Source organism: Triticum urartu, chromosome 2A, assembly GCF_056163025.1.
Source record: "Triticum urartu cultivar PI428250 chromosome 2A, HENAU_Tu73, whole genome shotgun sequence".
Classification (NCBI taxonomy): domain Eukaryota; kingdom Viridiplantae; phylum Streptophyta; class Magnoliopsida; order Poales; family Poaceae; genus Triticum; species Triticum urartu.
This window is the reverse complement of record NC_141874.1, coordinates 711,325,239-711,386,186: the sequence shown is the minus strand read 5'-3', so window position 1 is coordinate 711,386,186 and position 60,948 is coordinate 711,325,239. Positions and strand designations below refer to the sequence as shown.

The 60,948-nt window shown below is 44.5% G+C and overlaps 2 protein-coding genes and 1 pseudogene across 2 annotated transcripts; 1 reads left to right on the top strand and 2 right to left on the bottom strand.

Annotated features, from left to right (window-relative positions):
* Positions 1-12,154: 12,154 nt before the first annotated feature.
* LOC147987034 (uncharacterized) lies at positions 12,155-12,883 on the bottom strand. The gene has a single exon (XM_087542251.1). It carries the CDS (start codon positions 12,881-12,883, stop codon positions 12,155-12,157), a length of 729 nt encoding a protein of 242 aa, XP_087398377.1.
* Positions 12,884-24,988: 12,105 nt separating this feature from the next.
* Positions 24,989-25,375, bottom strand: LOC147987033 (uncharacterized). Its single transcript, XM_087542250.1, has one exon. The coding sequence runs from the start codon at positions 25,373-25,375 to the stop codon at positions 24,989-24,991; it is 387 nt and encodes a 128-aa protein (XP_087398376.1).
* A 17,906-nt stretch (positions 25,376-43,281) lies between these two features.
* Positions 43,282-48,549, top strand: LOC147987032 (uncharacterized; annotated as a pseudogene).
* Positions 48,550-60,948: the final 12,399 nt, after the last annotated feature.

Below are 60,948 nucleotides of genomic sequence, written 5' to 3'. Positions count from 1 at the left end.
TAGATGTGGTTTTATCTTTTAATTAGTGTTTGTGCCAAGTTAAACCTATTAGATCTTCTTGGAAGATAGTTATTTGATCTTGCTGTAATTTCCAGAATCTCTACGCTCAGTGCCTGAATTGTCAAAAATCACCAGAACGTGATAAAATAGTGATTCCAATTGCTGCTGATCAATAAACAAATGTCCCAGGTCGTCTAATTTTGGTAGAATTTTGTGGGTTCCAGAAGTTTGCGTTAGTAACAGATTACTACAGACTGTTCTGTTTTTAACAGATTCTGTTTTGCGTGTGTTGTTTGCTTATTTTGATGAATCTATGGCTAGTAAAATAGTTTATAAACCATAGAGAAGTTGGAATACAGTAGTTTTAACACCAATACAAATAAATAACAAGTTCACTACAGTACCTTAAAGTAGTCTTTTGTTTTCTTTCTCTAACAGAGCTCACGAGATTTCTATTGAGTTTTGTGTTGTGAAGTTTTCAAGTTTTGGGTGAATTCTTTTGATGGATTATGGAACAAGGAGTGGCAAGAGACTAAGCTTGGGGATGCCCATGGCACCCCCAAGATAATCCAAGGACACCAAAAAGTCAAAGCTTGGGGATGCCCCGGAAGGCATCCCCTCTTTCGTCCACTTCCATCGGTAATTTACTTGGAGCTATATTTTTATTCACCACATGATATGTGTTTTTCTTGGAGCGTCTTGTATTATTTGTGTCTTTGCTTGTTAGTCTACCACAATCATCCTTGCTGTACACACCTTTTGAGAGAGCCATGTATGAATTGAAATTTGTTAGAATATTCTATGTGCTTCACTTACATCTTTTGAGCTTGATAGTTTACTCTATGTGCTTCACTTATATCTTTTTGAGCGTGATAATTTTTGCTCTAGTGCTTCACTTAGATCTTTTAGAGCACGGTGGTGGTTTGTTTTAAAGAAACTTGATCTCTCATGCTTCACTTAGATTATTTTGAGAGTCGTTAATAGCATGGTAATTTGCTTAATGTTAATATACTTGGTATTCAAGATATGTGAAACTTTCTTTTTAGTGGGTTGAATACTAAGATAAGTTTGATGCTTGATAATTGTTTTGAGATATGGAGGTGATAATATCATAGTCGTGCTAGTTGAGTAGTTGTGAATTTTAGAAATACTTGTGTTGAAGTTAGCAAGTCCCGTAGCATGCACGTATGGTTAAAGTTGTGTAACAAATTTGAAACATGAAGTGTACCTGGCTTGTGCATCCTTATGAGTGGCGGCCGGGGACGAGCGATGGTCTTTTCCTACCAATCTATCCCCCTAGGAGCATGCGCGTAGTAGTTGATTTTTGATGACTTCTATATTTTTGCAATAAGTATATGAGTTCTTTTGACTAATGTTGAGTCCATGGATTATACGCACTTTTACCTTTCCGCCATTTGCTAGCCTCTTCGGTACCGTGCATTGCCCTTTCTCACATTGAGAGTTGGTGCAAACTTCGCCGGTGCATCCAAACCCCGTGATATGATACGCTCTTTCACACATAAACCTCCCTATATCTTCCTCAAAACAGCCACCATACCTACCTATCATGGCATTTCCATAGCCATTCCGAGATATATTGCCATGCAACTTCCATCATCATCATCATCATGACATGCTTTACTTTTGTCATATTGCCATTGCATGATCTTGTAGTTGACATCGTATTTGTGGCAAAGCCACCATGCATTATTTTTCATACATGTCACTCTTGATTCATTGCACCATCCCGGTACACCGCTGGAGGCATTCATATAGAGTCATATCTTGTTCTAGTATCGAGTTGTAATCATTATGTTGTAATCAATAGAAGTGTGATGATCATCATTATTAGAGCATTGCCCAATCAAAAAAAAAAGAGAGAAAGGCCAAAAATAAAAAAAAGAAAGGCCCAAAAAAAGAAGGAGAAAATAAAAAGGGCAATGCTACTATCTCTTTTTCCACACTTGTGCTTCAAAGTAGCACCTTGTTCTTCATGTAGTGAGTCTCATATATTGTGCTTCAAAGTAGCACCATGATTTCATATAGTGAGTCTCATAAGTTGTCTTGTTCATACTAGTGGGATTTTTTCATTATAGAACTTGGCTTGTATATTCCAACGATGGGCTTCCTCAAAATGCCCTAGGTCTTCATGAGCAAGCAAGTTGGATGCACACCCACTAGTTTTCTTTTGTTGAGCATTCTTAGCTCTAGTGCATCCGTTGCATGGCAATCCCTACTCCTTGCATTAACATCAATTGATGGGCATCTCCATAGCTCATTGATTAGCCTCGTTGATGTGAGACTTTCTCCTTTTTTGTCTTCTCCACACAATCCCCATCATCATATTCTATACCACCCATAATGCTATGTCCATGGCTCGCGCTCATGTATTGCGCGAAGGTTGAAAAAGTTTGAGATTATTTGAGTATGAAACAATTGCTTGGCTTGTCATCTGGGGTATAGAAGTTGGGAACATCTTTGTGTGACGAAAATGAAGCATATCCTAACTATATGATTTTGTAGGGATGAACTTCCTTTGGCCATGTTATTTTGAGATGACATAATTGTTTGATTAGTATGCTTGAAGTATTATCATTTTTATGTCAATATGAACTTTTGTCTTGAACCTTTCGGATCTGAATATTCATACCATGATTAAGAAGATTTACATTGAAATTATGCCAAAGTATCACTCCGCATCAAAAATTCTCTTTTTATCATTTACCTACTCGAGGACGAGCAGGAATTAAGCTTGGGGATGCCTGATACGTCTCCAACGTATCTATAATTTTTGATTGCTCCATGCTGCTTTATCTACTGTTTTGGACTATATTGGGCTTTATTTTCCACTTTTATATTATTTTTGGGACTAACCTATTAACCGGAGGCCCAGCCCAGAATTGATGTTTTTGCCTATTTTAGTATTTCGAGAAAACAGAATATCAAACGAAGTCCAAACGGAATGAAACCTTCGGGAACGTGATCTTCTCACCGAACGTGATCCAGGAGACTTGGACCCTACTCCAAGAAGTTTCCGGGGAGGTCACGAGGGTGGAGGGCGCCCCCCTGGGCGCGCCCCCCTGCCTCATGGGCCCCTCGGAGCTCTACCGACGTGCTCCTTCCTCCTATATATACCTACGTACCCCCCATTAGACCAGAGAGGGAGCCAAAAACCTAATTCCACCGCCGCAACTTCCTGTATCCACGAGATCCCATCTTGGGGCTTGTTCCGGAGCTCCGCCGGAGAGGGCATCCATCACGGAGGGCTTCTACATCAACACCATAGCCCTTCCGATGAAGTGTGAGTAGTTTACTTCAGACCTTCGGGTCCATAGCTAGTAGCTAGATGGCTTCTTGTCTATTTTTGGATCTCAATACAATGTTCTCCCCCTCTCTCGTGGAGATCTATTCGATGTAATCTTCTTTTTGCGGTGTGTTTGTTGAGACCGATGAATTGTGGATTTATGATCCAACTTATCTATGAATAATATTTGAATCTTCTCTGAATTCTTTTATGTATGATTGAGTTATCTTTGCAAGTCTCTTCGAATTATCCGTTTGGTTTGGCCAACTAGATTGGTAGTTCTTGCAATGGGAGAAGTGCTTAGCTTTGGGTTCAATCTTGCGGTGTCCTTACTCAGTGACAGAAAGAGTTGCAAGGCACGTATTGTATTGTTGCCATCGAGGATAACAAGATGGGGTATTTATCATATTGCATGAATTTATTCCTCTACATCATGTCATCTTGCTTAAGGCGTTACTCTGTTTTTAACTTAATACTCTAGATGCATGCTGGATAGCGGTCGATGAGTGGAGTAATAGTAGTAGATGCAGGCAGGAGTCGGTCTACTTGTCACGGACGTGATGCCTATATACATGATCATACCTAAATAACCTCATAACTATGCTCAATTCTATCAATTGCTCAACAGTAATTTGTTCACCCACCGTAGAATATCTATGCTCTTGAGAGAAGCCACTAGTGAAACCTATGGCCCCCGGGTCTATTCTCATCATATCAATCTCCATTACTTTATTTTACTTGTTTTGCTTTTACTTTTCACTTTGCATCTTTATACCAAAAATACCAAAAATATTATCTCTATCAGATCTCACTCTCGTAAGTGACCGTGAAGGGATTGACAACCCCTAAGCGTTGGTTGCGAGTTGCTACCGTTTTGTGCAGGTACGAGGGACTTGCGCGTGACCTCCTACTAGATTGATACCTTGGTTCTCAAAAACTGAGGGAAATACTTACGCTACTGTGCTGCATCACCCCCTCCTCTTCGGGGAAAACCAACGCTAGCTCGAGACGTAGCAGTAATGCCCTCGAAGTGCCGGAGTGGGTGCCATCCGCGGCAGATAACTTGCATAGATGGTGCTTGAGCAACGCCCACCAGGGGATGAGCGGTAAGGACACCCGGAACATTGTAGTACTCGTCTTATGGGAGTTGTGGAAGCATCGAAATGCGGTGGTTTTTGATGGGCTACTCTGGACGTCGCTGCTGCAGTTGTACACCGTGTGGAGCAGGAAGGGCGAGCTTGGCGATCTGCGGATCTCACACGAGATGATGTAGATCAGCTCCTAGGATCGCTTAGCCGGTGGGGTAGCCATGAGTAGTTCCGATAGGGTGTGGATCGAGTGGACTTGCTGTGGAGGTGAAATCATGTACTATGTAATTGTATAATCGGTGGACGGTTCTTTACCCTTTGTCCTATCTTTAATGAATGATACACATGCTATGCGTATTCTTTTTTGACGGAGCCTCGTCAGAGGGCGGGGAGCTCCCGCATTGCATTAAGAAGAAGAGAGTTGGTCTGGTTAATAAGGGAAACTGGACCCAAAAACCATACATGGCATCAGTTAATTAAGGGAAACTGACGAAGACCACACACACCGGACTAGCACTCAAGGGACGTCGTCCGAGCCAGATACAAGGGTGCCAAGGCCCAAGACCATGGTCAACACAACATACCCGACCAAGACAACCACTGCAACCTGAAGAACATGCTTGCAACTCGATGTGAACTCGCACCTAACCTTTTGAAAAATGAGATCAACCATTGGCCTCCACCAATGCACGAATTGCCTGGGTCGCTGTCGGCGTAGGGGGTTTCTTGTACATCCGTAGATAAGAGTTCATCTTCTCTTGCACATCCTCTTCGGAGCCTTTCTTAGATTTCATCCCCTTCGGTAGTTCCCCATAAGCCTCCGCCAACCTATATTCAGCGCGTTTGGCAGTAGGAATGTTGTTGTTTCTATTCTTCTTATCCAAACGTCCACTACGCCTCTCGGAACAAGAAGATGCCCCTTCAATCTGCACATGAATCGGTTCCTCGAGCAAGGACCGCGGTGCTGCGCAACTGAAACTGTTTAGGAACTCATCCAACAAGGTAGTTGATGGCACGCCAATATCACCAAGTGGTTCCTCGGACCCAGAAGACATCATATTGGTAGTGCCCCCTGAAGCAAGCTTCACTTAAGAGGGGACGAAGGGAGGCACCTCTCCAACCAAACCATCAGGCAAGGCCACCTCAATCTGCTCCATATCATTGCTCGCTATGACTATCTCAGCCACCTTAGCTTGCTCCTCCTCTCCTAGAATCACCGTCTTGTGTAGAACGACATCCAACGTAGGAAGAACATCTGCAGGCAGCGCCACATTTGCCAGCACCTCAGACGAGCACCCGGCCACTCCCGCCTGACTGACATCCTTGCCATAGGCAACAACAAGAGGCGCCGGTGGCTCCTCATGCTCGCACCAGGGAGGAGGAGAACCCAAAGGCGCCAAGGAGGAAGATCCCCCACTGTTCCCCACTACTTTGCCACTGATAGCCTCCAGCCGCTCCAAGAGATTCGAGACCTGGGCCGCCCAACCCTGCAGAGCAACCGCCATGTCACGGAGGGGTTGAACGACATCCTCCACACGAGCGGTAACCAGAGCCTGCAACTCGGCGCGCAATGCCTCGGTCTGAGCTGCAAAGAGGGGTTGCAGCAGCCCCAAATCAGCAGCCAAGGCCGACTCGTCAGGGCCGGACTGACCCGACCAGGGGGTGCCGGAGTTGCTACAAGGGGCCCCTTGAACGAGCCCAGTCGGGGCGGCAACAACTGCTGCCCACGAGCGCTGCCGCAACTGCGGTGAAGGAGCTGGGGACGGGTGTTGGAGGCGAGGAGCAGCCGGCGGCGACAGGGAGCCGCGGAGATGACCATTGCCGGTAGGGAGGCGGCCCGGACAGCCGTGCTCACGATGCCCAGAGCGGCCGCAACCCAGGCAGGTGACAGGCCCACGACAGTCGGCGACGAAGTGGTCCTCCGCCAAGCAACGGAACCAGAGCCCATAAGCTCTCCGCTTGAAAGCAAGGGAGCGGTCGGTGTCCTTCTTGCGGGGCGGGGCAGACAGCTTCTCCAGCCTCCGGCGATGCTGGCCCCCAACCTCCACCCACCCCTTCTCCGTTGGTGCCTGCGAAGCATCGGTCACTACCAGCGGCGTGAAATTCGGAGGAAGCCGATCTGGAGGTGGTGGCAGCTTGAGCGGAGGGAGGATCCCAGGGCAATCCGCGGAGCGCGCGAGAGAGTCCCCGTCTCCATCCTCAACACCGGCAGCCAGCAGCACTGGATCTGGATCTGCAGGGGAGCTAGGACGGAAGGGAGGGATGGGGGCGTTGGTGGCTGTGAAGGGATCACAGAGGATGAGGTTGGTGGTGGGAGAGGAGGCCATGGTTAGGGATGGAGGACGGGATGCGAACTAAGCCGCAGCCGGCGGCGGCAGCGGCGGAGTCGCAGCAGCGTCGCGGGAGCTAGCGGCAAAGCTGGCCACGATGTGCGTATTCGAGAAAAAGAGAAATCGAGTCAACCAACATGTGCACTCCGCTCTGCTTCGAAAACAACAAATCAGAAGCCGTTCGTGACACGCCAGGTTAACTAACCTAATCTATTTTGGCACTCTCTTAACCAGCGTCCAAATGTCTGTCCAAACATCCTCCTCGATCTAATCCTACAAGCAAGCAATTTAGGCTTTCCTTTCTTGACACGTCAGCCATATAGTACCTACATGCATGGCTCCAATCATCACAACAACTGTAAATTACACAACTTGTGTTGATTAATCAGACCATCCAGTACAGCGCGACAGCTAAAATACTTTTTAAAATAATTCTCCTCACAAGAAAAGATAAGATATTAAACCACGAAACCACAACATTTTTCCAGCAAAAAAAAGAAACCACAACATTTAGCAAATTAGCACTAATCACACGTACTTGAAAGGACCAGCTAGGCAGTAAACAAGAGCAAATTCCTTCTATGCAGGGTCCAGATAACCTTATTAAAATGCTAAAGCTCCCTCATAGGACATGCCCCCCTTCGAAATCCCAATACTTAGTATTATTTCGAACCCACCAAGAGCTGGCCTTCACGCTCTTATCACAAATATATCCATTATTAATTTGTCGACATAATTTAAAGTTAAGCAATTGGCCATGTTCTGAAATGGAAGCTAGCGATCAATCGAGCTGATAAAAGTTTCTCATGATTTAGCCAGCCTCCGAGTTGGCCATCTTGTGGTACATCATACAATATAAGTACATATGTGCTCCTTAAACTTTGCTTAATTTAGATTTATAGCTAGCTTTTTTCCCATGATGAGATCACATCTTTTTTCTCATGGGTCATGTACACTTGGGCTGTGTGCCAATGATTAGCATATATGCGTCGTCCTACTGGTAGACCTTGCTAGCTAGCGTGGCTAACTTCCAGTGGCACGAAATCATCACGCCATCATCATCACCAGTTCACTACAACCAAATCGCAGCAGGCTACACGTTATTAATTACCATTTCAATCCTCACCTACTTAATTTGCTAAGCTGATAGCCACTCTCTCTCACGCTCGCTCCACTATATAAACCTTCACCGGTTCTGGTCACACAGCAAAGCAAATTCATCTCTTGCACACCACTCGAAAGATCCAACAGAGCTACTAGTAGCAGCTAGCTATATAGCAGAGCCGAACAGAGTGCGGTAGTGTATTTCTCGGCATGTCGACGAGGCTGGCCGCGGTGGTGCGGTGGTGCGGCGGCGCGCGGAGCGAGCGGCCGAGGCTGCGCCGGCGGCGCAGCGGCAGGACGGTGCAGCTGGGCGGGCGGCGCAGGAGCGGCGGCCGCGGGTGCAGGCTGGCCGTGTCGCGGCTGGTGCGGTGGCGGCTGGTGGCCGAGCTGCTGCGGCCCATCAGGAAGGCGCTGATGGACATGGCGGCCGGGCGGCGGGGGCTGGTGGCGCTGCCGCTGGTCAGCTTCCCGTTCGTCGGCGCGCTCTCGCTCCCGGGCACCGTTGCCTGACGCGAGACTGGGCGTCCGGCGAGAGCGCGAGAAGGCGATTTCGCTTCACGTGTAACGACGATGTGGAGTCCTTGTCCAGTACGGGATTGGAGTTGGAGCCTTGGAGGCCATCACCCAGTAGGATAGGTACTGGCTAGTTTAGGTTCCTATTTATACTCTTGTAACCCCGTGTAAACAACCAGATCAATCAATCAAAGCAAATAATATTCCCACGAGAGAGACGGTCCTGTTGCGATGCAATCGGCGTCCCGTGTTCTTGTGTTGAGCTAGCTCAGATCGATCGTGCCAGCCGGCGGCTCTAGTAGCTAGGCCTTGATAGCTTGGTGCTTGCAGCTTGCGTATTGTGTCTCCAAGAATAATCGATCAATGGTGGGCGGTGGCCTCTGTACCTACGCATCTCGCCGGAAAGTAATCGCCGGGCCGTAGTACGTACTTGAGCCGACGTAGCTACGTGTTCCTCCGAAATCACTAATTGAGGAGCGCTCCCCGTAACGATTAGTCGGGAAGCGCTCCGCGCGCGTCAAGTGTCACGCGCAGAGCGGTCGGGAGACTTTTTCGATGCACTCCGCGTGCGATAAACCGTGTTTTCCGGTTTCTGGTTTTCCTTTGTGGGTTTTCTTTTTTTCACTTTAGTCCTTATACTTCTAATGTTTTGTAAAACCTTTTGATCTATTTTGAGATTTGTTTTCTCTCTGGTGTGGGCGAACCGTCGTGGAGTACCGTTCTTTCTTTGCCGTCGTCTTCGTCCGTCGCGGCCGCCGCTCTTGTTGCGTGGTTACAGCAGCCCCTGTCCCGGCCGGCGCGCTTGTTGCCTGCCCTTCCTTGGTCCTTCTTTAGCGTCGACCGCGCTTCCCCGTTCGCGTGATCTCCGTTCCCTACCGGTTGCCTTCGTGGGTTCCCTGTTTCCCTTTCGGATTTCTCTTTTTGTTCCCATTATATTTCCGGGATATGGAGATTTATGGGGTAGTTACGGGTGGGGACTACCAACACTATCAGATGTCAAGTTTCAACTGGGTTTTGTGTGATTAGTTCTTGATAATCATTATGTTTCTTGCAGTTATGGCTTGTCCTTTTTGCCGTATGCCTGGTGGCCCGTGTTCTTCTGTTGATTCTTCTATAGATGGGTTCAGTGTGGTCCTGGATCGGCGTTGTTGGAGGCGTGTTGTAAGAATATCATTTTATAATTGTTCAATTTTTGGCACACACTTTTATTTCTTTTGGTGCTGCTCATGCTGTTTAGGTTTTGATTATGATCCTTGTTTTGATTTGTTGTGCAGTATGTTCCGTGCAGTGTTAGAGCTCATCTTGCTCGTTACATCGAGGAGTGCAGGGCTTTAGCCATAAGAAGGGGTGACGAAGATACTGATCTTGCTTTTCGGTGCAATGAGGGTTATTTGTATGGTGTTTTGTTTAGTCATGGTCGGTTGAGGAGTAAATTCCATGGTCCTTCCTGGGAATGATTGGTCAGTGATTATGGTGTTCGTCCTCGTGATATAATGACCATTAGGCTTGAACACTATGGAACATGGATTGGTATTGATTTTTATCGTGTTGGTCTTGGAGATGCGTTGTCTCCTTTACCTTCTGTTGGTAAGGTTTATTTTTAAGGAAGTTTTTAGCTTGTTTTATTGCACATGATGATTTTTCTGTTCCCTTGAGCCTGTGTAATTATATTTTGTAGCTCTTGATGGTTTGAGCGACTCCGAGATGGAGCTTGTTGGGAGTTGTTATTACACCCGTGGTGTTTTTCTTAATTATCAGCAGATATATTTCATAAGGTGTCAACTATTTGATGATGTCTACATACCGTGTTGTCCTTTTGTTCACAGGATTGATTCAATGAATGTTAATTGTCATCATATGGTCAGATTTTTTTCCACTGTTTTTTCTTTGTTTTTGTTTATTTATTTATTTTTATTATCTCTTCTATTTATAGTTTTTAATTTTTGTTCTATTTCTGATAGCTTGTTGTTTTTGTCAGGTTATTCCTGGTATTGTTGTGAGGAGTTTGAAGGAGTTTGTGACTTTTCCTACGACTGGCGTTTTAACCCTTGAAGTTACTTTGGAATCTGGTGATGATGATATATATGTGAGCACTCCTTGCTCCTACTTCATTTGCTTGGGTAGTAGAATGGTGTTCAAACAGGAAGGTTTCAGTGATTTTTTTCAGCCATCGTCTATTGAAGTAAATAGCTTGGTGCTGATAACTTTCAAAGAGCGTGATGGGAGGCTTGTTGTTATCTTCAATCTTCTGCCGCAGTGATGTTAGTTATAGCCTTTGAACATAAATGGTTTTTGTTTAAAAATCTATGCTACGGTTAATGTTGTATTTTTATATGAAATTGATATGGACCTAAGAACCTAAGTGTTCATTGCTGTTATATGTTTGTAGAAGAGGTATGGCTGTGCATCTCTTTTAAAGATATTCTTTTGGACGGATGTTATTTAATTGGGGTTATAGTTTTGAATACAGTTGATGCACGTGTGTTGTTTACTCTGAGGCACGGCTGTGTATCTCTTTTATGTGAGGCACGTGGTTTAAGCAAATGAAGGCACATAATTGAAGTCAGTGCAGGCATGGTTGTGAGGAGGCACGGGTATACTGAGAGCCACGTGTGTGCAGCGCCAAAGTTGTACGGGCGAGATACTATGGGTTTCACGCGAGAGGCTCGTGTGTGTGTAGGAAGTAGAGTTACTGTTGGTTTTATGTGAGGCACGTGGACTGAGCAAAACAGAGGCATGGAATTATAGTCAGTACAAGCACGGTTGTGGAGGTACGGGTATAGTGAGAGACGCATCTGTGCAGCACCAAAGTTGCATTGGCGATCACGCGTGCAGAGCACGTAGAGTCACTTTGGGTTTCAAGTGAGGCACGTTGATCAAGCAAACAGAGGCACTGCAGTCAGTACAAGCACGGTTGTCTGGAGGCACGGTTTTGAACCCACTTGCTGGTGTCAAGATTCTAGAGGCACGGGTGCACGGCAGTAGAGGCATCGGTCCCAATATCTGGTTAGAGGGGCTCGGTTAATGATGCACAGGTGTGTAGTCTCTAGGGTCACGGGTGCGTGGCACCACAGGCATGGATTTAGTAAATACTTAGTGAGTCACGCTTGTAAATAGGTCAGTTGCACGCAGTAGTGTAGTTTTGTGGCATTGTGCAGAACTGGTGTACGGAGAGGAACCTGTGTAGAATAGCAAGGATGTTCTGAATCGACGGAGCGGTGTTTGATGTGAAATGGAGGCAAGGATTTTTTTTTCCAATGTGGTTAAGGTAACAAAGTTATCGTTGCTTGTGACTGTGTACCGAATGATCTTCTGCAATATTTATGAATTGCTCATGCCAATGTTTAATATGGATTGTACTGAGAGTTTACAACGATATCATCACATATTCTTGTAAATGCACGATGCATCTTGTAAAGGTTGAGTATGAAAATTATAATACAATATCGTGCGGGATATCTCTCGTTCTATAATCATGGATACAATATATGCTTGCTCAGTACTGGGACATAAGTTACTAATTGCATTTAGACATAACTTACTAATTGCATTTAGACACGCAAAACGTAGTATGCATTTGTACGTGAGCACACCATTGTGTTCAAAGTTCAAACGTAGAATAGTAATACAATACACACAACATCTTTGAGCAACAACAAACATATTTACAACATAGGTTCATACAATCCAAATTAGTACATGAGCACACCACTGTGTTCAAAGTTCAAACGTAAAATAGTAATACAATACACACAACATCTTTGAGCAACAACAAACATATTTACAACATAGGTAGACATCCATTTTCTCGCAATTTACCAACCACTGTTTCCCTTCCGGCGCTTCCAGCCGCTGGAAGATCCCTCATCATTGTTCTTACGTGGGCGGAGTCTTTCTTTCATTGGTTGTTGGTGGAGGTGACGTAGCCCATTCTTGATGATTAGGATTCTACGATACAACTCGTAGCTAACATACCCGTCCTTTGCCGCGTACTCAAGGTGTATTGGGGAAAGTGGCTTCCACTCCCAGAACTGGTGCTTCTCCTTTGGGAATGATTTCTTCATGTTCTTGTATGAGGGGTCGATGATGGCCGCTGCAAGGTCAGCCATGGAGTCCCTTTCTCCACCACCCTTGATGCGGAATAGCCTCTGGATGTCGACGTGGTGCTCGTCTGGAATTCTGATGCATGCACGGGCAAGCATGGTCTTGTCGTTCCTGGTGTCGACGCCAGTGAAAGTTACCGCTTTCCATTGCAGGAAGTCAACTAACGCCTGGGAGCGCTCGGACCTGCAGTAGTGGTATACAAGGACATGCCGGTGCATGGAAAGTTGGACGACGACGATCCCTTGTCGTATGTAACTGCTCTTACGTGTGTACTCGAGGTCGAGGCCGACGAACTTGTTCTTCTCCTCATTTAGCCATTCTTCGTACTTTTTGATGATCCGCTCCATGGTCCTTGGGCCGTTGGTGTACACCACCTCGAGCACGGTTGTACCGTGGGTAGTGATGTGTTCGGTGAATGTTGTTAGTTTCCCGTCGTCCATGGCTGGAGGTGTGCGGTGGTGAACTGCGGCAGGCGAGAAACTTTCGAGGAAGAGGATGAAATGGAGTCGGAAAAGTGAAAGGGTTGTTTTGTCGTGCAAAAAAGGAAACCGCCAAAGAGCAGTTGCTAGTCACGCGGCGGTTCCAGGCATAGAATTTCGAAATTGAATTTTTTGAATTCGTTGCGTGCTGCCTGCGTGATGCATCTTTGGCTGTGATAGTAAACATTCAGCAGATGCATGGTCGTGCCTTTGTTGTGAAACGTTTTTTTCAGTTAATAATCTTTCTTGGTTAGGGAGGCACGGTTTTTATGTTATTGCTGTTATATGAATTGATATATGCTGAATTGATATGGACCTAAGAACCTAAGTGTTCATTGCTGTTATATGTATGTAGAAGAGGTATGGCTGTGCATCTCTTTTAAAGATGTTCTTTTGGACGGATGTTATTTAATTGGGGTTATAGTTTTGAATACAGTTGATGCACGTGTGTTGTTTACTCTGAGGCACGGCTGTGTATCTCTTTTATGTGAGGCACGTGGTTTAAACAAATGATGGCACCGAATTGAAGTCAGTGCAGGCATGGTTGTGAGGAGGCACGGGTATACTGAGAGCTGCGTGTGTGCAGCGCCAAAGTTGTACGGGCGAGATACTATGGGTTTCATGGGAGAGGCTCGTGTGTGTAGGAGGTAGAGTTACTGTTGGTTTTATGTGAGGCACGTGGACTGAGCAAAATGGAGGCATGGAATTATAGTCAGTACAAGCACGGTTGTGGAGGTACGGGTATAGTGAGAGACGCATCTGTGCAGCACCAAAGTTGCATTGGCGATCACGCGTGCGGAGCACGTAGAGTTACTTTGGGTTTCAAGTGAGGCACGTTGATCAAGCAAACAGAGGCACTGCAGTCAGTACAAGCACGGTTGTCTGGAGGCACGGTTTTGAACCCACTTGCTGGTGTCAAGATTCTAGAGTGTAGGATCGAAAGTATGTCTAGAGGAGGGGGGGTGATTAGACTACTTGACCAAATAAAAACTTAACCTTTTCCCAATTTTAGTTCTTGGCAGATTTTAGCTATTTTGGGACAAGTCAAGCAATCATCACATAATTCAAGCAAGCATGCAAAGAGTATATTGGCAGCGAAAGTAAAGCATGCAACTTGCAAGAATGTAAAGGGAAGGGTTTGGAGAATTCAAACGCAATTGGAGACACGGATGTTTTTCCCGTGGTTCGGATAGGTGGTGCTATCCTACATCCACGTTGATGGAGACTTCAACCCACGAAGGGTAACGGTTGCGCGAGTCCACACAGGGCTCCACCCAAGGGCAACGGTTGCGCGAGTCCACACAGGGCTCCACCCACGAAGGGTCCACGAAGAAGCAACCACCCACAAAGGGTCCACGAAGAAGCAACCTTGTCTATCCCACCATGGCCATCGCCCACACAGGACTTGCCTCACTAGCGGTAGATCTTCACGAAGTAGGCGATCTCCTTGCCCTTACAAACTCCTTGGTTCAACTCCACAATCTTGTCGGAGGCTCCCAAGTGACACCTAGCCAATCTAGGAGACACCACTCTCCAAGAAGTAACAAATGGTGTGTAGGTAATGAACCCCTTGCTCTTGTGCTTCAAATGATAGTCTCCCCAACACTCAACTCTCTCTCATAGGATTTGGATTTGGTGGAAAGAATATTTGAGTGGAAAGCAACTTGGGAAGGCTAGAGATCAAGATTCATATGGTAGGAATGGAATGTCTTGGTCTCAACACATGAGTAGGTGGTTCTCTCTCAGAACATATGAGTTGGAATGATGTGTGTGTTCTGATGGCTCTCTCACTGAATGAGAAGGAGGTGGAGGGGTATATATAGCCTCCACACAAAATCCAACCGTTACACAGTTTTCCAATCTCGGTGGGACCGAATCAATAGGTTCGGTCGGACCGAAAATGTAAACCTAGTGACCGTTAGTGATTTTCGGTGGGACTGACATGCAACTCGGTAGGACCGATATGGTTAGGGTTTGGGCATAACGTAATCTCGGTGAGACCGATTACACAAACTCGGTGAGACCGAATTTGGTAATTAGCTAACTAGAGAGTTGGTCAGGCAAACTCGGTGGGACCGATTTGCTCTTTCGGTGGGACCGAGTGGAACTCGGTGAGACCGAAAAGTTACAAAGGGGAAACACTGAGTTTACATTGCAATCTCAGTGGGACCGATTCACTCTTTCGGTGGGACCGAAAAGTTACGAAAGGGAAACAGAGAGTTTGCAACCCCATCTCGGTGAGACCGAGATCCCTATCGGTAGAACCGAATTGCTAGGGTTTGGCAATGGCTAATGACAAGTGAAACTCGGTGGCGCCGGATAGGAAGAATCGGTAGGACCGAGTTTGGCTTAGGGTTTAGGTCAAATGTGGATATGGGAAAGTAGTTGAGGGTTTTGGAGCATATCACTAAGCACATGAAGCAAGAGGCTCATTAAGCAACACCTCATCCCTCCTTAATAGTATTGGCTTTTCCTAAAGACTCAATGTGATCTTGGATCACTAAAATATAAAATGAGGAGTCTTGAGCTTTTGAGCTTGAGCCAATCCTTTGTCCTTAGCATTTTGAGGGTTCCACTTTCACATCCATGCCATGCCAATCATTGAGCTTTCCTGAAATAATCATCTTGGAATAGCATTACCTCAATGAGCTATATGTTGTTATGAATTACCAAAACCACCTAGGGATAGTTGCACTTTCAATCTCCCCCTTTTTGGTAATTGATGACAACATATAGATCAAAGCTTCGACAAAAGATAATAATCATGAAATATATCGTCGCTTTGAGAAGTATGTGATAAGTAAGAGCTCCCCCTAAATTTGTGCATATTTAAAATTTGCTTTGGACTGCAAATGCACAAAGAGTTAGAGTCATGGGTTACTCTTCCATGTCACATACATCTTGGTGGAGCGCTTAAAATGATAAGAATGAAATACATGTACTCATCACCAAGAATAACGAATGATCACACAAGATAGATAGGATAACAGTATTAAGCAAGCATTAAGTGTAGCTTATGATCAAACACATGATCATCAATGTCTCACAAATAATGATGTAGTATCTCAAGCACGCAAAAGCAAACAAGTGTTTGAAAAACCACCAAATAAAGCAAGAGAGAAAAGCAACACTCTCTCTCTCGAAGCCTATGATCTATACATCTTCTCCCCCTTTGGCAACAAGTTACCAAAAAGTTCCTAGAAAATGCATAGCACTAGATCGACGCTCAGGCTTGATCTTCAGGTGGTGGTGGAGTCCGGATCACTCCAAGGACGAAGGCTTCGGTAGATGCTGAAGTAGTCGCTAGAGTTGGAGCTGAAGTAGATGCCGGAGCTGATGCTGTAGCTGGTGCTGAAGTGGTGGCTCTTGTGTCAGCAACTGGCACGGCAGATGACCTCGGGCCTCTTGGTACTCTGGAAAATGCATGAGTAGTAGTCCTGCCTCTCCTCTCCTGCATGTCCTCCTGGAGCTGCTCCACTGCAGACTGAACTTCCGTTACCTTGACATCCAAGTCATAGAACTTTTGTTCCATGATTCTCTCTAGGCTCTACTGATTCTGAGTGAGGGTGGCCAGACTTTGCTCAATCCTTAGCGTGGATGCAATCAAGTAACCAAGCTGCTCTTATTTGGTCTTCAAGAAGTATTCAGATGCCTCCTCTTGAGTAGGCATCTTGGCAGCTTTCTCCTTCCTCGCCTTCTCCTTCTTTGCAAATGCTTGGGCAGATGATGGTTCGTTCTCAGTCATGACCACTTGGTTATCCTCAAAATCTGGACGGATGGGCAAATGTTCCTTATCCAATAGATATATGCCCGTGCCCATCTTGGAGTTGATGAGCTCCTGAATCTCAGGGGCATATCCGCAACTCCTCTTCTGATCTGCTGCAGTCCTCTTGATTGTTTCCACTATGAGGCTCATCACTTTGAACTTCTGAGGCACATCAAACACATGTAGCAAGTTGATAGCATGGCCTCTGATCATCTTGTGATCTCCAGACTTGGGCAGTAAGGTGTGCCTTAGTATCCAATTGATCGTAGGCAGTCCTGACAGAAGGTAATGCACAGAGCCAAACTTGAAGGTGTCAAGAGCTTCATTGGGAATTTCCTTGTACATATTGGACATGGAGTTGTGGTCCATCTTCTTCTTGGCATAGATATCCAAGTCTTCATCTTGCTCCTCTGGGGCATTAATGATCTGTGCCCACTCAGCCACTGTAGATTGGTACCTTGTACCCTCAGACATCCATGTGATCCTCCCATCTGGATAAAAGTGAGCCGTGGAGTAGAACTGCATGATAAGCTCCTCGTTCCACTTTGTGAGCTTCTGCCCAACAAAGTCAGCTACTCCACAAGCTATGAAGCTGTCTTGCACTCCAGGATAGTGCTCCTCATTGTCCTTGATGTATGTCCAATCAACCCAACGCATATCACAGACAATGGGCTTCTTATCTAACAGCACAGTCTCATAGAAATCCTGCTGCTCCTTGGTGTGAAACCTGTAGTCCACGGCAATCCTTCTCCTTGAAGCATATGGGTCTGCTTCTCTCCATTTCCTCAGCCCTGAATCTCTCCTGAGCTTCATGTCCTCAGCCACAGGATGAGCATCGTTGTGGTCTGGGATCTTGGGCTTTAGCTTTCTCAGGACATTTTCTTCCTCTTCTTCAGCAACGGTCTCAGGCACTGGGGCCTTGTTCTTCTCAGCTGCAGGAATGCTCCTTGTATTTCTCTTAGGCTTTGGCTTTGGAGCTGTCTTGGCCTTGGAAGCAGCTCCCCCTGATTTTATGGCATCTCCCATAAGCTTGGGTGCCTTGGGCGCTGGTGCAGCTGCCTCTTCTTCTTCTTCCTCTTCCATGATGGAAGCTTTGCCAAGCACTCTAGCCACAGTCTTCTTCACCCTTTCCTTTCTTTTCTTGCCCTCAGCTGCAACTGGCTCTTGGGGAGTGGGCTTCTCAGTTGAGGCTCTTGCCTTTGACATGGGCTGCCTGCCTGCTGGCCTTTTGATTTTCAGGCCTGGCTTAGTGCCTTGAGCTGGCTCAACTCTCTTGGAAGTGGCCTCTTCCTCTGCCACATAGTCCTCATCTTCGGAATCTGAAGTTCTCTTCTTCCTTTGTCTCGTGGCAGCCTTTGGCAAGTTACTAGGAGTGCTCCTGCTGCCTTCATCAGATGAACTGGAGGGACTAGTGCCCTCACTCATCACCACTTGCTGTTCTGACAGATTCTGGCTATCACTCTGGTCTGACATGCTGCAAACTGACTGCTGACCCTGTGAATAGTTTATAGAAGAGATAGAGTGGATGAGCATCACAAAATGCAGAGATTTTTGCAAAAAGAATGATCCAAAAACTTAGTTTTAGTTTCCCACTGAAATCATCTCGGATCTACCGATTTTCAAACTCGGTGATACCGAAGTAGTTTTGGAACCTAAACTAGTGAACTCGGTAGGACCGAGTCACAGTTCGGTGGCACCGAGACTGCTAGGGTTTCACTGAGTTCAAAAATCGGTCACACCGATAAGTAATTCTCGGTCAGACCGAGTCTCACTTGTGCAATGGCATAAGCCAAATCGGTGGGACCGAGTTTTTCAACCCGGTGGGTCCGAGATAGTTTCGGCGGAAACCTAAACCTAGAATTTTCGAATCAAACCTAATCTATGAGCGTTTTGACTGGATAGAAGTTTATCAAACGTGGCTAGAAATAATATGATCACAATGTGCTAGGAATCAGATTGAGGAATAGCACAAAGATCAAGTCCATACCCTAGTTCGGCGGGGACTTGCTATGGCGGCAACGGCGAGGCAGAATTCCCGTTGACGGCGACGGAGACCAGCGACTGGAGGTTGCTGGTGGCGAGAAGACGATCCGGAGACCACGAGGGCAGAGCAGGCTATCGCGCGGGCGAAGGGGTTCGGAGAAATTTCCAAATTTTGCCCGTAACTATATATAGCCCGACCCTGTCGGTGTGACCGAGTGGAACGACTCGGTGGCACCAAGATTCATAACTGCGTGCAGTTACTGAAACTCGGTGTGACCGAAAGGTTCAAATCAGTTGCACCGAGATCGAAAACCTAGATCAACTTAATGATCTCGGTAGGACCGAAAGTGGAGTATCGGTCAGACCGAGAATCATAAAGAGGTTTTGGAAGTTTAAGTCTATGATGAATCGGGGACTCCGAGCGCTCCTCACACAGAGTGGTTCGAATCTGACTTGATCAAATTTTGTGATGCAGCATGAATAGAGTTTGAGACGAGAAACGCATAGATAGCTAGAGGAGGTTCTTAGGCATTCTTGTCCATCCACTTGGCAAAAAGAAATAAAGCCGAACAATCAAAAACAACAAGTGGATGTCCTCGAATGAGTAAAATATGCAATCAGCATGCTCACACAATAAGATGGCAAATGAAATATGTGACAAGGCATGCACAACAAATTCTAGCATCTATCAAGCAATTTGCGATGACTAGGTCATCTATATATGAGTATATTGACTTAGGAGTCAAGTGAGATCACTTGATCATAGGTCATACTCATCGTTTAAGCTCAAGTGGGGTTACCACTTTTACATAAAGCATTGTTGTGTTCACATCTTTAGAGTTTCTTTAGCTCAAGTCTTAGAGTAAATCTCCCCCTAGATGTGATATCCCCCCCTAAGAGGGATGAACTAACCTTGGGTTTTGTCGATGATGACTTCACGTAGATTTTGAAGATGTGGATGCTCAATGTTGATGTAGATCTCTTGGAGCTATCCATTTGAGTGAATTGCACTTTCAATACCTGCATGGGTTAGTCCCACAAGGAACAAACAAGGATATCCATAGACATAGAGTGATGCACACAAAAGATGATGTCCATGAAAACTTTTAGGTTACCTTGTCCCTTGTCTTACCAACAAGAGGGTTTGTGACTCCTTGAACTAGTGCAAGATGTGGAAGTTGATTGCACTTGTTTTTGCCAAAATGATAAGAGTGAAGTATGTTGGCGGAGTCACCCTCAAGAACTCTCTAGTTCTTCTTCTTTTGGATCCACATCATCTTGATGGGAATCCTTGGAGTTGTAGTCGTACTTGATGAAGTGGAACTTGAAGTAGTCTTGGGAATCCACTTGACTAAGGTCTTAGGAGCTTCTTCAAATGCATCAATTTCCTCTTGAAGCTTGTCCTTGCCTTTTTGCTCGTAGTCTTGTGGTGGAAGATCATCTTGAGCTTGTGTCCCCTTGAAAGAAGCATACTTCTCTTGTTGAGGGACAAACTTTGTCTTGGGGTATTGATCTTCTTCCCACTCAACTCCATTGGCATTGAACTTTCGTTCAAAACCAACACCTTGATTCTTCCGGTGCATTCCTTGCTTGCGCACAATTTCCTCGAATTGCTTACTCCCGGCAAGGCTTTTGTACACTCCTTTCTCTATAATTCCCTTCAATAAACTATTTTCTTGCTCAAGTGTAACTTGGCTAAGAGAATCATTAGTGGAATCAAGAGAGCTACTAGAAGCAACAATATTGGATTTAACATGATCATTGTTACTGCTAGAGGAAGAATCTTTCTTGTTACTAGACTTGACTTGAGGCAAGTAAGTGGATAAGAGTAAACGCTTGGCAATGTAAGAAGAACTTTTCTTGCGGAGATCATCATTGATTGCCTTTAAGAACTCATGCTCTTGCTCAAGATTGAGCTTTTCAAAGCGTAATTTCTCATGAGCTCTTAAAAGTTCTCGATGATCTTCGAAGATAGTGTCATGAGCTAACTTAAGAGTTTTTAGTTCTTTAGTTAGAGCCCCAATCTTCTCCTTATCATTGTCATTCATTTTATCTTGATTAGCATGTTTAATTGACAGTTCATCATAGTATTCATCACTAGAGTTGTCACCAAGCAAATCATCACCTAACAAGTCATCTTCATCACTATTGAAATCAACATACTCGGGGTGTGTTACCTTAGGACCTTTGTCCATGAAGCATCTTCCAATTCCTTCATTTGGTGAGTCAAATATGTCGTAGGAGTTGGTTGACACAAGTGCTAGACCGGCAAGACCTTCATCTTGAGTATCTTCGGAGTCGGAGTGATAACTTCTCACGGAGTGGCTGTCGGAGTCGGAGCCGGATACCCATTCACCAACATGAGCTTGATGTCTTCGTCTTGTGTAGCTCCTTGATGATTTTTCCTTCCTTTCCGAATCCTTGCTTCTCCGTGAGTATCTTCGTTCATAACGATCATCTCTACTCCTTCTCTCTCTTGGTGGTGATCCTTTGCTTCTTCTCTTTGGAGAATCTTCTATTCTCTTGTAAGGGGCCGTACACTCATTGGAATAGTGTCCGGGTCTTCCACAATTGTAGCAGTTTCGCTCTCGACTAGAAGATATTTTGTCATTGTAGGACCTTGACTTGGAGCTTCTATCTTTGCTTCTACTCTTGTAGAACTTGTTGAAGTTCTTCACCATTAAGCTCAATTCTTCATTGAAGTCTTGTTTCTTACTTGATGATGTAGGGGCTTCACATGAGGCTTTATAGGCACCACTTGATTTGTTGTGAAGTTCCTCTTTATCCTTAAGTGACATCTCATGAGCAACAATTCTTCCAATCACCTCCGTTGGCTTGAGATCTTTGTAATTTGGCATCATTTGGATCAATGTGCACACGGTATCATATTTTCCATCCAAGGCTCTTAGAATCTTCTTGATGATGAATCTATCGGTCATCTCTTCACTTCCTAAGCCGGCAATCTCATTTGTGATGAGAGAAAGCCTAGAGTACATCTCAGCGACACCTTCACCATCCTTCATCTTGAACTTGTCAAGTTGGCTTTGAAGCACATCCAACTTGGATTCCTTGACAGAGTCGGTACCTTCGTGCCTATCAATCAAAGTGTCCCAAATTTCCTTTGCATTCTCAAGGCGGCTGATTTTGTTGAATTCTTTGGGGCACAATCCGTTGAAGAGAATATCACAAGCTTGAGCATTGTATTGCAACATCTTCAACTCATCCGCGGTAGATTCATGGTTTGGTTCTCTCCCATCAAAGAAGTCACCTTGCAAACCAACACACACAATAGCCCAAACAGCAGGGTTATGTCCAAGAATATGCATTTTCATTTTATGCTTCCAACTAGCAAAATTAGTACCATCAAAGTAAGGACCTCTACGGTGATAATTTCCCTCGCTAGACGCCATACTCTCCTAGGTTGTGAAACCAAGGCTATGACCACCAAAAGCTATGGAGATCAAGCAAATGGAGACCAAAGCTTTGATACCACTTGTAGGATCGAAAGTATGTCTAGAGGGGGGGTGATTAGACTACTTGACCAAATAAAAACTTAACCTTTTCCCAATTTTTGTTCTTGGCAGATTTTAGCTATTTTGGGACAAGTCAAGCAATCATCACATAATTCAAGCAAGCATGCAAAGAGTATATTGGCAGCGGAAAGTAAAGCATGCAACTTGCAAGAATGTAAAGGGAAGGGTTTGGAGAATTCAAACGCAATTGGAGACACGGATGTTTTTCCCGTGGTTCGGATAGGTGGTGCTATCCTACATCCACGTTGATGGAGACTTCAACCCACGAAGGGTAATGGTTGCGCGAGTCCACACAGGGCTCCACCCAAGGGCAACGGTTGCGCGAGTCCACACAGGGCTCCACCCACGAAGGGTCCACGAAGAAGCAACCTTGTCTATCCCACCATGGCCATCGCCCACACAGGACTTGCCTCACTAGCGGTAGATCTTCACGAAGTAGGCGATCTCCTTGCCCTTACAAACTCCTTGGTTCAACTCCACAATCTTGTCGGAGGCTCCCAAGTGACACCTAGCCAATCTAGGAGACACCACTCTCCAAGAAGTAACAAATGGTGTGTAGGTAATGAACCCCTTGCTCTTGTGCTTCAAATGATAGTCTCCCCAACACTCAACTCTCTCTCATAGGATTTGGATTTGGTGGAAAGAAGATTTGAGTGGAAAGCAACTTGGGAAGGCTAGAGATCAAGATTCATATGGTAGGAATGGAATGTATTGGTCTCAACACATGAGTAGGTGGTTCTCTCTCAGAACATATGAGTTGGAATGATGTGTGTGTTCTGATGGCTCTCTCACTGAATGAGAAGGAGGTGGAGGGGTATCTATAGCCTCCACACAAAATCCAACCGTTACACAGTTTTCCAATCTCGGTGGGACCGAATCAATAGGCTCGGTCGGACCGAAAATGTAAACCTAGTGACCGTTAGTGATTTTCGGTGGGACTGACATGCAACTCGGTAGGACCGATATGGTTAGGGTTTGGGCATAACGTAATCTCGGTGAGACCGATTACACAAACTCGGTGAGACCGAATTTGGTAATTAGCTAACTAGATAGTTGGTCAGGCAAACTCGGTGGGACCGATTTGCTCTTTCGATGGGACCGAGTGGAACTCGGTGAGACCGAAAAGTTACAAAGGGGAAACACTGAGTTTACATTGCAATCTCGGTGGGACCGATTCGCTCTTTCGGTGGGACCGAAAAGTTACGAAAGGGAAACAGAGAGTTTGCAACCCCATCTCGGTGAGACCGAGATCCCTATCGGTAGAACCGAATTGCTAGGGTTTGGCAATGGCTAATGACAAGTGAAACTCGATGGCGCCGGATAGGAAGAATCGGTAGGACCGAGTTTGGCTTAGGGTTTAGGTCAAATGTGGATATGGGAAAGTAGTTGAGGGTTTTGGAGCATATCACTAAGCACATGAAGCAAGAGGCTCATTAAGCAACACCTCATCCCTCCTTAATAGTATTGGCTTTTCCTAAAGACTCAATGTGATCTTGGATCACTAAAATATAAAATGAGGAGTCTTGAGCTTTTGAGCTTGAGCCAATCCTTTGTCCTTAGCATTTTGAGGGTTCCACTTTCACATCCATGCCATGCCAATCATTGAGCTTTCCTGAAATAATCATCTTGGAATAGCATTAGCTCAATGAGCTATATGTTGTTATGAATTACCAAAACCACCTAGGGATAGTTGCACTTTCATAGAGGCATGGGTGCACGGCAGTACTAGCATCGGTCCCAATATCTGGTTAGAGGGGCTCGGTTAATGATGCACATGTGTGTAGTCTCTAGGATCACGCGTGCAGAGCACGTAGAGTTACTTTGGGTTTCAAGTGAGGAACGTTGATCAAGCAAACAGAGGCACTGCAGTCAGTACAAGCACGGTTGTCTGGAGGCACGGTTTTGAACCCACTTGCTGGTGTCAAGATTCTAGAGGCACGGGTGCACGGCAGTAGAGGCATCGGTCCCAATATCTGGTTAGAGGGGCTCGGTTAATGATGCACAGGTGTGTAGTCTCTAGGGTCACGGGTGCGTGGCACCACAGGCATGGATTTAGTAAATACTTAGTGAGTCACGCTTGTAAATAGGTCAGTTGCACGCAGTAGTGTAGTTTTTTGGCATTGTGCATTACTGGTGTACGGAGAGGAACCTGTGTAGAATAGCAAGGATGTTCTGAATCGACGGAGCGGTGTTTGATGTGAAATGGAGGCAAGGATTTTTTTTCCAATGTGGTTAAGGTAACAAAGTTATCGTTGCTTGTGACTGTGTACCGAATGATCTTCTGCAATATTTATGAATTGCTCATGCCAATGTTTAATATGCATTGTACTGAGAGTTTACAACGATATCATCACATATTCTTGTAAATGCACGATGCATCTTGTAAAGGTTGAGTATGAAAATTATAATACAATATCGTGCGAGATATCTCTCATTCTATAATCATGGATACAATATATGCTTGCTCAGTACTGGGACATAAGTTACTAATTGCATTTAGACATAACTTACTAATTGCATTTAGACACGCAAAACGTAGTATGCATTTGTACGTGAGCACACCATTGTGTTCAAAGTTCAAACGTAAAATAGTAATACAATACACACAACATCTTTGAGCAACAACAAACATATTTACAACATAGGTTCATACAATCCAAATTAGTACATGAGCACACCACTGTGTTCAAAGTTCAAACGTAAAATAGTAATACAATACACACAACATCTTTGAGCAACAACAAACATATTTACAACATAGGTAGACATCCATTTTCTCGCAATTTACCAACCACTGTTTCCTTTCCGGCGCTTCCAGCCGCTGGAAGATCCCTCATCATTGTTCTTACGTGGGCGGAGTCTTTCTTTCATTGGTTGTTGGTGGAGGTGACGTAGCCCGTTCTTGATGATTAGGATTCTACGATACAACTCGTAGCTAACATACCCGTCCTTTGCCGCATACTCAAGGTGTATTGGGGAAAGTGGCTTCCACTCCCAGAACTGGTGCTTCTCCTTTGGGAATGATTTCTTCATGTTCTTGTATGAGGGGTCGATGATGGCCGCTGCAAGGTCAGCCATGGAGTCCCTTTCTCCACCACCCTTGATGCGGAATAGCCTCTGGATGTCGACGTGGTGCTCGTCTGGAATTCTGATGCATGCACGGGCAAGCATGGTCTTGTCGTTCCTAGTGTCGACGCTAGTGAAAGTTGCCGCTTAACGTTGCAGGAAGTCAACTAATGCCTGGGAGCGCTCGGACCTGCAGTAGTGGTATACAAGGACATGCTGGCGCATGGAAAGTTGGACGACGGCGATCCCTTGTCGTATGTAACTGCTCTTACGTGTGTACTCGAGGTCGAGGCCGATGAACTTGTTCTTCTCCTCCTTTAGCCATTCTTTGTACTTGTTGATGATCCGCTCCACGGTCCTTGGGTCGTTGGTGTACACCACCTCGAGCACGGTTGTACCGTGGGTAGTGATGTGTTCGGTGAATGTTGTTAGTTTCCCGTTGTCCATGGCTGGAGGTGTGCGGTGGTGAACTGCGGTCGGCGAGAAACTTTCGAGGAAGAGGATGAAATGGAGTCGGAAAAGTGAAAGGGTTGTTTTGTCGTGCAAAAAAGGAAACCGCCAAAGAGCAGTTGCTAGTCAAGCGGCGGTTTCAGGCGTAGAATTTCGAAATTGAATTTTTTGAATTCGTTGCGTGCTGCCTGTGTGATGCATCTTTGGCTGTGATAGTAAACATTCAGCAGATGCATGGTCGTGCCTTTGTTGTGAAACGTTTTTTTTCAGTTAATAATCTTTCTTGGTTAGGGAGGCACGGTTTTTATGTTATTCGGTGTACAAGTGTGTTTAGGAAAAGTTGAACTGAATATAGTTTGGATTTGAAAACGTAGTCCTGTTTGGTTTTCAATTGAGATATGTTTCACTAGATGGTTTGAGTAAGTTTGATAACATCGTATTGCTAGAGGTTTTGAATCACGAACTGATTCTTGTTTTGTTTCATTTTTTGAAAATGAATCTTTTTGTTTTTTGGTTTTTGGAATTGTGAACTTTTCAAAGGATTAGAACTACATTTTTTCGATTGAATCATTTGGATGGTTCAAACAACATTTGTTTTAAAGGATCATTCCGATGGTTGAAACAATTAGTTTATTGTCTGTAAGAGCTACATAAGTTGCAAAAGAATATTCCGATAGTTCAAGAAAGCACATGGTCCATACTAGTTAAATTATTCTACCATCCAATGTAGCAAACTTATAGTAATCAGTGTTTTGCTCCTGGAGGCATCATGATGAAATGAGCGTTGAACATTCTAGGAGATGCACTGTTTGCTTCCGTTTTACGTCCTGGTTCCGACGGAATCTACATGATGCGCTGAATGATGATGGACACAGAATGGTCATTTCGCTCTTTGAAAGTGATTAGAAAAACGTTCTTTTCAACGACGGATGCAGCTGATATGAAGTCTCTGAAAGAAGACTTTTGTATTACCATCCCGCCGTCGTTTTTGGAGATGTAGTATGATGAAGGAGTGATGACATGTGTATGTTCACCAGGAGCTTCAAGGGTTACCCTGCCATTGGTTGGCATGTCCACCCATCTCTTCAGTGTTGAGACAACGCTCCTCGGAATTTTCTAGAAGAAAATCGAAATTAAATAGAAATTAAAACCATTGATTTGTCACTTGGACAATAAATAAAAGGATGCTTGAATATGGTGAGTGCACAAACATTAAGAAATTCCATATTTGAAGTAACATAGTTCTTGGCATGTTCAAGTTTGTGTGTAAACAGATAAAACAACATATTAAGAGAACAATGGATGTTTTGTTGTTCTAGTTTTGAATAAATAGGTTTTTTATAATTTTACATATAAGCAATATTACCTCAGTATTGTTTATATTACATATGAGCAAAATATTTTGGTATTTTAACAAGGACAGTTGTAACCAACCATGACGTAGTCTTTGGTGTTAGTGTGAGTCAGGACATGGACAAACGGACGGCAACGGATGAAAGTATCTCCGAAAAGGCGTTGTAGAAAGAATCGTGTTTGGTCGTAGGTGAGCTCAATATCCTTAGAGTAGACACAGCAGTGAACATGGTCGAAATCTTCAGAAGAAAGATCATCGAGAGCTAGAAAAAGAAAAGGCTTTTAAAGTTAGATAAAGTTACATCCAACACGGGGTTAATATTATTCAGTTCGATTCATGCATATAAAATTACAGCGAAAGAAGATAAGTCTGTAATGTTTGTAATATTAAATACCTACCAACGTGGGGTAATGGAAGCAGCCTTTTGTTATCTCGATATGTTTGTATTTCGAAATTGAGACCCTCGTCTGGTAGTTCAAATTCTATGCGGTCTCCAGCACGAAGTTCATAATCAGCCTCAAAGATGTTCCACTCACCACCGCAGAACTTTGTGTAGTTCGCCCTATGCTTAAACAAAGCATTGTAAGACCTTCCTTCATGTGTAAGAAGGGCTGGTTCTACTTGCTGTTTACGCAATCTTCTTGCTTCTTTCTTCTCCTCTTCAATGTATTCAGTGAGAAAAGCTCTGACATTACAAGGTACATACTGGAAAAAATAGTGCAAATAACAAGCTGTTAGTATAAATTTGAACTTGCGTATTGTTAATTTTAAAAGTTTTCTTAAATTTGATATGAATTTTTGATAAGAATTACAGATAACAACATAATTGTATTATAAATTAATGGACTATCAGGGCGTAGGCAAGCAAACTAATGGAAATTGAAAACACAAGGCAGGTGCGAATAAGTGGCAGCAGGGGGACCTAGTGTAGGTGCAAGGGGGTATGAGTGACAGTGACGATTTTTACTGTGTTGTAAGCAACTAATTTTCTAGTGATGCTTACTAACCATGCGGCTCCAGCAATTTTCATCAAGAATAACCTCAAACTCCTGGATAACTTCAGGTGTGGTTCGTAAGGGCCGCCTGGTTGGCGGCAGGCAGGGCAAATCATACCTAAATATTTCAGAAAAGCTATGTTAAGAAAACAAGAATATCATAACAATTTAAAAACAAGCTTCAACGTGGAAGGTAGACAACGGCTAGCTTCAAATATGGTAGCTATATTGAAGGCAGGCAAAAACTACAAATTTACCATAAATCTTCTCATCTACTCCTTCGAGAAAAGCAGTATGACAGAGTTTATAACACTTGTTTAGATTTTCAAATGGTTTTTATATTCTGTTAGAGAATGAAGTTGTTGTACCGGATCTGATGCTTCAATAACTATCAAATGAAAAACCTAAATGTAAAACGTAAATACGGATCGGAGCATGCTTCTTACGCATATGCTTTTTACCTATGACAGAAGAAGAGCAAGGGTTGAGGAACGGAGATTTGGGTAGGGGAAGCTTAGGGCAAGCGCACATGGCTAGCAAAATCTACGAGAGAAGGACGGCTGGGAAGTTAATCAAGAGACCCAATAAAAACTCTTCAATAACTTGTTTGAAATGAGACTGTGTGCGGGGAAGAAGCACGAACCTTAGAAGTAGGTGGACGGATAATGCAGATGGCTTGTGATGGGAAGCTTAGGGAAAGCACCCACGGCCAGCAATCTACGAGAGAAGTATGGCTTAGAAATTAATCGATTGTGTGCGGGTTAGAAGCACGAACCCTAGAAATAGGAGACGGAGAAGAAGCACGAACCCTAGAAGCAAGCGTCGGAGAGGGCAAATGAGTTGTGTTGTGGCTGAGGGAGTCGGAGCTTATTGAAATATAAAGGAGATGGGAGAGAGCAAGAGTAGTAATGAGTGCTTCTTGTTTTATTTTTTATTCGGCGAAATGGAATGAATGTTGGTTATAGATGGTGTACGTGTATCCCGAGGTGTTATGGGGACACGAGATGTTTGACTCGTGCAGCTGCCTCCCATTATAGTTGTCCAACTGTGCTGCGTCCGAGTGGAGTCTTTTACGTGCCTATGCTGCCTCACATACTTTTTGCGAGGCACCATTATACATGCTAAAAAGCATACTCCTGCTTCTATGTTTTAATTTTTTTAATCACATGTTTAATCAGATATGGTTGGGTGTGTCTTTAGGAGAGGAACGGTGATGATGTCATTAGATGCACAGTCATTGTAGCAGGAGAGGCATGGCCGATACGTCGGGTGAGGCAAATTGAGGGGAGGCATGATGGTTCCCAATGAGAGGCACTTTTGTATCTGAAATGGAGTCACGGTTCATGACTCTGTTATTGTATTTTTTTCAAGCAGTTGTTGACCCAGGGAGCCACTGTTTTTATGTACGTTGGGTTCAGGCGGGAATATCTATGATATCCCACAGTTATTTGTATGTGAGAAGCATCGACAGACATAGAGATGCATGTCCGTTGATATCACTGAGGTTTGTCTTTAAAGCAAAGTGGAGGCACGTGTGTGGCTTTTGTGCTGGCCGAACCGTGCTTCTATTTTTGTTCAGACCCCGTGGAGTATTTGTACGACAGGGTCATCTTGTTTGCTTCTTCTCATTGTTCTCTCGGTCAAAAGATGTGCTGGTGACCGATGGGATGGCTATTTATTGTTAGTGTTCATTGTGCCAGATACCGTGGTAGAGTCAATCTAGGTACTCCTCGATTACAGCGTGGCAGTCGTGACTTTTGAAGTGCATGGTTTCACGAGCTGTAGAAGCACAATCTTCCATCCAGTGTTTCCTTAGCAATTAAATGGGCGCTTTGGTAACTGAGTGGTCTCTCCCCAAAGGTTAAGTAGTGGTCTATTCCTGGAGGTTATTGCGTCTTATTCCCTCGAGAGAAGTGTAGGTATCTCTCGTCATCCTCGACTCGTACGAGAAGCATAGTCAAACTCCATTGTCGTCTCAACCTCGGTTCCATGGACGACTTCAGGAACACTACTGAGCATCTCTCTGTAGATGCTGATGGTAATACCAAGCTCGATGTGTTGTACACCAATGAGCCCCACAAGGTGGAGGAGATTCTTACTCTCTATGAGGAATGGCTGCGTGAGGACAGGTACAAGTTTGTTGGTCTTGATCTGGAGTACACACGAGAGGATTATTTTGGTCATAGTAGAGAAGTTGCCATTATGCAACTGGCGATGCGCAAGCATGTTCTTTTTTATCACTTGTGCAAGGCCAGGACTGAGTGCGTCGCTCTGAAAGATTTCCTTCGGAACAAAGGTATAATTTTCGCTAGTGTCGACGTCAGGAACGATAGGGATGTTCTCGCAAATAGTTACCTCAAAATCCCAAGAGAGTGTCACATCGATCTTCTAGAGGAGCTCATGATCAAAGGAGGCAACCTAAGGGATTCAATGGCAGATTTGGCAGGAGCCGTCATAAACAAAGCTTACTTGAGTATGAAGACGTCTTTTCCACAAGGTCTGCATGACTACTGGGATTGGAAGCCGCTTTCCCTTGAACACGTGAAATATGCGGCAATTGTAAGTGAAAATTTCGTCTTTATATCTTTGTTTTATTGCAACAACAGTACCTTTTCCCCTTGACGTATATCTTCATTCTCATCCGCTTTTTATTTTAGGATGGGTATGTCAGCTATGAGCTCTACCGCCGAGTTTTGTTTATGAAGGACATGATGTATCCTCGTTGTCTTCCCGACCCCGGACGCCGTTGATGCTTTTGAGCAGAACTGCTATTGAGTATAGTCGTCCAGGTGGTGTGAGCAGAATGGATTCCTGGAAGACTTTCATTTCTTTTTTTGTATAATTAATTAGTACTTTTAGTTCAATCCTATGGAGTACCGTCTCATGTTATGTGAATATAATTTCTTATGTTTTTTCATGTTACAAGTTCATTGTTGACGTTTGCGCGAGTTCATGTATATTTAGAGAACCTGTTGAAGTTGCACATATGTATTGTTTGGGAGAAGTGCGTTTTGTGTTTGGCTTTTATTCAGTGCCGTTTGATAGTGTTTGTATTGTTGTCTTTTCACGTTTGCACAAGAGAGGCACGTCTGCTAACATACGAGGCAACATTTTAGTTTCATTTCTTTGTGTGCTTTAGGACCGTGTCTTGAGAATCCATTCATCCGTGTATGTTCAGGCTTCACTTCCGTGGCTTCTTTCCGTCTATGCATGTACATCCGTGAGACACGCCATGTCTGTAACGTGCTTGTTTCATACGGCGGTTCCTCTTGACACTACACATCCATGCCTTTGCCACCACTCTTTTGTGCGTCCAGGTTGTTTGTACCCGTGCTTCGATAACTATGAGAAGCCGCAATTCCGTGTCTGTACATGCTGTAATTCGGTGTCTCCTGTACATGCATTTGTGTGTCTCAGGCGTCATGCTCGTTGTGACTCTATGTGCCTCTGGTGCCAGTCCGTGAGGGGACGCATATGTATTGTCTGGTAGAAGCGTGTTTTTTGTTTGGCTTATATTCACCGCTGTTTGTTTGTGTTTGTATTGTTATGTTTTACACATTCGCACAAGAGACGCACGTCTGGTAACGTACGAGGCAACATTTTTTAGTTTCCTGTCTTTGTGTTCTTCGGGACCGCACCTCACGTGACACACGTGATGTCTCTATGTGGTGGTGTCACATGGCAGTTTCTCTTCAGACTACACAGCCGTGCCTCTGCCATCACTCTTTTGTGCGTTCAGGTGGTTTGTATCCGTGCCTCAAGAACGCTAATTCGAAAGCCATACCTGTGCGACAAAAGTCGTAATTCCGTGCCTGTATACGCTGCAGTTCTGTGCGTCCTATACCTGCATTCGCTTGTCTCAGGAGACACGCTGGCTGTGACTCTACGTGCCTGTGGTGGCAGATGCCTTTTCGTGAGGGGATGCGGTGGCTGTGACTCGTCGTGCCCGTGCTTCTACACGTCCGTGCCTTTGGTCACTTTAAAACTATGGCTCTTTCATTTCTATCGTTGATTCGCTACTTGTATTTGATGTATCCTCATGTGATACACTTCACGTGTCTATGTGTCTGTGGTGTCACATGGCCGCCCCTTTTGAGAGTTTGCAACCGTGCCTCTCGAACAGAGTGTTCTTACCGATGCCTCTGCCACCTCTCTTTTTTGCATCCAGATGATTTGTATGTAGAGGATTTGTATATGTGCGTCGATAATGCCAATTCGAAAACCGTGCTTGTGCGTCGGAAAAGCTGCAATTCCATGTCTGTACGCAGAGGGTGTCTAGTCATGGCTCGAGGATGTTAATTGCAAGGCTGTATTTGTGCCTTGCCAAGCCGAAGCACGTGCATGTAGAGGTTGCGTTTCCGTGCCTTTGTTGCCTGCATTCACGTGTTTACAGCGAGTTGCTGCCTGTATCTCTACGTGCCTGTGGAATAGACACGTATGTGCGTCATGCGCCTGCACACCCGTGCCTGATAGACTCGTATGTGCGTGTTGTGCCGGCATACCCGGGCCTCACCTGAAACCAGCCTTGACTATCGAGAGACAAATGTTGTGAATCTAGCTAGATGAGGCACGGATGAGTTTTGGCCTTCAGATCTAAGGCGTTCGGCTGGCTGTTTGTTTGCTTCATTGGATTTTTCCGTTGGTGGTTTTTCTTCAAAGGAGGAATTGATGACCGATGTGCCGGCTGTTCGATGTGACTATTCTGTGTGTCAATTACCGTAAAATAAAGTTAGAGGCTCCTTGATTTCTCCACGGCATCAATTATTTGTGCACAGTCGTGACTTTATGAAGTGCATGGTTTTATGAGCTTCGGAAGCACAACCGTCTATTCGCTGTTCCTAGTTTGCACGTTAATGCGTATTGTAACTCAAAGGTCCCTCGCCAAGGTTAAATACTGGCCGTGTTTGTGAGGTTTTCATGTCGTATTGTAGCCACAGAACATCAGACAGTTCCCAGCCTCCTCGCCACTCCCCAACCTTGTCGCAGGGTCTTAGGAATCTCCATTGGCATCTTGCTGCTCGTTGCCATGGACGACTTTTTGAACACCACCGAGTACCATTCTATAGTTGTCGATGGTAACACGAAGCTCGACGTGTGGTATACCAACGAGCCTGGTAAGGTGGAGGATATCATTTGCTTGTATGAGGACTGGTTGCACGAGGAGAAGCACAAGTTTGTTGGTCTCGGCATGGAGTTCACGCGAAAGGATTTTTACGGCCGTAGAAAAGTCGCTGTCATGCAACTGGCTATGCGGAATCATGTTTTGCTCTATCACTTTTGCAGGGCCAGGACGGAGTGCCCTGCCTTGAAGGATTTCCTTGAGAATAGAGGTATAACTTTCTCTAGTGTGGGCGTCAGGAATATTAGAGATGCTCTTTTTCAAGATTTCATCAGAATTCGAGAAGGGTACCATATCGACATCCAAGAGAAGTTTATGATCAAAGGCGGCAAAGAAAGGGACTCCATGGAGGACTTAGCAGGAGCCATCATTGACGAATCTTATTCGAAGCTGGAGTCATCTTTTCCAAAACTTCTTTGTCACTACTGGGATTGGAAGCCACTTAGATTTGATCACCTGAAATATGGAGCTACTGTAAGTGAAGATTCCATTTTCGTTAGTTTCTGCCTTTGTTGCTAGAACAGTACTTGGTTTTTTGTATATTCATGTTTTAATTTGATTTTCCTCTAGGAAGGGTATGTGAGCTATGAGCTATACCGCCGGTTTCTGTCGATGAGGGACATCCTGCATCGTCGCTGTCTTCCTGATGTCAGATGGCGAGGACGTTTCTGAGGAGTAGTCCAGTTGGAAGTGGTGGCATGATGGATTGTGTGATTAATTGGTTATTTCGTAGTTATTGTATGGGGTAGTATTACATAGACTGATGAATTTGTAATTGTGGTTGTTTTATTTTGAACCAGACGGAGTTGACCAGTTTGGAAATTAAAGTTTATTTTCGTTCCATTTTGTTTTCCTTGATTGAGTGCGTTCAAGAATATTTTTCTCCATGATTTGTTGCTATGAGTTGGTATAAGATGAGATGTATTAAGAGGAGCACTCAGATGTGCACTTTCGTGATTCTAGGCAGCGCACAGTCATTTGTTCAGGGAGGCATTGTTTTTGTTTTAGGCAAGGCACGCTCTGGTCTTATTAGTTTGCTAGCTTCTTCACTGAGAGGTAGGGGCTTTACTTTTCCTTTGTGTTTGTACTGTGTTTGGCACGGTTGTTTTTATATTGAATATATGGTTGTGGTTGTGTGTTTGAAATGGTTTTATGCAGAGCTTGAGTGTGTTTAAGATTCTTCAGGTTGTCTCACTTTGGTGTCTGTTTCAATATATGTTGTCTGTTTCAGTATATGTTCTCTGTTTTAGGCACGGTAATCCAGTGTGATACTTGCTGTGGGAGTATTGTGTTATCGACGGTTGCGTTTCTGTCTTTCTATTACTGTGGTGGTACTTTGTTTTTGAAAGGCATGGCCGTGAAGGCGACCATGGTTTTTCTTCAGATTTTCTCACTTTGGTGTCTGTTTCAATATATGTTGTCTGTTTCAGTATATGTTCTCTGTTTTAGGCACGGTAATCCAGTGTGATACTTGCTCTGGTAGTATTGTGTTATCGACGGTTGCATTTCTGTCTTTCTATTACTGTGGTGGTACTTTGTTTTTGAAAGGCATGGCCGTGAAGGCGACCATGGTTTTTCTTTAATTAACCGAGCAATTTTCTTCCTCTGAATGAATGTAGGATAACTACCATTTCTAAACAAAATTCGAGAGGGTAAGTGGCGGGAGGTAAGCTCCAGCTTCTTTCAACCCATGGTTTAACGACGCAGACCACGCCATACGCACGGTAAGTGCACTCGATGCCACTTGCATCACCGCTCATCACACCTTCTCGTCTCTTCTTCCCTCTTTTTCTTGTTGGAGCACGTCATCCTCATCTCCGCGGTGCTTATAGTTACGCACACAATTCCGATGACTACGTCAGCTAAAGTTCTAGAGGCGTTATCTTTCCTTTTGGTATTAAATTCGGAGAGGCACTGCGTTATGTTAGTATGAGTCATTATCATGGTTGTATGTTCTGTAATATTTGTAGTTATTCTGCTATTGAAGTCACGTCTGTTTAGTTAGTGGAGGCATGTGCTATGTTATGTTGAGTCAGAGTTCTGTTTGTTGTTCGCAAATGCTTTCTCTTACACGTTCGCTCAGAAAGGCACGTCTACGATGTTACTCAAAGGCATGGTCGTGCCTTTCCTTCGAAACATCTGCTTTCACTTATTTGCCGAGAGAGACTCGTCGTTGAAACTTGTGAGGTCACGGACATTTTACAGTTGAAGGCACGGTCGTTCTTCTATTTTGGTATTTTTTCAGTTTAGTCATCTATCACAGAGGATGGTTCTTCTTTCGTTAACTTGAGTTACGGTCGTGCTCCCATGACTCATTTGGCTTGGGGAGGGACCGGTGTTAAGCTGTAGAGAGGGGACGGTCCTGTGTTAGCTGGTGGCACACTTGTGTGTGTCAGCTTAGTTGTCCGTGGTTAGAGAGGCACGTTCTATGAGGATAAGAGGCACGACAGTGCCTCTGTGATCCAGATTACTGGAGGTGAGTCATTTAGCTCCTTCATCAGATGCTTACGAATTGATAGTGTTTTTCTTCTGTGTTTCAATTGTTTCTTTTATTATGTCTTATTGAAGTGAGTGGTGTTCTAGTGCAAAGGAAGTGATGTGTTGAATATCATGTTTAGAACTTTTGGAAAAAAATATGATTCTTATTTGTAAATGTTTGCTGTTCAGGAATTTAAGACTTGACCATTTGAACACACAACCGTGTTTAACGGGATCCATAGCAGATATCTTGGACGGACACAAAAATAGGTGAAACATTGTTGTGATTACATATGAGTCGATATGGCTGGCTGAAACAATGTTCGGATGGCTCCAGTTAAATTTAGGCAAATTTAAGCAGTAGTCATCTTCTTCCAACTCTTCTTCTTTCGCGCCGGATATTGTACTTGTCGAGGACGATGCTCAGTGCCTCAAATACATGTCCTGTGTTGTAGTTGGATGTTATCATTTTGTAAGTTAGTTGTTTTCTCATCGGTTTCACATGGATCTGCAAACACATAACCATGCAAATTAATAAAATTTATTGCAAAACTTAATGTTCAGCTGGCTTGGATGAACGTATGTTGATGTGTTGTCAATGAGAGTGAACTTACATTATTGATAAAAAATGAATTGTTATTCATGTTAATGAGCGGCATCAAATGCATGGTGTAAATAGCACTGTCATCCCTGAAAATCGAGAGCATTAATGTCTGTGATTAGAAGGTGAACAGTAGTTATGGGATGTGTAGTGGAACAAAAAGATGCATGGTTTAAATGAGGTAGTGCTACAGTTAAAATAAACTTACTCTCTGTCTGAGTTACATACACTCTGCACAGGTTTGACATGAAAGGAGGCCATGGTGTGAGGATAGTTGTTGTAAGCATAATGGTAAGCTCTCTTGAAGTTTTCGATGACAATGTCCGAGTGTTCCTTTATACCGTCGCAATTGATGTAAGGACACCGAATTTTGAACTAAGGCATTGCAAGATTCACGATGATGAGGTAGATAAAATGTGGATCCTTTCTCACAGGTATTAAGACCTAAAACAATTGACATGGAATAATATCATTGTAACAAGAAAAACTTGTAGAATCAAAGACGAACACTGGCCAGATAGAGTGAGTAGGGTGAACTCACGATGTTACATTTGTTGGGCAGTCTGTACCCAATAGTTTTTTCCACAATCTGTTCCTTGAGTAGTTCTGTGCTTGCTCCTAGAACTTTAAATTTGTCCTGCAGGAAATTGTAGCTGTGTCACTCAGTGTGGTAGTAGTAGTAACTGTGGTTTGTTATTATTATTTATGAGAAGCAAGAACTTACAGAAGCATCCATGTACACTATATGCTTGTGCACAAATGCCGGCGTTGCGTAGAATTGTTCTTTCATCAGCAACGCTGAGTAAGCATCGACCACGAATGAGTGGATATATCCGTATACCTTCATTGACAAACCTAAAGTTCGATGATCGGCCCAACGTCGATCGATGGAGAATATCCTCTTGCTGTAAAAAAACAAATGAATTTTAAATCGTAAGATTTTATTTTTAAAGATAAGATGAAACTATTTGCATTATTAAACGAAGGGACCAAAACTTTACTATAACAGGAACAACGAATTCATTACCTATCATTTTGCTTGATACCTGGCGTATTGTCGAGATTGTTTCATACACTTCTTTCTCCTCGTTTGTGGAATCTCTTATTTCCAAAAGTTGGCAGTGATCTTGATGGTCATTTCCTTGGTTAGTGAATCGAGTCTGTTCTAGCTCAGAATGATGTTGGTGAGGCTGGAAGACATGACCACTGGAGTTCAATTGACCATTACTAATTTGTAGACGACCCTCATTATAATTGTTGTTTCTTTGGAACATTAGGCGTTGTGGTTGGTGCTGCATGTGCTGTTCTAATGTTCTGATAGTTGGATTACCGGTTGAGCTTGAAGGAATATCTATTGGAAAATGCTGGAGAGGATGGCAGGAACACTGCATGCTGTTGAACTGTTGTTGCAAGGCATTGTAACTTTGCCCATTAGACCTGCCTCTGTGTGGTTGCTGATTGTTCTGCTCTTGAGGTTGGCGTTGTTGGCACCGTGTAGTGCTGTTATTCTGAGCATCATTATTTTGGGGGTAGTGGGGATCACGGACATTGGTTTGTTGCTGGTACTTCTTGTGACTTTGGTTGTTCATCGCATATGGTGAGCGCTGGCTTTTGTTTGAACCGTCGTTATTCTGAGCACCTGGATGTCGGTAGAAGTGGTTTTTGATACTAGGAGCTGGTTGGTTGTAGTGCTGGGACAAGGGAGTTGCTGGTAAACTTTGGGACAAGACAGATTGAGTTAAACCTGTAGAGTATGACGTATCAAAGGCCTGTGTGGGGTGGCTACCGCCTGACATTGATCCTGATCTGCTGGGTATAAGTGGCTCGGGATAGTTACAAAGGGAAGATCTAGCTGAGGAGCTTGAATTATTGGCCAAGTGTGAGACAGTATCAGGTTGGCATTCTTGTGATGCTACTTGGTTATGAAAGGGTTGTTTCTTTTTTTGTTCAATGACTCTGTCAAGTTGTTCATAGATAGATGGGTCAGACCATATTTGATCATCATCAATGAATCCACAACTAATGAGGCCTCTGTGGTTGTCAGCTTGTAGAGATTGGTTGTTTGCAGTTTCTGTTGAATTATGTGGAGGCTCCAGTATCCTAACTCTTTTCATAGGAGGCGCTGTACTCTTGTTACCTGGATCTTCTGACTGCTTTAAGGACCTCTTGTGAGGTGCCATTTGTTTTTCTGGTTCTGGCGGATGTGCGCTTGTGGTAATAGGGACGTTGTCTGTGGGATCAATAGGTGGTTGCTTCGTACACTGTTCATATTCTTCTGCAATGTTATTGTCTTCTTCATTGACAGTTGGTGCAGCAACCAGTGGAGCATCACTAGTGGATGGAATTGTTTTTCCTGTTTCCAGTACCGAGCTAGAACTGCTGGCAGAATCAGTGGGGACTTCTACTGTAGGAGGAAGAGAGGAAGTAGCTCTTGTGCGTTCTGTTTCAGCAATGTTCTTCTCGTCACTCAAAGTTGAAACAAGATGTACCTTATCCTCCTGTAGCGAAGAAGAACGTTGTCCAGTGACATTGTTTGATTTTTGTGCAGGCTGGGATACAGTGAGGTTTTTTGTGTTGGTTGAAGAGTTGTTGTGAGCGCTGTCAGATCCGTTGGACCGTGCAGTAGCTGGTGACATTTTCCCAATGTGATAAACAGGTGCTCCAAGTGTATCTGCTGAGATTGGATCAGTCAGTAATTGTTTGTCAATCGCCGAGTGCGAGGCTGATGTTTCTGTTGCAGTAGGTTTTGCTGTTTCCTCCAAGAGTTTTTCTAGTGGGCTTGTCAGAGAGTTGTGGTCTGCGGATCCTCCAGCAGAATTTTGGGTTTCAATCGGTACATAACACTCAGATGAATTTTCATCTGTCATTATAATTGCCCCGCTCTCCAGCATCTCGGATGTTGACACAAATGGCTCATGGACCGGCAAGCCATCAAGGCAGTTGTGCAGATGGTTATGTACTTTGTCCAGATGAATCTTGGCTTGTTCATCAATGTCCACTTTGTTGTGGTCGATCCTGTTCACTTCCAGTAGCAACTTAATTTTGGGTTGATGATTTTAGGTGTGAAGATAGATGAATTTGGGACTGCTCTTTGTCGTACGGATTCTGGGATTCTGGGTCAAGGGTATCGCAGCAACGCTTTAAATTTTCCAGGGAGTATGATGTGGCGTGAAGGACACTGGTTGAGCCACTGCTGGAAGAACTTTGACTGCTTGTCATGCTAGAACTTGGAAGCGTAGAATATGTTGAAGGGAGTGATGAAAAAGTTTCTTTTTCATTTGAGTTGTCCTGTTGCAAGTTACAATAAACGCCCTGGTCTCTGGTCTTGGTTTCTTTAGCACTAAGATCCCTACCAAGTGAAAGGAGCTTCTCCAATTTCTGCTCGAGAACTGGTTGAAACCACGAGAAAAGTTCTGTGTACATTTCATTGATAACTTTGTCAATTTTCATCTTGGCCTGGAATTGAAAGAAAAACCATCAGATATTATTAACACCGATAATGAAAATAAGTTATTAATACCGAAAATTAAAAATATCTTGTGAACTACTGTACGTTGTGTCAATAATTGCAGAAAGGGCATGGAATAATGTGCGCAGAAGGACACATGGTGTGCTGCGGGAAGCGCGGCTAACAAAGTCCATGAATCATGGTGAACACATTCCTTGAAAGAGCGCAGTCGACCTACCTTACGAAGCATGGTTGATCTCCCGTCGTAGGGAAGCCGTGTTAGAATTAACACAAAGGCACAGCTTACATACTATAGGAAGCACTTCTTTGTTTAACACAAAGGCACAGTTAACGTACTATATGAAGCACTTGTACTTTTAACACAAAAAGCACGGATGACGTACTATAGGGAGCACTTCTATATTTAATACAAAGGCACAGTTAACGTTCTATAGGAAGTACCTGTATTTTTAACAGAAAAGCACAGGTAACGTACTACAGGGATCACTTCTATATTTAACGCAAAGGCACAACTAACGTATTATAGGAAGCACTATTAGTTTTAACGCAAAAGCACGGGTAACGTATTATATGAAAGCACTTCTTGTTTTAACACAAAAGCACAGCTAACGTACTATACGAAGCACTGTTAGTATTAACGCAAAGGCACGACTAACGTATTATAGGAAACACTTCTAGTTTTAACACCAAAACACAACTAGCGTACTATAGGAGGCACTTGTATATCTAACACAAATGCACAGTTAACGTAGTATAGGAAGCACTTTTATATTTAACACAGAAGCACGGCTAACGTATTATAGGAAGCGGTTCTGGATTTAACACAAAAGCACAAATAACGTCCTATGGTAAGCACTTCTGGTTTTAACATAAAGGCACAACTAAGGTACTATAGGAAGCACTTTTACATTTAGCACAAAAGCACAGCTAACGTACTATAGGAAGCACTTCTGTTTTTAACACAAAGGCACAGCTAACCTCCTATAGGAAGCACTTCTGGTTTTAACAGAAAAGCACAACTAACGTAGTATAGGAAGCACTTCTATATTTAACACAAAAGTACGGCTAACGTCCTATATATATGAAGCATTTTTGGTTTTAAAATAAAGGCACGGCTAAGGTACTACAGGAAGCACTTTTATATTGAACACAAAAGCACAGCTAACGTACTATAGGAAGCACTTCTGTTTTTAATACAAAAGCACAGCTAACGTCCTATAGGAAGCACTTCTGGTTTTAACACAAAAGCACAGCTAACGTAGTATAGGAAACTGTCTGGATGAACATAATAGGATATGTATCCGTTTCATAAAAACTTAGGGAACATCATTTCAAACATAAAATCATGTGCAGAAGCTGGAAATCACTTACGGAACAAAGTTTTTCTTGATGCACAAATTCTTCTATGTAGGCTTCTAGTCTGGGACTCATTTGGAAAAATGGCGCCTGAAAGCTAGGCGGTGGCTGGAAAGGTGTGCGCCTAATGTCTTTCAGCTGTCATGTGGAAGGAAAAAATTACAGTCAAGTTAAGTTAATATATGGCAGCTAAGTCATTATGTTGAGTCGAAAAGTTCGCCAAAGGAAAATGATGAAAAGTTGACTTACCGTGTGTTTCCCAAAAATTCCGTCCTTCGTTGACAGGTTGTCTATGTTAGCATAATTCTTAACGGCCTCTGTGTCCCATATGACAAGTCTTGCAGGAGTGTCAGTTCCAGGTCCATAATCTTCGTATCCATGTACTCAAAATACGTTATCTGCAAGTGAGGAAGAGGTACAATTTAATCATGTTCTTGTATCTGCTTGTGGGTATAAAGAAGTGTACAAGTTAGTGAACGAACCACTGGTATCAGGAGGCAGCCACACAGGGCGCCTGTGAATCCTTTGTCCTTGAAGGTCTGGAGTGATGGCACCAGTTTCTCTGTGACAACATTGGACCAATCATATGATGATATGTTACTTGCTGGTCCTTCTAGAGCGGCTAAATAGTCGGGGCTAATGCAGTCATATGTCGTTGGGCATAGAAATACCGCTGTTGCAAACATCATGAAAACCCGTTGAAACACTTCTCTTGTCAGCTCTGGGGTTATTAGATCAGTTAACTCTCTGATGTTTGGAGCATGCCCAGCACACCGAGTTTCAGACTTAACCTGACATCTGAAAGCTTCTGAGCATTTTCTAGGGATAATGTGCCCGCCCAGTGGAATTCCTAAGATCCGGTGCACGGTGTACGAGTTGATAAGGAATCTGTATCCACTAGGCAGTATGAAACACCTGGAAGGGCAATCAAAATAGTGGACAAGCCAGCGAACGGAACACCTTGGAAGCTCGCGACAGCACATATCTAGTAGGTACCCAAAACCAATATCTCTGACTAGCTGTTTTTGTGGTTCTGTTAGCTTTTCACAGACAGAAATGAATTTTTGGAAGCTAAGTTTTGTGCTGAACTCTTCTTCGTATTCACCCATTGCAGCAGCTCTGCGGAAAGAGATAAGAAATGACCTTTAGCAAATTTATTGTTTAACCACATGCTTTTTCTGGCAGAAGCTTACATATAAACGCCGAGTCGGCAAAACAGAGATAAATATTTAAGCCGTGATTAAAAATGCAACTAGAATGAGAGGCATTGATTTCCAAAGAAATTTCAACGACACACGCGAGATGCATGATAAAAAACACCTACTTCGAGGAAGCAAGCTGCTTCTTTGTCCTGTACTCTTCGACAAGCTTTTTGTGCGCTGCATGTTTTAACTCGATACTTAGTCTCTTTGTCTATAGTTGGTCATGAACCATGAAATCTTGGGTGACAATCTCCGTGTCATCGACAAACTGAGACTGAGTCTCGGACAACTGTGGGGTGGAATCCATCTCATCGAACTCTACATAAGAGGTCATGAGACGTCATCGTTACTAGGTCAGCTATGTAAGACAGTTGGTAGCAGTCCATGTGAGACTATCATCAACAGGCTGGTTAGCTAAGACGGGTTCTAACTCTGAGTTAGTAACTGCTTTGCAAAAACGGACGTAAATCCTTTGGATATCTGCTATAGATTGCGGATCTATACAAATTATTTGACCTGTCTCTAGTTGGTTAGCTAAGACGAGTGCTTAAGTTTTGCATGGCTGGAGATATAACTCAAGTTAGCAAAACCACGGCGCAAGCATGCAGTTTGCATGGTTAAAGTGAGGTTAGCTGAGTCCTAATTTTAAATCTGTAACCCCTCTGTTGTTAAGACGGCGCAACAGTTTGAGCATGGACCAGCTAAAGATAATTGGATGCGGAACCGATATTCAAATCGCGCCCCACCTACTGTGTTGCGCACATGCGGTGTGTACGCAACCCACGGAATTGCTAGCACCAGTACTTTTTTTGTTCAAACGTTGAATCAGTAGCATAATCATGGCGAGAATGCAATGGATTACCTGAAAAGGAGATCCATGGCGAGTGAGATGAAGGAGACCGATAATTTTTCAGTGACGAGCGAACTCTACAGAGGGATCAGGATTGGCTTTCCTTTGGAGAGCTCGCCTGTCGCCACTGATGCTAGATGGAGAGAGACCTGGAACTCATCTGCGGACGACCCCAGAAGTTAGTCAAATACTTGGAGGAACTATTTGAGAGCCCACATGTCAGTATGAGCTTGAAGTCCACCTACCACATTTTCACATCTCAGATGGAGGTACTCCTCGTAGGACTCATATAAGGCTGACCCCACAAGTTAGTGAGAGACTTAGAGGAATTAGTAACTGAGAGCCCACTTGTCAGTGTCGTGGACGGTCAAGTGAAGTCGACGTACCACATCTCCTCACGCCCAAAAAACATGCCTGTCTTCCATGCGTCGCAAAACTCACCCCACCTATCAGGTTATTCTTCTCCTGCACGCAAAAAAACGAAGTAGCCTCTCTCTTTCTCTCTCTCTCTTCCTCTCTCTTTCTCTTTTCTCTCTCTCCAAGATTCAAAATCATTGAAGGGGATCGCTGACAAACTGCAGTGAAGCAGACCCCCCCTCAATTTAGAAAGGTGTGACTTCCGAACAGTCAACGCATAAGATTCGGCAATCAAAGGTTAGTAAAAAATTTATCAACGCACCTTTTGCGTGGCGATTCCTGATACACGGGATTCAATTCTTTAATGAATTTGTTGTGGTCGGGATTCATAGAATAAGACTTTTTAGTTTTACACTGTAGCTTTGATTTGAATTTGTTTTTTGTTTTGTATCCTCTCGTCCTTGTAATACGAGGTTGTTACTTTTGTTAGGTTTCATGGTTATCTTTGTGTTAAGTGTTGCATAAGAAAATTAGCATGAGAGGATCTCACTTTGGTTGAGGTTGTAGTTTAATGAAAAATTAATATATGTACATATTTATATTTGTTAATTACATAGGACTAAAAATATATCTCTGTTGATAACGACTTCGAAAAGTTTCAACACTGATACTGCAGGTTTATAACCTTTATATTTTTTACGTCTCTTTTTCGGGGCAGATGTTCAGGAGTGCGTCATCTGGTCAGGACAACAGGGACGGTCGGTCTTTGAACGACATCGGCAAGGATTATGGGAGGCAGGTAATAGTAAGGCAGTTGAACATTAGTGTTTGGTCTTTTATTCCTGGGACGTTTGCTGTCAAGGTGTCACCACTGAGAACACCAAATAGTAGATCATTAATAACAACAAAAATGATTTATATATCCTGGATGAATGCTGTAATATCTATTTATCATGTGCATCTACTTTGCAGTTGAGTATCAAGAGGTGGAAGAATTTTTTTTACTACAAAACGAGAAGAAGATCAAGGATGCAGATGCTGTCAAACACGCACATGCCATGCAGGCTAGAATAATTGGAGTCAAGAGTGAGATACAAGTTCTTGGCAAACGCCCCAACCAGGAGCATGGTGTGCAATAGACACCTGCCAAGAGGAGCATTCTAAGCAGCAGAGACTCCTCTAAGCAGATTGTCCAGGTAATGACGAAAATATCAAACGCTGGTTTTAACATATGTGGAAGATTTGGTCGCACGTGCGTCTCATTATTTTTTGGTTTGAAGGCACAGATGCCCACAAAGGCGCAAAGCGGGCGTTGTGATGGCCCAACGTTTGTAGGCGGTCATAATGAAGAGGTGCATGGTAACAAAATTTCCTTTGATGCAAGCAGAAGGATCATTGGCAACAAAAGCATTGGTGTTCAAGGATTCGGTACGGTTTTCACAAGCAAGAAGAGCCTAACAACAAAATCAAACATAGGAGCAATTAGCTCTACCATACAGCAGAATCAGAAAGCAATACAGGTGACAGCATATACGAACGTGCAACAACATTTAAAGCAAATGTATATTTTTTGTGAGCAAATTTTTTCTTTGTTTTCGTCTGGTATATTTAAATTGCAGTATCTTCCACACGTAGGTGTACGAGGAAGGAAGCAAGTATCATGGTAGTCCACGAATTGATGAAAACATAAGGCAAGGTCCTTTGAAAGGATCACCTATGGCATTCAACATGAGGGGTCCTTCCAAAGGATCTCCGATGGCATTCAAAATCGTCAGCGAAATCACCAATGCACGGAGGTTGTCGCCAAGATTTGCTGGACAAGAGAGGCATGGGAAAATAAAGGTGACGTCGGAACTATGCTTTTTCAATTCAACACACAAACAGTTTTATGGGAGAACAGGGTAAAGTGGAGAACATGAGGACGGCTGTCTGTCTTGTACGGCTGTATGTGTAGTTGTTCTTTTATATAGGATGTTGTTGTGCGTCTCCGGTTGTATGGTGTAAACATAAGCACATCTGTGCCTCTTTGTGCAGATGTGTGTCTAGCATGGTCGCATTCGTGATGTGAACAGTGCCTCTGGTGTATTGCTTATACTCGTTGAAGAGGCACGGGTCTGGTTTGGTTATACCAGATGAGCCCTGACGAGTCATATAAATCTTTTGTTTAGAAATTAAAAAAATGCATATGCTGCTCTAGATATCTAATTCTGTTTCTTGCCATGTGTTCAGGATTTGGCGGAGGGGATAACAGACGAGGGAATGAAATGTCATAGTTCTCCATCCATTTCGAAGGAAACGCAACATTCACAGCAGCAAATAGCCTACAGTGCCAGCACGGATTGCATGGTAGAAGTAGCACAGTCCCTTGGTTGCTCGAGTGCCGGAGAAACAAGGAGCAGCATTGCACAATCCAACATTGGAGAGGTAGACTCATTTATGGATTTGGTTGTGGCATGTAGAAACGATTTTGCTGCGCGTGACAAACAACAAAGCAGCAGCAGCTCCGCTGTAAGTGGACTTGTGGCTGGTGATGAGACTGATGTCGTCAGAAGTGAATGCGATCAGACGAATGAAGACACGGTGGACAGGATCATCATGGCGCCACCGACCATTGCAGAGTAAGAAATGGATGACATGTTTAAAGATTTCATATACCCAACGATTCAGGAGGTCACCGAAGCGGTCGAACCAGAAGGTGGTATGGTATTCGGATCATTGGACGAGTGCTTTTTCTTTTTCTGTAGATATGCTAGAAAGGTTGGCTTTGCTGCCAAATGATCAACGAGCAGAAGATCGACATATGATCAGTAGCTTGACAAGCAGGTTTTTCAGTGCACCAAGGAAGGGCAGAATAAAAGAACTGAGAGACATGTTAAGGAGAGAAGGAGAAACTGCTTGATCCGGACAAGCTGCCCAGTCCAAATAACAGCCAGGAGGAAATGGTATCTAAAGAACGTGCGTCTAGAGCACAACCACGAGCTTCACCCATCTGATTGGATGCTGAAATTCATGAGATGCTATAAGAAGATGACACCTCAGGAGAAATTATTTATACAAGTGCTGCAGAAGGCGAGGTTAGAACCAAGGAAGGTTATGCAGATTTTTGCTGCCATGGGGAAATCGAGGCGAGAAATTATGTTCGACACGATTGACATAAGCAACATTGCATGCCAGGAGAGGGCTGGAGAGCGCGACACTGATATCGCAGACACCATGAAACTGTTTGCTGATATGCAGAGGCGGAGGCCGGGATTCGACCATGTGGAAGAGACAGAGAACAATGTAGTGCGCAGCCTGTTCTGGACAGACTCCCTGTGTAAGATGAATTATGATCTATATGGAGATTTCGTGTCTTTTGACAGCACATTCTCTACGAATATATATGGCTTGCCATTTGCACCAATTATAGGTGTCGACAACCACGGGTCGACTGTCATATTTGGGGTAGGCCTTTTGAAGGATGAGAAAATAGGGTCGTTCAAGTGGCTCCTAAGCACGTTTGTCGAGGCAATGGGAGGTAAAGAGCCGAAATACATAATAACAGACCAGGACCAGGCGATGAAGACTGCAATAAAGGAAGCTCTTCCGAGGATGAGGCACAGGTTCTGCTGGTGGCATATTAGGAAGAACCTGAAGGAAAATAACGCAGTAGTGTTTGCGCAGCACCCAGGGATGTCTGATGATATATTTCGAATCGTCAAAAACTCACTAGATCAAGATGAGTTTGAGCGTGCCTGGAAAGCAGCAATTTCTCTGCACAAGGCGGAAGGCAACAAACATCTGAACACGCTATGGGAACTCCGAACTTTTTGGGTGCCGGCCTACTTCAAGGACTGTTTCTATCCTTTCTCGTCAACAACCACTCGCAGTTAGAGCACGAATTCTATGTGGAAGAATTACGTCGACCACTCGGACACTATAAAAAGGTTTGTTGAAGAGTATCACATGATTCAGCAAAATTGCCTCGCTACGCTTGACAAGAAAAGATACCGAACAGAAGAGATGGCGCCATCACTAGAGACGGGTTTTCCGATTGAAAGACAAGCAAGTCAAGTATAGACGAATGAAATTTTCAGGAAATTCCAGCTGGAGCTACGGAACCGGACTTACTTCAAGTGCTCTAATCTGGCAAAGGGGAGGCAGTATTTTTTAAAAAAGATTATTGATCCTGGAGATAAAGTGTGGAGACCTTATCCCGGCGAGGAATTTGATAGGTCTGAGTTCAGGGTAGACGTGGATGAGCAAAAAGAAATATACAGTTGCAGCTGCAAGAAAATGAGTAGGGATGGCATTCAGTGCTGCCATGTGCTTAAGGTGATGGACCAAACAGGCATGGTTGATCAACTTCCAAAATCCTTTGTCATCCCCAGATGGACCAGGAATCTATCAGAGAGTCTGAAAGTTCTGTCTACAAGTCAAGGTGATAGCATGAGCATACAAGACGATAAAACTATGATATTCGGCCTCGCTTACGCTAAGTTGCCGGATATCTATTCAAATGCATGCAGAAAAGAGAAGGCATACCTTGTGCTGCGTGAGTGTATGGTAGACATGAAAATAAAAGTCATGGCGGCACTTGCTGAGGAACCAGACACAGGCATTCTTTTCGAAACTCTCAAGAACCCTCCCATGAGTGGCTCAAAGGGTACGAAAAAAGGAGATCGAATCAAAGCTGGTTCTGAGAAGAAAGGAAAAGGCTTCAAAGCCGCAACCAAGTGCGGACGTTGTTGAGAAAAGGGTCACAGGAAAACAAACTGTCCGGATAACCCAGAAGTGCAAGAGAGGATGAGGATTGAAGAGGAAAAGAGGAAATCGCAGCTGGAGAAGAGGCAAGGTCAATGAAATGGCCGACAACACCGGCAACACCATCGAGGACATCAAACAGCTCAGGACAATGCACTCCAAGCCCAGGAGGAAGACGTCAGATGCCAGCAATTCCAGCAACCCCACTGGCAGCAGGGAGCATTTACCAAAGTCTTGCATCTACGCCAGAATCAAACATGACACAAGCCAGGGACACAAAATGCGTGCAGGGAAGCCCGAGATAAGGCACGGAATCTGCGCAGTCCATTTCCAGAAAGGAAAGGTCTGAGTGGAGACTTTTTGGTACCGGAGAACATTACGAATAGAAAAATTAAAAGGTAATAATGCAGCTTAAACAGGACGTGAGGAAAAAATAGTGATGACTGCAATCTTTCACTTTGTTTTTATGTATGAATATTAATTTTACAGGTAAATAGGTTGAATAGCTACGCAGAAGGGTCGGTTTGCACAAGGGTCGGGAAGGAAGTATGGATCGTTGAACATTCAAAAACAAGGCCGCACGTGGAGTGATGCAATAGCAAGAAATTGGTTGGGATTGTTTATTTTCTTGTGTTGTGGTTATAAGAACGGGTTGTAAGTTAATTTGCTATAGTTATAGAAACAAAACAAATTTAAATAAGAACGCCTTTTGCTTCTTTATGTTTTTTTACTCTGCGGACAAAAATATCAGGTTTCCTTGTTATTTTCCACAGCCGCCTCGGTTTTTGCACGTGGATGTCGTAAGCATACAAGCATGCTTCTCTGCTGCATGACAGAGAGATAAAATTAACCTAAGGGCACATGCAGCCATGGCCATGCCACCGGTGAGTGTTCAACCGTGACTCTCACGGTTGCATGGTGATGCCCGCCGTTATGGAACGAATACGTTTTTAAGCACAAAATCTGGGTTGTGCTTCTCGGGCTGCATAACCGTGTCTTTCGTGGTAACTGTACCTCGCCTGTTCTAACGCATGTTCTTCTGTTATGAATGCATGACTGTAAGTAGTTCAAATAACCGTGCTTGCGATCCGTGTCCAACCGTGCCCCATGTGCCTTCACGCGGTGCTTCTGTGATGCAAACATTTCAAACACAATGGGTCACGGTTGTGGTTGCATTTCTGTTTTTACAAATGGATATAGTGCCTGGCAGTAGGTTCACGACGTTTGCTGTTGCTACTAAGGCACGTGGAATCATGGCCGTGCCTGTGTGTGGCATGTAGAACAGTGCTTTACAATGCCGAAGGCAGGACTGTGTGTCTGGTTCTTGAAAAGTTGTGGTTCTCCCATCACTTCATTCACTTGGTTTTGTCCGCGTTTTAGCAGAATCATCTACAAAGCAGAGGCACGGCCTTGAATCTTCTAGTGACTTAATTGTAACACTTATGTTTGCTTTCCGCAATTAACACACGAATGTGACTCCACGTAAAACACAAGCATGCCTCCCTGAGCAGCTTTACCTTGCAACTCCTGGTTATAGATCAATAAATGCATTTGAGCACAAAGAGACACGAAGGTGACCTCTGACTTGAAACACTGACAAACTTGACGGTTCGTGCATTTGAGTTAAAATCTTACAACGAAAACAATTGTAACACGGACAGTTGTCCGTTTCTATTAGGTTTCTGTAATAATTGCACAATCGTGACTCCGGGTAAGAATAAACCATGCCTCTTCACCGACTCATTGTGAATCCAATTAGAAAACCTCTGTGCGTGACTATATGTAATTAGAAGACCTTTGAGGGTTGTATGCCCGTGCTTGTGACCCTTGAAACTAAAACACAGAGTAAACGCCCGTGCCTCTATGCTGTATGTACGTGCTTATGCCTGTACAAGGAAATACGTTTTTAAAAACAGGGGTCTCTCGTATAGGCCATTATGTGCCTCACAGGGTAAACGCCCGTGGCTGTGCGTAAGACTAAGGTTAGCGTGACTCTATGTAATTCCATAGACCATGCCTCTAGGTGCTTCATTCCCGTGCCTGTGATAATTGTGATCCCGCGTAAAACGCAAGCATTCCTCTCTGTGCCTCCATACCGTGCCTCTCCTGGTTTTAGAGTCAATGGAGTTATCTAGAACACAAAGAGACACGAACGTAGACACGAACTGTTGTACATGCCTGTGTGGCATGTAGAACAGTGCGTCACAATGCCAAAGGCAGGACTGTGTGTCTGGTACGTGACAATGCCAAGCCGTACCGTGTGTCTGGTACGTGACAAGCCGTGACAGGAGCGTTTCAGCAGAATCATTTGCAAAGCAGAGGCACGGCCTTGAATCTTCTATTGACTTAAATGTGAACGTGTCCGTGGGAAATTTTTCTGCTCGTAGAGGCAAGATGACTGTAGAACCGTGCTTCCGGCGTCAAACAGATTCTTCTATTGAATGTGTGCCGTAAATAATTAATACACGGATGGGCACGCCCCGTGCCTGGTCTGGGTGTGCAACAGTGCATCTCCTACCTTGAAAGCCGTGGTTCTATTTAATGTTTCAAGCAGTCACCTACCATTGAGTTGCTACGAGTAGTACCTAACCCGGGCCCCTCTGTCAGAAAGAAAAATAGAAGAAGTAATTAAGCTGGACCCCTCCGCTCCCCGTTGTGGGTATTTAAGGCGTCTCGTGGATTGACAGGCTGTAATCCATTTCTCCAGATCCACCTCGGTGAGCACTGGTCGTGGGCGGCGCCACCCCAGCAACGGAGGTGGAGATGGAAAGCGCTGCTCGTAGCATCAAGAGGTCGAGAGTGGCGCCACTGGCGACGCCCCTTTCTGGTGGTGTGCTGGTCGTCGGAGGGGATGGAAGCGGCGACCGTGCTCCCTCCCGATCCAATGAGGAAGAAGAGGGATGTTGTGCGGACCGCATCAGCGATCTCGCCGACGGTGTCCTAGGTGAGATCATTTCTCGTCTTGCCATCAAGGATGGCATCCGCACTCGAATCCTCGCTCGTCGCTGGCGTCCTTTGTGGCCCATCGCTCCTCTGAATCTCGACTGCCGCGAGATCTCTGACACTCGTCTTTTTAACGATGATGAAAAAGTTCATATCGAGACCATATCTCATCTGTGTGCCTTCACTAATCAGCCCGTTCATAAATGCTATTACGGAATGCGGCTCTATCGAAATCCTGTTGTCAGCCTTCCGGAATCCATTCTGTCCGGCCATGCTGGCTTGGTTAGACGCCTCTCTATTCCGGTGTGCTACCTACAGTGCAGGCCCTCCACCGTTGATGCGTGGCTCCGATCCTGGAATTTGAACAATATCCAGGTTCTTGAGTTCTATTATCTCTTCCCAGAATTTCTGACGCAAGAGGTAAATCTATTGGATCTATGCACTTCAACTACGCCTCGGCACCGGAGTCCGTGTTTCAGTTTTCCTCCTCTCTCCACACCCTCGGCTTTGCTCTTTGCCAAATAGCAGACAATTACGTAGGGACGCTTAAGCTACCACTGGTGAAAAGACTCTCGCTTGTGGAGGTTGATATATCAGACGCGTCGCTACAAAGCATAATCCACTCTAGTTACCCTGCACTTGAGTCTCTCCTGCTTGTTTGCAATAGAGGAGGTCATTGTGTCACAATAAACTCATCTAACATTGTAAGCATTGGAATTTGTTGTCCACACGGGGAACTCATTGTTGAGGATGCCCGTTCACTTCGACGGATGATTGTTGATTGTCTGGTTAACGACTGTTCGATAACCATTGTCTCTGCACCTAAACTGGAGACGTTGGGTGAATTCGTGTTTGTGTCTCCCTCGAAGCATCTTGAGGTACTGACTTTCCTTAATACTGGAACAGATCTGTACTTGTTCCGATGTTTGTTCTATTAATTTGATGGTCTTTGTTGTATTCTTCATGCAGAGTCAGGACTTGGAGGTAACCGCTGTCTCTGTGTCTGAACCGTATCCACGTCGTCTGAGGTGTCTTGAGGTATTGAGTTTTTATGATACTTCCAGCTTAACTTTATTTGCGAGGAAACAAGTTTTATTTCATCCAACCTTTATGCTATTAGTTTTGTGATCCATCTTCTGTTATTTTTCATCAAGGGTGTTAAGGCAGTCAGTCTGACAACAATGCGTCAATCTGTCAAGACCTTGCTTATCTACATTGATTATAAGGTGGACATTGTCGTTGATTTGCCGCAATGCTTTCCAAAACTGGAGAACTTGTTTGTCGAGGTGATGATTTTCAGAAATTTGCATTCTGTAGTACTCGTTCCTTTTTGAAATGCTAGTCTTAATTTTGACTGAAATTGGTGCTCCCGTACCTACACATGATTTATTGTTGGATACATCCACATATAGACAAGTCTATGTCTAACTTCTTGTTACGGAGGTGGTAGTACTAATTGTTGCATTTGGTTTTTTGATGGTCTGTATCTCTTTTTATAGACTCTAAGTATTTTCAACCTATCATTTATATTTTAGGGATCATTGATTTCTCATGGTGAAAAAAAATGGCGTCGTAAGTACCGACAGTTTCTCAAACATCACGACTTTTGTCTGAAGACAGTATCGCTGGAAGATTATGTTCGCTCTGGGAGTTACGCTGAATTTGCGATGTTTTTTGTTCTTAGTGCAAAGGATCTAGAGACCATGACCATTAAGTTTACCTCCCCTCCCGCAGAGTTCACGGGAGTATTTTACGAAAAGCAACAAAGGGTTCTGGAGTGGGATAGAAGGGCTTCTGAACGTGCACGTCTTAGATTATCATCAAGTTGCGGCCACGCGCGTCCGCATTTAAGAAAGAGGAGTCTTGAATACCTGGATTTGACGGTTCCGTTCAGGTGTGGATGCTGAAATCAGGCCTTGTGTTAGTTGACCAGGTGTATGGAGTTATTTGTTGTTGCGTTCTTTTGAGCTTGGGTTTTATGTAAACTTTATAAGACTATCGTTGTAGTCTTTGCACCGTGTGTAGGCTTGTCTGTTTTTGTGTTGCGTGCTATCATGAAGGAAATGTTTGGTTTTGCGGCTTTGTACGGCCGAAGGACCGTAAAATGCTGTGGCACCAAGGTTAAGAGACATAAAGTAGATTTAATGTTTCAGTGGAGAGATGCGCGCTGCATGTGTAAGCGTGCTGTCTTGTATGTACGACGGTGCCTGTCTTATATATGTACCTGTATCACTGTCCATGCTTTTGACCTTGTGCTGGCATTGTGATTAAAATTATCTTCTTGAATAACGTGCCTTTCACAGCCACCCTACTGTGCACGTAGAAAAGGAGCAATGCCAGCTGATAAAGTGCTTTTTCTACTACTAGATGTGTGGCCCTCGTTGCATGACTTTCATGCGTTTGACAGTGGCTCTTTGGTACAGAACCGTGGTTGCAGAGAGTTCTTGCCCGTGCTTTTAAGGACAATGTCTCTTGGATCGGTCATTGATTGCCTCACAAAGTAAACAGTGAGGGTTCACATCTGAATCCAATTCTGTTATGTTTCTGTAGTAAGCGCACGAACGTGACTCTGCCAAATACTCAAGTATGCGTCCATGGGCTTCTTGTTCGTGCCTCTCTATCTAAACGAGTCGACGGAATCATTCGGAAAACAGACACAATCATACATGACTCTATATAATACCACGTGATGCCTTTGTGGATTTGATGCCCGTGTCTACGACCCTTATCACTAAAATACAGAAAGTCACAAACACACATAACCGTGGCTGTAGAGACTTTATTAGGAAAGAAGTGTGACGCAATTCAGTACGGAACCGTGTCTGTATCGACTTCATGTCTGTGCTTTTAAATACAAGGAAATAAACTTTTAAAATGAGTGTCTCTCATATAGGCAATCCTGTGCTTCATAGAGTAAACGCTCGTGGCTGTGCGTAAGACAAAGGTTCAGTTCCGTGGGCTAGACGCCCGTGCATCTTCATCTGATCGAGTCTCGCAGGCGAGCATGAACCTGTGTAATACCATCGACCATGCGCAATAAACGCATGATTGTGACCCTGCCTAATATTAAAGTATGCCTTCATGGGCTGCTCATCTGTGCTTCTCCGTCTGAACGAGTCTACTGAATCATTCGGAACACAAACACAGGTGAACATGACTCTATTCAATAGCACACGATGCCTTTGTGGATTCGACGCCCGTGGCTGTGACCCTAATTACTGAAACACTGAAACAGAAAGATTGCAAGACCGTGCTTTTAAAAAACGCGCAACAACGATGACATCTGCAATTTTGTCCCTGCACTGTGCCAAACCGTACCTCGTGTGCATAATCGTGCTTGCGATGCGTGTCCAACTGTACTTCATGTGCCTTCACGCGGTGCTTCTGTGATGCAAAGATTTCAAACACAATGGGTCACGGTTGTGTTTGCGTTTCTGTTTTACAAATACATGTAGTGCTAGTGCTTGGCAGTAGGTTTCCGCCGTTTCCTGTGAAAGAATTACGTCTTTACGTGCTACTGAAGCACGTGGAATCACGGGCGTGCCTGTGTGGCATGTAGAACAGTGCTCGTCATATCACTTCCCGGCCGTTGTGTGGTTCGTGTCAAACTGTGCATTTGCCATGGTCGTGCCTGTGTGACAGGTAGAACAGTGCATCTTGAATCACTTTTTTACGAAATCATTATCGTCTGTGTGTTTGCTGACAAACCGTGGTTCACTGAATCATTCGGAACACAAACGCTAGCACAAGCGAGCATGACTCTATATAATACCACACGATGCCTTTGCGGATTTGACGCCCTTTCCTGTGACCCTTATCACTGAAACACAGAAAGTCACAAATGTACATAGCCATGGATGCAGAGACTTGAAGCCCTTTTAGTTAATGAAATGTACGGCATGAGCAAAAGACCATTTAGCCATCTACCGAAATACCAAGTTCGCTGTTGGTATGGTTACAGATTGAGCAAAAAAGGTACGGGCATTGTTTCAGCACACCTACGTAAATTCCAAACCGGAAAGTGGCGGGAACATCTAATTCCAGCACTGTTTTCAGCACTTACAAATGAATGGATCCTTTAAATCCAGGTGCTCAACATATGCGTGCCTTAGATCCAAGTTCCCGTGGTTGCAACTTGGCGACAACCTAAGGCAAGCATGTTTAGAAGCCTTTTTGTCCCATTGAAGCACGTCTTGTTGCTGTTTGTAGAATTCCTTCGTGAAGTGTTCCTGAAGAAGAAACTTGATCCTCTAGTCTACAGCTGTGCTGCGTTGAGAATAAAGAATGTTGCAAATCGAATGCTTTTGTCATGTTGAACATAGCTTTCCAGCGTCAGTGACTTCAAACGAACGTCATGATGGTGCTTGCAAGAACAGTCGTTCGCAAGAGTTTCTGCATTAGAGGTTATTTCCTGAATAAACATGAATATTTGAAATGGTTAAGCTCGAAAGAGTGATTCAGCTGGAAGGAATAAGTCTATAACCTCTGTTGTAATAAAAGCTTTATTTTTAGTTTTGTCCTAATACTCGTCCATGATTATATACACCTTTGCCCATTACATACAAGTTTTCCTTCTGTTGAATGGAGTTCTACACCATGCATGGTATGTGTTTTAGAATTTGTGTGAGAAGCATCACCTCGGTATACAAGTTTTCCAAGCTTCGGAAGTGTTCCACCTAGGAAAAGACTGCGTGCAGGTCATAATGCATGATGATAGACAACTTCTTGATGGAATGAACCGCTGTAGATGTGCTGACTGTCGGCAAACACTTCATGTAGAGTAAAACATAATATTAGTAGAGTAAAGGTTGAATTGCATGGAACTTGTTCGTATCAAATGAATGGAGGTGAAAGTATTGTTGAAAGTTAGTACCTGAATAATTATACGGTCATTTGTGATGCCGGATTCACAGAAAATATTTGATAATTTGCCCATGACCTGTAGTTTAGGTGCAGAGGTGATAACTACCCGCAACTTTTTGCAATCACCATCATAAAGCAATCGTTGAAGTGACGAGGCATCTTCTATAACAATTTTACCATAGTAACCAGAAATGCCGATGCTTATAAGGTTAGGTGAGTTTATTCTGATGGAATGGTGCCTGACTGTCCAAACAAGCAGCAGAGACTCAAGTGTAGGAGAAGTAGAGCTGATGATGCTTTGTAATGATACGTCTGATACATCAACATCTACTAGCGAGAGTCTCCTGAGCAGTGGTAGTTTAAGCACCCGTGCATAATTGTCTAGTAACTTGCAAAGAGCAAAGGCGATGGTTTGGAGAGAGGAGGAAATCTGAGGGTTTAATGCTGGTGGTGATGGCATGAGTGAAGGGCATGAGAATGGCCCTATGTCATGTTGTCTCAAGCATGGTGGGAACATGTAGTAAAACTCGAGCACCTGTAGATTGTTCAGTCTTGGGGATCGAAGCCAGTCATCGACTGTGGAGTGCCTGCAGTCGAGGTAGGACGCCGGAATGCACAGGCGGCGAACTGCACTCTGACGCCCGAAGAGGATGGCCTCTGGAAGGTACGAATCATCATAGGAATTACCTTCACCGACATGTTCTCCTCTAAAAAAAGTTCTAGTGTAGGTTACGCGGATGAGTTCCTCCGGTGTGGCGGAGTTCGCGGTGACCAACTCGAAATGTACTTGATCTAGAGGGTTAAAAAGACGTGGGACAGGGATCGCACGGCAGTCCAGATTCAGAGGAGTGGCGCGCCAAACAGGGCACCACCGACGTGCGAGGATTTGAGTGCGAGCGCCTTCCTTAGTGGACAGGCGGGATATGACCTCACTGAGGATGGCGTCTGGGAGGTCGCTGATGCGGTCGGGACCAGACTGATCTTCTTGATCCTCAGATCCGGTAGGCGCACCCTCGCTGCTTCCAGCCGCTACCGCCAAACCACTAGATGAAGGGGTCGCCGGTCGCGCGAGCCTCGCCCTCTTGGTGCTCGGGGCACCAGAGTAGACCTCCATCTCCGTCTCCATTGCTGGGATTGCGCCGCCTGCGAGCGCCGCTATCTTTGGCGTGGATCTGGACAGTCCAAGAAAGAGGGTGTGGCTAGGGTTTCGAGACGCCGTCCGTCCGCCTTAAATAACCACGAGCCAGACCGGGGTCACCGGAAGAGACGTCCGTCGGACCCTTGGGTTTCCGTGGTGGCGCCACATGGTGTTCACACCCGAAAACGTGGAGACGCCCACCGAAATGTTGTGTTTCCGCAATCAACGACGAACGTGGCTCCTCACATAACATAAGCATGCCTCCATCGCCATCCTGACCGTGCCTGTCCTGGTAATATAGTCAATGGATGCATTTAGAACACAAAGAGACACCAAGGTGACTCTGGATAATTACAGGTCATGCGTTTGTTTGTTTGACAACCGTGCCTGTGACCTGAAACATTGACACACAAAAAGTCGTCTTCGTGCGTAAAGTATCGTGAATCAAGGATGAGGCGGCTGCTACGGGTTTCCGCTATAAACGCATGAACGTGATCCCATGTAAATACAAGGAAATAAGCTTTTAAAAACAACGTCTCTTTTATAGGCTAACCCGTGCCTCGCAGAGTAAACATCCGTGGCTGTGCGCCATAGGTTCATATCCGTGGGCTAAATGCACGTGCATCTTCCTCTGATAGAGTCGCAGTCTAGCGTGACTCATTGTAATACCGCCGACCATGCTTTTGAGCGCTTCATGCCCATGCCTGTGACCGGAACACTAAATCAAGGATGAGGCGGCTGTTGCGGGTTTTCGCTATAAACGCACGAACGTGATCCCATGTAAAGCATAACCATGCCTGTCTGGGCTTCATGGCGGTGCCTGTGCTCGCGGACAGTTCAACGGATTCATTTGGAACACGTAGACAAACTAACGTGATTCTACACAATGGCAAGCCGTGACTTTCTGGGACTCACGACCGTGCGAGCAATATACCAGACCAGCGTCTCTCGAATAAGCCATTCCGTGCCTCACAAAGTAAACAATGGGTGTCCTCACCTGAACCAATTCCGCTGGTTCTGCGCAATTAGAAAACGAACGTGGCTGTGCGTAAGACAAAGCTTTGCCTCTTTGGGCTTAACGACCGTGCTTCTTCATCTGATCGAGTGGACGGAATCATTCGGAACACAAAGACAGGCGAGCGTTACTCTATATAATACAATACCATGATTTTGAGGACTGTACTCCCGTGCCTGTGAACCTTAACACTATGACACATACATCGACAAACCTCCGCGCTTTTATCGAATAATATACGTAACATCAAGAAAAAAAGCGTGACCCAACTGAGTACACAATTGTGTTCATAGAGAGTTCATATCTTGTAAACTTTTATTTACAAGAGTTCGTGTCCGTAATACAACCGACCATGCCTTTGAGCGTTTTATGCTCGTGCCTGTGACCCTTAACACTAAAAGTCTGTGCGTCTCTGTCAGTCGTAGGCTAGCGTGATTCTATGTAATACCACTGACTATGCCTTCTTGTAACCCAAAACACTGATCAAAGAAAGGCAGGAATGTCGGCGCCTTCATGTGTGCATAAGACATGACTCTAATTGGTTCAAAAACTTTGGCTGCAGAGACTTCACGTCCGTGCTTTTAAAAACAATGTCTCTAGAACTGGCCATTACGTTAATGTTCATCTGTAGCCATAAACTTGGAATGAATGTGACCCAGGAAATTAAAACACACTTGTTATCAAAGTTACTGACGGCACGAGGTAATGGAAGACAAAATAAGAAACTTTTAGTGCACTGCTTAACAGCTTCAGATACGAGGATCAGGGTCGCTGCTGTCTACTTAGTCCGGCGATACTTCTTTTTTGGTTGCTCGGCACGAAGTTCCTCGATCTGTTTCTTCATAACGTATGATTCCAGCTTCATCTTATCACGCTGATGTTCGAGCTGCACCTTCTCATGCATCAGAAGTGCAATGACGGCTTTGTTCTCTTCGTCCAACTTCGTTGATATCTTTAGGAAGTCTTCCACAACATTGAACAGGTTCTTCATCTGGTCAAAGGAGAAGATGTCAGATTGATGGCAAGACGCACCCTCGTGAACATCAGGATGAAACTCACCACAATGATACATGTTTCATAACTAAATCAAGTAGCCGAAAGAAAGAAAAAACGAATGAAGCCGAAGCAGAGCGAACTCACAGATGAGGAACCCTCGCCAGCCGAGATCTTTTCGTGCGACTGGACATGGCGCTCTAGAGGATTCTCCTTCTGCACAGCCATGGCTGAAAGTGTCAGGATAGAGAACAGCAAGAGGAGTGGATGGCCTGGAGACGCACAAAAGGACGAAGGGGATGTGGCTAGGGTTTCGAGACTCCGTTTGGCTTATTCACGTTTCACAACTAAACCAAGTAGCTGAAGGAAAGAAAAAACGAATGAAGCGGAAGCAGAGTGAACTTACAGATGAGGAGCCCTTGTCAGCCTGGATCTCCTGCAGTGTCTGGACACTGGGTTCCGCAGTAGTCTCCTCCTGACCAGCCATGGCGGAGAGGGCGAGGATAGAGAGCACCAAGAGGAATGAATGGCCTGGTGGCGGGCAGAGGATGGAAGAGTATGTGGCTAGGGTTTTGAAACTCTGTCCGTCCGCCACAAATAGCTGGAGCCTGGCCTCGGGCGACGAGCCAGAGCGATGTCACCAGAGGAGATGTCCGTCGGACCCTTGGGTTTCCGCAGCGGCGCCACGTGGAGTTCACACCCGAGTAGGTGGAGATGCCCGTCAAAATGTTGTGTTTCCGCAATCAACGCACGAACGTGGCTCCTCGTAAAACACACGCATGCCTCCCTCGACATCCCGACTATGCCTGTCCTGGTAATATAGTCAACAGATGCATTTGGAACACAAAGAGACACAAGGTGACTCTGGATAATTACAGGTCATGCGTTTGTGGGCTTGACAAACGTGCCTGTGCCTCATCCTCGTTCTGTTTTCTGAGATCTTCTCCTCCTCCTCTCTTAAGCCCTTGTGTTTTTTGTACGTGTGCAGTGAAGACCTAAGCTAAGTGTCTATCTTGTGTTCGGTTTGTGCAGTAAATGCTCGAACGTGACTCTGCCAAATACTAAAGTATGCCTCCATGGGCTTCTTGTCCGTGCCTCTCTGTCTAAACGACTCGACGGAATCATCTGGAAAACAGACACAAGCGAACATGACTCTATATAATACCACACAATGCCTTTGTGTATTTGACGCCCGTGTCTACGACCCTTATCACTGAAATACGGAAAGTCACAAACGCACTTAACCGTGGCTGCAGAGACTTCAAGCCCGTCCAGCTAATGAAATGTACGATTTGCGCAATAAACACATGAACGTGACTCTGCCTAATACTAAAGAATGCCTCCAGGGGCTTCTCCTCGTGCCTCTTCCAGATCCACCTCACCGAACACTAGTCGTAGGCGGCGCCACCGCAACAATGGAGGTGGAGATGGAATGCGCTGCTCGTAGTACCAAGAGGTCCAGAGTGGCTCCGCCGGCGACGCCGCCTTCTCGTGGTGTGCTTGTCGTCGGAGCGGAAGGAAGCGGCGACCATGCTCCCTATCAATCCGTGAGCATGACTCCATGTAATACCATCGACCATGCCTTTGAGTGTTTTATGCCCGTGCCTCTGACCCCCAATACTGAAACACAGACAGCCACGATGTCCATGCCTTTATCGAACAATATACGTAACATCAAGAAAGAAGCGTGACGCAACTTAATACGGAACCGTGTCCGTAGGGAGTTCACGTCCGTGCTTTTAAATCGAAGGA

Coding starts and splice junctions, on each gene's coding strand:
- LOC147987034 (XM_087542251.1), bottom strand. CDS start 12,883: ATGGACGACGGGAAACTAACAACATTCACCGAACACATCACTACCCAC.
- LOC147987033 (XM_087542250.1), bottom strand. CDS start 25,375: ATGCTTGCCCGTGCATGCATCAGAATTCCAGACGAGCACCACGTCGAC.